This window comes from Gossypium raimondii, chromosome 5 (assembly GCF_025698545.1).
Source record: "Gossypium raimondii isolate GPD5lz chromosome 5, ASM2569854v1, whole genome shotgun sequence".
Classification (NCBI taxonomy): Eukaryota; Viridiplantae; Streptophyta; class Magnoliopsida; order Malvales; family Malvaceae; genus Gossypium; species Gossypium raimondii.
The window spans coordinates 55,496,762-55,554,017 of NC_068569.1; the positions used below are offsets into that span (position 1 = coordinate 55,496,762).

General features: G+C 31.9%; 4 protein-coding genes, 1 non-coding gene and 1 pseudogene across 7 annotated transcripts; 3 read left to right on the forward strand and 3 right to left on the reverse strand.

Annotated features, from left to right (window-relative positions):
- Positions 1–214: 214 nt before the first annotated feature.
- LOC105768457 (heterodimeric geranylgeranyl pyrophosphate synthase large subunit 1, chloroplastic) lies at positions 215–1,440 on the reverse strand. Its single transcript, XM_012588374.2, has one exon. It carries the CDS (start codon positions 1,368–1,370, stop codon positions 444–446), a length of 927 nt encoding a protein of 308 aa, XP_012443828.1. The 5' UTR covers positions 1,371–1,440; the 3' UTR covers positions 215–443.
- Positions 1,441–14,950: 13,510 nt separating this feature from the next.
- Positions 14,951–19,444, reverse strand: LOC128041162 (uncharacterized; annotated as a pseudogene).
- A 46-nt stretch (positions 19,445–19,490) lies between these two features.
- On the forward strand, positions 19,491–19,596 carry LOC128041461 (small nucleolar RNA R71). The gene has a single exon (XR_008196483.1). It is a non-coding gene; the product is annotated as a small nucleolar RNA R71 (small nucleolar RNA).
- Positions 19,597–30,322: 10,726 nt separating this feature from the next.
- Positions 30,323–35,157, forward strand: LOC105768459 (probable beta-1,3-galactosyltransferase 4). Of its 3 annotated transcripts, XM_052630576.1 has the most exons (11): positions 30,323–30,481; positions 30,601–30,747; positions 31,480–31,582; positions 31,664–31,731; positions 31,821–32,096; positions 32,224–32,296; positions 32,397–32,517; positions 33,437–33,524; positions 33,613–33,738; positions 33,833–33,939; positions 34,764–35,157. In XM_052630576.1, the coding sequence occupies exons 2-11, from the start codon at positions 30,635–30,637 to the stop codon at positions 34,907–34,909; spliced, it is 1,221 nt and encodes a 406-aa protein (XP_052486536.1). In that variant the 5' UTR covers positions 30,323–30,481; positions 30,601–30,634; the 3' UTR covers positions 34,910–35,157. The 3 variants fall into 3 exon arrangements, with proteins under 3 accessions (XP_052486536.1, XP_052486535.1, XP_012443830.1); XM_052630575.1 differs by having other exon boundaries at positions 30,323–30,747; XM_012588376.2 differs by having other exon boundaries at positions 30,324–30,747; positions 31,667–31,731.
- A 2,563-nt stretch (positions 35,158–37,720) lies between these two features.
- Positions 37,721–39,398, forward strand: LOC105768460 (CASP-like protein 2D1). Its single transcript, XM_012588380.2, has 3 exons — positions 37,721–37,992; positions 38,399–38,510; positions 38,933–39,398. The coding sequence occupies exons 1-3, from the start codon at positions 37,811–37,813 to the stop codon at positions 39,191–39,193; spliced, it is 555 nt and encodes a 184-aa protein (XP_012443834.1). The 5' UTR covers positions 37,721–37,810; the 3' UTR covers positions 39,194–39,398.
- A 785-nt stretch (positions 39,399–40,183) lies between these two features.
- Positions 40,184–44,946, reverse strand: LOC105768458 (uncharacterized). Its single transcript, XM_012588375.2, has 9 exons — positions 44,224–44,946; positions 43,667–43,712; positions 43,444–43,522; positions 43,306–43,351; positions 43,099–43,197; positions 42,055–42,123; positions 41,623–41,956; positions 41,356–41,501; positions 40,184–41,279 (listed from the first exon to the last, which is right to left on the reverse strand). Exons 1-9 carry the CDS (start codon positions 44,758–44,760, stop codon positions 40,302–40,304), a joined length of 2,334 nt encoding a protein of 777 aa, XP_012443829.1. The 5' UTR covers positions 44,761–44,946; the 3' UTR covers positions 40,184–40,301.
- Between the last annotated feature and the right edge of the window lie 12,310 nt (positions 44,947–57,256).

Sequence of the window (57,256 nt, forward strand, 5' to 3'; positions counted from 1 at the left end):
TTGGGGCCCTAGACAAAACAATAAAATGAGTTTTTAGGTTTTTTAAAAGTTGGCCTTTAAAAGCTAAAAAAAAATTTTAGACCCCTTTCAGTCTTGGGCCTTAGGCAACCGCACCTCCAGCAACCTTCAAAGTTGGGCCTGTTCTCGGTGGATGTAAGGGGACAAAGTTGATACTTGGGTTCAATATCGAACCGGTAAAAGAAATTCGACGATATTCGACAAATGACACTTCAAAATTTCTTTCCATTAAACTAATAATACATGTCAACCAAACGAGTCATTGAAATAATTTTTTTTGAAAACTTGAATATTATTTTTCTTATTCTAAATTAGGACATCATTTGTGAAAAAGGGACATGTTTTAGAACTTATTTTTAGTACAACGAAAGCACTAGATTTGGGATATTACTTAGATTTGGACCCATTTAGATATCACGTTTTAATCATTGCTTACAAAGATCAAATGAACTAGATTGTGTGTTGAAAATTGCTTTCACCTTTGCTTCATTGAACCCTCTCAATTCATTGTTAGCCAAATTTCTCAGCTCCTCCACCAATTTTTCCATCAAATCCTTGTCACTGTTGCTTCCAATTCTATTCATAATCCCCTCTATTTTCCCTATATGTAAACCATACTTTCTCAGTTTCTCTATTTCATCTTCACTTCCCCCTCCTATTATTGCCCCACAAGCACCCGCACAAGCATACAATGTTCCTTCATATTTTTCGGAGACACGCTCGATTTCTTCGATGTGGCTCGACTTGTTATTGTCGGATTGATAAGATTCCACTTCATCATACTGCCCGTAAATCATTCCTTCCGAACCAATCGCACGCGTGATCTCAACCATCACACGTAGAATTCGATCTGAATCATTTCGGGCTGGATTATCGGATTTAGCCAAAAGCTCCATCCCAAATGGTATCATCGCATCACCAATTTGCAACTCAATGCCTGGACCATACACATGTTGAATTTTGGACGTAGGCCTAGAGGTTTCACTCCGTGGAGCACACTCATGGGTGAACGAAGCCGCATACACGAGATGAATCGCGGACGCTACCGGCAAAGCTCGATCCCGGTGACCGTTGACCAACTCACAAGCTGCCACGCATAAAGCCGAAGCGGTGGTCCGTGGGGCGGCGAACGTCAAATGGTGCATGGGCTCCAAAACAGAGAGCGGTTCACGAATAGGGATAGCCTGTTTTAGATGCGCTTCGATGTCTTCGTTTATAGAGGCCAAATAAGATTGGTTGCATTTCAAAGGCTTGTTATAAGACAAAAGCAAAGGAAATGGACGGTTGGGATTTAGTCTAGAGGGAAAATAAAACATTGGGTTGCCATTGATGTGGGAGAAAGCTTTCGCCATAGATGAAAAAGCTTGAGGATGTGAAGGACAGTGAAGTTATTGCCTTAAGGTATATAATGGGAGTTGTTGAAGAAGAGGAAAGGTGAGGTCCATTATATAAGGCTCTCACTGTCTTTCAAGAATTAATTTTCTAATCTATATTTTGGAATTATTATTAGACATGTGAGATCCTAAAATATCACGTTTATAAATCACTAATTAAATACAATCACTTTAATTGTCTTTTTGTTGATTTAGTTTTATTTATTTTAGTTAAATTTGATTCTCGATCTTTAAAAGAGTCGAATTTTACTATCAACTTTCAAAAAGTTGAATTATTTTCTAATGAAAATAGTAACTAAAAATTTAATTTTTAAACATGAAAGCTCGAATGACAATACATCTGTATTTTGTTTTAATTTTTAAATTTATTTTATAATTTTTAAATTATTTGTTGATATACATATAAGATAAATAGTGTCATGTCAATATAAGTATATTTAGACTACCATGCAGGTTGTCATGCCAACATCGTTAAAAAATTATTATTTCTATTAAAAATGATTTTACTCTTTTAAAAGTTAATAGTCAAATTTAGTTAAAAAGAATAATAACCAAATTAACAAAAGATGTAAAAACATTGACTAAAACAATACTGGAAGGTTCACAGGCGGCTGAATATTTATTCCATAAAAGTTTATTCGATCCAATCATACCACGTGATCCTTTAAAAGGTGTTCTAAATGAGTTAGTTTAACTCCACAGTTTTGTTTTTCCTTTGAATCAAAATTTGTAGTGAAAAGGTAATTAGTTAGTTTATCATAATCAAAGTCAAAGCCCGTGTAATGAGCTTTGACTTTGTGACAAAAAATGGAATTGTCGAAAAACAAATTATGTGGATAATTATTATTATCCAATATTACTAATGAGTAAACCTCTAGCAATGAGATAAAAAGTGAATTTTTCGTTCTATGAAATGAAATTAGAATTTGGAGAGACAAATAAAACAAATTTTATCTTCCTCTATAGCATATGTATATATAAATTAAATAGAGAAAAAATAGAATAGAAATATAGAGTTTTGCATCTTTCTATATCTCTCGAAAATCATATTTTTACTAGTAATCCCTGTTCTTGGATCGGATTCTAACGAATCGAATAGAGAGTTTGGATGGGCTGTGAGTTTTTCAAGTCCTTTTATTTAATTCTACATTCCTTGCACTTATTAGATATCTATTAGATATACTTAGGGTGGGTTTGGATGGGTGGTGAGTTTACATGTGGTTAGTGTAAAAATAGCAGTGGAGGTGAGATTTGATACTGTAGTGATACTGTAGTGTAAGACAAAAAGTAAGTTAAACGGACCGCACTGCACCGCACCCCACGGCATAGAATCGCCCATCCAAACCCACCCTTAGTATTTAGATATAATTAGTATAATAGACAAATTATAACATAATCATTATAAGATATATTTTTGTGACAACCTATGGATGATCCATTAGTGTTAAGTTTGAACTAGTCCACTGGAGGTGGTTTCCAAGACATTGGATTAAAATAGGGTAACTCCTTTCTATTAACTCTATTGAGGAGCTATCCTTTAAGATAATAATCTCTAATGATAGAGCATTGTGAGTAAGCCAAACCTCTCATAGGGTAAAAGCAAATAGGTCATTCCAAGGGATTTTAGGTTTGCTATCCCAAACCTTAGAAAAGAGGTTACCGACAAGCCAGTCATCCCAATTGACACCATGAATGGGGGTCCTGGGTAGAATCAGAAATGGAACACCAAATATTCCAAGTAACCTAGCAATCCCTGAGTAGATGTTGGTTATCTTCTTGTGAATTAGAGCATGGTGGACATAAATCCTCCACCAAGAATTTTCTATGTTGGAGGAAAGATTTAGTGGGAACAACTTTATTTTCAAAGGAATATTTTCAATTTCGGTGGTAACGTAGATCTTCAAATGGATGTCTACAAATGATAGTTTAGGCCCGACCCCAACAAACACTGACAAAGTCAAAAAATACACACTCGTAAGCATGAAACAACCATTTATGGCTAGTTGCAACAAACTTGATTATTATAATGAAATGTTGTTATAGATGATAGTTATTATAGAGATGGCTAATTGTTAAAGACCCATATGTGCGAAACGTGATATTAGAACAATTTAAAACTGCTCTAATTATTAATACAATCCCTTTTTAAAAAAACTTAAAAATTGATCTTTCTATTTTAATTTGTTAGAATTTAATCCTCGTGCTTTACAAAAAGTGAAAGTTAGTCCAACCGTTGGTAAATACTTAAACTTGAATTGTTAAATTTTGCAAATTTGTTGCATATAAATGGTAAGTCTTGATTAGTCCAATTTTCTTTGCTTCTCCTAAAGATTTCCTTTTGCCATCTCGTGCCTTTGTTTTGTCGTGGTTCTATCTTTGGTGTTGGTTGTGCATATTGTAGAGGTTCGGTAAGGGCTCGTATATCTTCTTGTTAGTATTTCATTCTATTGTTACAAGGAAGTAGGTTTATGGACTAATTGATTTGATCATGTTAAGGGAAGATTGTGAGGAGCGTGATTTATCGTCGACGACTTAGGAGATTTGTAGGGTTGCGGTTCTGATTAGGTAAGTGATCAAATGTTTGTGTTAGTGGTTGATTAGTGTTGTTAAGGCCAAACATTAGTGTTTGCAGACGAGTTAGTGATTTGGAATTAACATATCACTGATAATTCTCACTTCTTAATGTCGTTTTAGGTTTTGGAATCCTCGTTGTTATGTTGGCATCAAAAAATGACCAAGTGTGTACCTTCTATCCCAAAAATTAGCAAACGATGTGAAGCCAAAAAAACTCACTATTAACGCCACATGACCATGTGTTAGGCCGTGTGGGCCACACGGGTTGGGTCAAGTGGGTCGTGTGGGCCATACAGACGTGTGGACCCATTTTCAGTAAAAATTAGTTATAGCCGTGTTTGATGTATGCTTTGAGGTTAGCCACTTCGTAAAGTCTGTTATGTGTTATGTATGACCTTTATGTATGAAATTTGAAATTCTGTTTCTGTATGTGCAACTTTTGAAAGTATGTTAGCATGTTTTGATGCGTAAAACATGTATGAAATGTGTGTATCTGGGTATCTAGTTAGTAATTGCATATGCATTGGGGTGAGATAATTATGTGACGAAGGAAGTGTTGGCAGTTTAATGATCAATCTTATCTAGTTGTTTAAACCACATATCTGTTCTGGTGACTTGACCACACTTATCTGCTTTTGGTAGATTACCACATGATTTTTGGCAGCTTGACTGCACTATTTTGAAAAGTGACATATACTCACTATTATGGTGTATGGGGTTGGATGGATATTTATTACCCTAATTGGCGTGTAGAGATGGACGAAGCTAGTGTGTAGCGGATGGGAGTAGGATCTGTATATGTATTTGTATCTGTATCTATATCTGCATATGTATATGTATATGTATATGTAATTGCACCTATATTTGTAATCGATCTATCTGTCATATTGCATCGCGAGATATGTCATGCATTTGTAACTGTTCGCACTATGATTTTTCCATGATTTTGCTATATGTTCTATTTGTATGGGCTGAGTTACACACTAAGCTTGTAAGCTCACCCAATTATGTTCATCTTCTTAGGTGATCAACAAACCTAGGACCGAGCAGCGTGCGAGAGCTCGGATTGATATTTTGATTAATAAATAAGACAATTTACGTTTTTTTCTAATTATTCTGGACTTTTCAGACTTTTTGGACTATAAACTATTTTAGACTTAATTTCTCATTTGGTTGTTTTATATTTTTATCGTAACTGCAAAGTTATATGTTTTCACAAATTAAAGTCATGGTTTTCAAAATTTAGTACTCTAAAATTTCCACTGCAAAACAAATTAACCAATTAAACAATCTTCCATAAAATGAATAACTTAAAACTCAAATTTTCTAAAAACTAGAAAGAGGTTTGCGAAAACTAACTTTTTAAGATCACCTAATTTTCAAGAGTTATATTTGAGTTTCTAAACAAGTTTATGTAATTCCTCAAGATTCGGCCACAACATCCGGGCCAGGTGTGGGGTGTTACAAACTATAAAACTATAAGGATTAAATTAGTAAATGAAAAAGATGGAAGCCCTTATAATAAACAATAAAATAGTAAAAGGGTTTATGTTGCAAATAAATCTTCCACTTATCTTCTAGATGTAAAATTACATCAATTGTGAGTATTTTAACTATACTAAAAGAATTTTATTTTTTAAAATATTATTTTAGTATGTATGATATGTTTTAAGGAATGACTAAAATTTAACTGTTGAAAAAAAAGCATAATGCCTTTTTTGTCCTCCAACTTTACGAAAAAAAGGTCATTTTAGCCTTCCTATTATTTTTCACCTCTTTTAACCCTTAAACTTGTATTTTTCGTCAAATCACCCCAAAATGAATAAAAAAGTTAACGTTTGCTAATTTGCACGTGGGATACACATGGATAATATGTTAGCATTAATTAATATTTAAAATTTTAAAAATATATAAAATTAAATGTTGACATGTCATCCACGTGACAATTTACGTGTATGTAGTATCAACTTTTCTATTTATTTTATGGTGATTTGACAAAAAACGCAAGTTTAAGGGCTAAAAAGGATGACAAATTAAATGAATGACTAAAATGACTTTTTCGTAAAGTTAAAGGATCAAAAGAGTCATTATGCCAAAAAAAGTAAAATTTCATTTTATAAAGCCGGTGCCAAGTGCCACATGTAAGACATTGTTAGGTGGCAGCACGTGCATCACGTGAATCAAATGGGCCATCACCCCTTCACCCTTAATAATGTATTTCAATATAAAATGTGGGTATCAACATCAACAAAAAGGAAAATTGATCATAAGATATACTTAAATACTATTACTTAATTATTTTTTATAAAGTAGAATTCACATTTTAGATTTTAAAAGTGATTAAATGTTAGCTTTTAAAAGTAATTATATGAATATTAATTTTTTTTGAATAATTTTATTATACGTTCTGATTATATCTGCTCTTTTTTAGCGTACTACCTAAAACTACTTATAAATAAGAGGATAATATGTTTCAGCGCACTCGAACTCACGTCCTCCTGCATTGACAATAATGACTAAGCCAATCGAGCTAAGACTCAATCGGCTTATAAGAATATTAATTAAAGTGTTGGTATAATGGTAAAAGTAAGGTAATTTTGGTTCAGTTTAATCGGATTTCTTTGAAATATTTTGAATGTTTTATGATAATTCGATTTATTCTTTGTTTTTAAACTAATTTATAATTTTTTTCAAATAAATAAAAATAATCAATAACTTCTTTAAGACATTTAAAATAAATAAATTTTACATAGAATTTTAAATTTGTTTCACTATTTTAAAAATAATATATGTATTTTACATTATCAAAAATTATAATTATTTATAAATTAAATAAAACAAACTCTTCCCTATCTCTGATTAAAATGAAGTGATTATACGAATCAATTCAATTAAACCCAAATTCAATGGAATTTTTTTAGTTTTAAAGTAAAATAGATTAGATTTGAGTCCTCTCAATACCTGTTTTTTCAATTAAATCTTAGTTTAATTGACATAGTTATTATTGCAACATCTTGAATGATAGGAACCCGGAACCCAACCCAATAGGCTTGACTTGTCTTGGGTTGGGCTTGGAAAATGATTTTTGTACTTTAAACTGGATCGGATTGGCTTGAATTCAATTTAAATAATAATAAAAATATTTTTAGGTGAAAATTTAATTATAAAAATATATAAAATAGTAAATAAAAAATATTTTTTAATATTTTTAATTTTAAAACGGGTTTTTTGGGCGGGTTAGGCTGGCCCGTTTGGGCTTGAAAAATATTTTGAAACCGAGTCATGGCCCAACCCGTGGACACCGCGACCGGTTGGCTAATGGCAAAATGGAAACACTAAAAAATCTAAGATAGTTGGATGATCAAAAATTAAAAAAATGAATAGTTGGGTGACCATTTTTCAACTTTTCATAGTTGGGTGACCAATTTTCAACTTTTCATAGTTGGATGACCATTTTGTAGTTTTTTGTAGTTGAGTGACAAAAAAAACCATAGTTGGGTGACTATTAATGTAGTTTACCCAAAAAAAAAACCCTCTTTTTTAATACAATATTAGGGGAAGGAGATGGGGGTAACACGATTCGAACATGTGCCAAACGAATGCCTGACAAGAACCCTCATCTTAGAAATTGAGTATTGATTCAAATAATAGCCCAAAGAAAGTATTGATTCAAATAATATGCATGATCAACATCTATACTATTAATTAAGCCAGTGACTAAGCTAGTATCATCCTTAACCGGGCCACCAACTCGGTCAAAAAATTACGAAAATGTCCTTTTGTAATTAAAAAAGTTATATTATTCAAGGTTATTTGAGTCTTTTCATTTTAACAAAAACCAATTAAAAAATATACATATGGTGAGATTTGAACCCATGTCAATTACATTACTAAAATTTTAAATTCACCACTAAACCAAAACTTTATTTTAATATATTTTATACATTTTGGTTTTAATATTCACAATTCGTTATATTCATCAGTTGTATATCTATACTTACTATTTATTAAGCCCTTGACTGAGTTGGTGTCACCCTCAACCGGGTCACCAACTTGATCAAGAAATTATAAAAATGTTCTTTCATAATTAAAAAAAGGTTATATTATTCAAGGGTATTTTAGTCTTTTCATTTTAACAAAAACCAATTAAAAAATATACATACGGTGAGATTTGAACCTATGCCAATTCTAAACCTTTATTTTAATGTATTTTTATACATTTTGGTTTTAATATGCACAATATATTATCTTCATCAATTGTATATATATACTTAATATTTATTAAGCCCCTGACTGAGTCAGTTTCACTCTCAATCGAGTCACCAACTTAGTCAAAAAATTACGAAAATGTCCTTTCGTAATTAGAAAAGTTATATAATTCAAGGGTATTTTAGGTTTTTCATTTTAGGAAAACCAATTAAAAAATATACATAAGATGGGACTTGAACCCGTGCCAATTAAATTATTAAAACTTTATCTTAATATATTTTATACATTTTGATTTTAATATGTATAATTTATTATCTCCATCACTTATATATATTAATAATATTGTTCATTGAGTTGATGCCACAAATCAACTCGATAGTAACTCATAGTTGATGACAAAATCATGATAAATAACTATCGTGCATTTAGTATTGTTTTATCTAATGAATTTATGTGTTTAATTTTTTTACTCATAATTTACATCTTTTTTTAACATTAATCTCATTATAGGTTCTTATTATATTTGCTCTTTTTGATACAATGCCTAGAACTACTCATAGCCCCTCTCCCTAACCCTTAAATAGAAGGATAATGCGCTTCAATGCACTCGAACCCATGTCCTCCCGCGTTGACAATAATACTGATATTAATAGAATTAAGACTCAATCGGTGAAAAAAAAAACATCTAATAACTTATTCCATGAGTTAAATAAAAAGTAATATAGATTAAAATTTTAAAAGAAAGAATTGGTAGGTCATGACAGCATCTTATTTGCTATATTATTTTGGATTAATTGCACTCTGGGTTAGTGCTTGCTTTCAAGTAGAATTTCTATGTTTATGTTGTTTTTTATGTTTTAGAATTTAATTTTTTTTCCATTTTTAGTTAATTTTAGTGTTTAGGATGTTTTAATCTCATTTGAGCTTGATGTATAGGTTGAAAAGAGTTAGTAGCAAGTAGAACATTGCGAATTTGCTTATCGAGTTTGAAGAAATCAACAAATTGTAGGAAATTACGACAACGTCGCGACGAATAAGGATTTGCGTCGCGACGATTTTATGAAATTTCTCGATTAATGAAAGAGAATTTGGTCGTTTTCTAAATTCAGAAGAGGACTTATAAATACTTCTTGTCAATTGCAAATCAAAGAGGGAAGAAAATTTTCACTTCATTCTTAGCTTTTATAAATTTGTAGAGAACTTTTGTAGTTTGAAGTAGCTATGCTTAGCGATTAGTGGTGTAAATTGATGATGATGTGAGTAGATATTTGTTGTGTTAAACCCGAAGTAAGCAACGAACACGAATGAAAAACGAGAAAAATTGGATATAAATATTTACACAAAAAAATTTTTCCGAAGTGGGCAAAAAAAAAGTGGGTACAAGATGGAGAAACAAACAAATTCGAAACCCGAAATAATACAAAGTTCTTCCAAAATTTTCACAAACTCAATTAATTTTATCATTGAATCAAAATCTCTAGGATTGCTAAAAGCCCTATTTATAGGCTAAAATTCGCAACTTAATTTCATTAGAATATCTTAAAGTTATTAGAGTTTGACTAGGAAAAGATAATAGAGTTAAATTAGAAGAAGAAACCCAATTGAGTAGGGAACACGTCGCCATGTTGTGACGTCGCTATCGGCTCGTAGGAACGTCTGTTTGATTTCAGACGAAATGCGACTCACACTCCACAATATTTAATGCGTTGTGAGTGAATGTGTTATTGCTTGCTTGAATTGATGATATAAATGTATGTTAGTGATTGTAACCAATAAACATAATGAAAGGTAGGAAAATTAGAGATCAAAGCCTAGTTGATTGTACCAATTCAGTTCATTGAGTGCGAGGAGTCGAGAGATTGCTTGGTTAGTTTGTTGATTTTCTTAGTCATTAACTTTTATAATCATTTGGTTTGTTGGATAATACTAATATTTATTCGAGCTTTTATACTCATATTGGGTTTTGGATTTTTGAATTTTATTTAACAAAATGATTTTATTTTATAGATTTTATTTAGTAAAATTTCAATTTTTTCATAAATATTTTTAAAAATTAAATTTTCAAAGAAAATAAAAATAATTAGTAACTATTATACAATATTTTTGAAAATTAATTTTATTTAGGTTATTTTTACTATTTTCGGATATTTATAATTATTCCATAAAATAAAGTTTATTCATTTTGATGAGAATAATTATAGTTTTTAACTTATAAACACTACTTATTCATAGGGGTGTTCATAGTTTGGTCAAAACTAAATTGATCAACTGAATCGATCTAATTCGGTTAATCGGCCAATAGCCGAATTTAGTTCGGTCGAAGGTCGGTTAATGATTTTTTAAAATTTTGATTATCGGTTAATTCGATTTGAAATCGGATAATTAACCGAAATAAATATATATAGTATGTATAATATATTTTTTAAACTATTAAAAAATAAACATTAACAATATATATTTTATATGTTTTATACTTATTTTAACCAAAAGACAAAAAAATAAAAATTTTAGTTAATTCAGTTAACCGAAATATTTCGATTCGGTTAATGTATTTGAAAAAAAATTCGGTTCGATTAACGGTTAAAAAATTTTACATTTTTAGTAATTTGATTAATAACTGAACCGACCATTTGAACACCCCTATTTATTCAAATGGATTTTAGATTTCTTGAATTTTTTTCCCAACCCTAATAATACTTGAGACTGACAAGGCAATTATTGTGTACATGTGGAGGTGAAAATCAACCACATTTTTGTGAAGCAAAATTTTGTTGCAAACTTGATGGCCAGCTTGCCTGATAATCCAGGTATAGTCTATTTTAGATCACTTTTTTTTTTTTTTTTGTGAGCTTGAAATAAGTGATGTCTACTGGATCAGTCGATTGGATTAAGAACATGTCAAGTTATTGCTTTGGAGAGTGATAAAAAAATTGTTTGACTTATAAATAGGTACGGATCAATTGAATCGAGTTAAAAAAAATAGTAGAACCAGATTTTATAATTTTTTATAATTTTTTTCATTTAAAAGAATTTATTTACTTTGAACCGAATAGACCAATTAAATTGTTAAAACCGAAAATTAATAAGTTAACCAATTTAACTATCAATCCGATTTTAAAAACATGTTATTCATGTGCATCACGTGAATCAAATGGGCCATCACCCCTTCACCCTTAATAATGGATTTCAATATAAAAGGTGGGTATCAACATCAACAAAAAGAAAAATTGATCATAAGATATACTTAAATACTACTACTTAATTATTTTTTTATAAAGTAGAAATCACATTTTAGATTTTGAAAGTGATTACATGTTAGATTTTTTTTATTTAACGTTCTGATTATATCTGCTCTTTTTGAGCACAATGCTTAAAACTACTCATAAATAAGAGGATAATACGTTTCAGCACACTCGAACTCACGTCTTCCTGTATTGACAATAACGGCTAAGTCAATCGAGCTAAGACTCAATCGGCTTATAAGAATATTAATTAAAGTGTTGGTATAAACGTAAAAGTAAGGTAATTTTAGTTATGTTTAATCGGATTTCTTCGGTTAATGTATTTGAAAAATTTTCAATTCAGTTAACGATGAAAAATTTTACATTTCGAGTACTTCAATTAATAACTGAACCGACTATTTGAACACTTCTATTTATTCAAATGTATTTTAGATTTCTTGATTTTTTTTTCCAACCCTAATAATACTTGAGACTGACAGGGCAATTATTGTGTACATGTGGAGGTGAAAATCAACCACATTTTTGTGAAGCAAAATTCTGTTGCAAACTTGATGGCCAGCTTGTCTGATAATCCAGGTATAGTCTATTTTAGATCTTTTTTTTTTTGTGAGCTTGAAATAAGTGATGTCTGACTAGATCAGTCGGTTGGATCAAAAACATATCGAGGTATTAGTTGGAGAGTATTAAAAAATTGTTTGACTCAGAAATAGATACGGATCAATTGAATCAAGTTAAAAAAATTGGTAGAACCAGATTTTATATTATTTTTAAATTTTTTTATTTTAAAAAATTTATTTACTTTGAACCAAATAGACCAATTGAACTGTTCAAACTGAAAATTACTAAACTGACCAATTTAACTGATGCGGTCGTTGAAAGCACCAAAAATATCCTATCCCTAATAAATAATGAAAAGAATAGTAAAAGGGAAGTAGGGTCAAATCCTCAGGGACTGGACTTGCAAAATATCTTGTTTCGTGATATCCCAGGCAGAGTCTTGCCCAAGACAACCTGCGTTCTTGAAAAAAATAAAAACAATAGAAGAATTAAATTGTTGGATCTAGAAACGAAAAATAAAATAAAAACAGAATTAAGAATATTGAATTGAAAATTAGAAAAAATAAAAATAGAGTTGAGAGAAAGAAAATTCTTATGGGAGATTCCACCTCCAGTTGTCTCGTTCCGTCTTGGGTTAAATCCTCGCTTTTAGATGATCCTTCCCAAACCGAATAAGCCGCTTATAGTGGAAGAGGACGCCTCGACCACCAGCTCAATGATTTAGACTTACAATTTGGTGGAACTGACTCTAGCCAACAATCGCTTCGTGGGATCGTCTTATGCTAGATCAACGCTTCTCAATGGGAAATCCGCCATTTTGTCTCTTGGGCTCGCCAACCTCTGACGCAGTAAGCTAACGAACCGACTGTGCAACCTTCCCAAAACATACAAAGCGGTCGCCTTTGCATACGTTGAAAAGCTTACTTCTTAAGGGACATGGACGGAAGCGTCACCCGTAGTGCTGAGAAACGATGAATACTCGTTGAGAAGGCTAAGTACGGATTCTAAGCCTCAATAACCCTTTTGGGGATTTTGACAACCTTCGCTAGATGGGTTTAGTGGCTCATGGTTGTGGTAGAAAAGAAAATAAATAAAATAAAAATAAAGATTTTATTGAAAAGAAATATGAAAAAATAAAATCCTAGACTTTTGGGGAGAGAGTGTTTACAGAAAAAGAAAAGATGGGCTCCTTTTGAGTCACTTCACCCCCTATTTATAGTGCTAGGGGAGATATTCTAATTCTACTTAAATTCCTAAAAGATAAATACATTTAATTGAAGATAAATAAAGATAAAATAAAATCCTAAAATAATCCTTAATAATTATCTCAATATTAATTATCCTAATATAATTAAAACAGAGTTTAATAAAATAAAATCTCTTCTTTTTACATTTCAACCCTTGTGTCCTCCATGCTTGCACTTTTGGCACCAACTTTTCCTTGTGTCGCACATTGGCCCATTTATCTCTAAATTCACGCTTTTGGCCCTTAATTTTGCTTTTGCTTCAAATTTAGTCCCTATGAGATAAAAGATCATAAATAGCTCAAATTAGCGAGGATCATACTCGAATAAATACATAATTAATATATAAAAATACGTTATTCTAGAGTGTTATCAAATCCCCCCTACTTAGCCCATGCTTGCCCTCAAGTATGGTTCCTATCTACTGTGAAAGTTAGATTCTGCCATAAAAGAAATACAACTCCAAAGTTTTATAAAAATCAGTCAAAAATGCATATGAAAATAAAGAGAACCCTAGGCTTGCTTTAAGTAAAATAGAAAAAGTTTTCTAATTAATACACACAAAAATTAGAATCAACTTGAATTATTTAATGAAAATTAGATAAATTACCAAACCTACCAAGACACTCTATTTGTTTCCTCCTTTAGTCCCAAAATTTTTCTTTTCTTTTTCTTTTGTTTTTTCTCTCTTTTTTTATGCTTTAGGAATATCTTGAACCTTTTGACGCTGAAGAGATGATAAGCACCCCACCCGGTTACTCATTGACAAACTCCTAATTTATTATAATTTTCTTAAGAACACATGAAACCTTTTGACGCTGAAGAGATGACACCAAGCACCCCACCCCGGTTACTCAGCCCAACATGTTCTTAAAAATTAATTCCGGTTAGCGGAGTTTTATCTAACACGTCACACAACCTTTTGACGCGAAATAGGATGACAACCCAAGCACCCTACCCCGGTTACTCAGTCAGTCACGTTTTTAAGCTGCACTCATAACCACGGAACATTAAATGATATTAATAATAACTTTTTTTATGAGGACTTTAGAGAAATAATAATAATAATCAAGTGTCAAAAATAAGTTTCAGTAATTACCTTAATAGTCATCAACATATTTTAGCATGCAATCATATTAAGTGTCCACTTTGTATTTAAACTTGATCAATTTTACGAAAAGCAAGATAGAGTTAACTTTATGAGTCACAATTATTTTTACTCTAATAAAAATAAAACAGTGGAGATGGCATCAATTATGAAAAATTCGTAATTTTCTCAGAAAACAAGAATCATGCTTGTAGGACAAACAGTAGGCAATTCTTGGTAAAAATCTTGGGCATGAAAATAATAACGAAGAGTACCTCCCCCCTACTGAAAGCACATTGTCCTCAATGTGGACGAAAAGAAATAAATAGGTAGAAAAAGTTTAGAAAAACTCCCCGTGTGATCACAAATGATGGCAATGAGCTTGGTGGAGTTCTTGGCCAAAGGTTTCAAGTCATGCCTCAATGCGCTTTAAGTGTTGCTTAACGGTTTGCTTCATTTTTTTTTCTAAGCAAAAGAAGAAAAATTGATTAATATCCAAATAAGTAATAAATAATAAAATAAAGTAATAAATAAAGTAAAGAAAAATAATAAATAAAAATAAAATTTGGGTTGCCTCCCAACAAGCGCTTGTTTAACGTCGTTAGCTCGACGCCGTTATTGGTTCTATGGTGGTTCCAAATGGATTTCCTCAACCGTGTGGGCTTGAAAATTCTCATAAAATGGCTTCAACCGCTGGCCATTGACTACGAACTGCTTTCCAGATTCTTCACTCTCTATTTCAACCGCTCCATGTGTGAACACTTTAGTAACAACGAAAGCTCCTTGCCATCGTGATCGAAGCTTACCTGGGAATAACTTTAACACAGAGTTATAAAGTAAAACTTTTTGTCCTACTGAAAAATGCTTCTGAGCTATTCTCTTATCGTGAAACAACTTTGTCTTGTCTTTATAAATGTGAGCATTTTCGTAGGCATCATTACGAATTTCTTCTAACTCTTGGATGTCTAATTTCCTTGCCTTTCCTGCAGGTTCTAACTCCAAGTTACACTGTCGAATGGCCCAATAGGCTTTATGTTCCAATTCAACTGGAAGGTGGCAGGCTTTACCAAAAACAAGTCGATACGGGGTCATACCAATCGGTCCCTTATACGCAGTCCTATAGGCCCAAAGTGCATCATTTAGCCGAAGGCTCCAATCCTTTCGGTTAGGACGAACTGTTTTCTCCAAAATAGTCTTGATTTCCCTGTTTGAGACCTCGACTTGACCGTTCGTTTGGGGATGGTAAGCCGTAGCTATACGGTGGTGGACTCCATATTTTGCCAACAGTGCCTCCATGACCTTATTACAAAAGTGGGTGCCACGATCACTGATTAGGGCTCGAGGTGTGCCAAACCTGGAAAAGATAGTTTGTTTTAAAAACTCCATAGCAGTTTTGGCATTATCATTATGAGTAGGCTTTGCTTCTATCCACTTAGAAACATAGTCTACTGCAAGAATTATGTATACATTGCTAAATGAAGAAATAAATGGGCCCATGAAATCGATACCCCATACATCAAAGATTTCGCATACATGAATCGGGGAAAGGGGCATTTGATTTCGTTTAGTGATGTTACCTGTATGTTGGCACCTATCGCAAGACTTACAGAAGTTATATGCATCTCGAAAAATTGTGGGCCAATATAGCCCACATTCTAACACCTTATGAGCGGTCCGCTTAGGGCCAAAGTGACCTCCACAAGCTTCAGCATGACAAAAATTAAGGATAGAAGTTACCTCAGTTTCTGGAACACATCTTCGTATTATCTGGTCTGAACAGTGTTTCCATAAGTATGGGTCATCCCAAATTTAATATCGAGCGTTGCGTCTAAGCTTGTCCCTCACGGGCGTGCTACCTTAGTGGGTAATAATCCGTGGCTAGAAAGTTTACTAAATCTGCATACCATGGGAGACGTACCTCGGTCGAGAATAGGCTCTCATCAGGGAATTCTTCTTTAATAGGGATGTTGTCAAAAGGTACTTTTATTCTGCTTAAGTGGTCAGCCACTAAATTCTCGCATCCTCTTTTGTCTCGAATCTCAATGTCAAATTCTTGGAGCAAGAAATCCACCTAATGAGCCTCGGTTTTGCTTCTTTCTTCGCGATCAAATACCTGAGAGCTGCATGATCAGAAAAAATAATCACTTTAGTTCCCAATAAATAAGGTCGAAATTTATCTAAAGCAAATACAACGGCTAAGAGTTCTTTTTCCGTAGTGGTGTAGTTGCTCTGCGCAGCATCTAGGGTTTTCGAGGCATAACATATGACATGTGGTTCTTTGTCTATCCTTTGCCCCAACACGGCTCCTACATCAAGCTCGCTAGCGTCGCACATAATTTCAAATGGGTATTTCCAATCTGGTGGTTGTACTATAGGAGCGGAGACTAACTTTTCTTAAGTGTATCAAATGCCTCCTTACATTTTGGGCCAAACTCAAATTTCTTATCCTTCGCAACAACTCACACAAGGGTTCAACTACCTTGAGAAGTTTTTATGAAGCGCCAGAAAACCTGCATGGCCAAGAAAAGAACGAATTTCCCTCACAGTGGAGGGATAAGGCAAAGAATTTATAATATCAATTTTGGCCTTATCGACCTCAATTCCTTTAGATGAAACAACATGACCTAGAATTAAACCCTTGTCTACCATAAAATGACACTTTTCATAATTCAAGACAAGATTAAATTCTATGCGCCTACTTAAAATTATCGTTAGATTTTTAAGGCATTCATCAAAACAATTCCCATATACAGTAAAATCATCCATAAAAACTTCGATAATTTTTTCCACATATTCAGAAAATATACTCATCATACATCTTTGGAAGGTGGCCGGCGCATTGCAAAGACCGAATGGCATCCTTCTATAAGCAAATGTACCGAATGGGCATGTAAAAGTGGTCTTTTCTTGGTCCTCCGGTGCGACTGGAATTTGAAAGAAACCTGAGTATCCATCAAGACAACAAAAATGAGTTTTTCCGGCTAATCTTTCAAGCATTTGATCTATAAAAGGAAGAGGGAAATGATCTTTTCTAGTGTATGAATTCAACTTCCTGTAATCAATGCAGACGCGCCACCCATTTTGTACTCGGGTAGGTACCAAGTCACCTTCAGCATTTTTCTTTACTGTCACACCCGTTTTCTTGGGCACGACCTGAACCGGACTTACCCACCTACTGTCAGAAATAGGGTAAATTACGTCAGCATCTAAAAGCTTGATTATTTCATTTTTTACTACCTCCATCATATTCAGATTTAACCGTCTTTGCGCCTCTCACCTCGGCTTCGTGTCTTCCTCCAAGTAGATCCTGTGTGTGCACGTCAAAGGGCTTATCCCTTTTAAGTCTGCAATGGTCTAGCCAATCGCCTCCTTATGACTTTTTAGTATATGAACCAAACTTTCCTCTTCATGTGTGGAGAGTCTATTGGAGATTATGACTGGTAGGGTATTACCCTTCCCCAAAAATACATATTTCAGATGCTCAGGAAGTGGTTTCAACTCCAACTCTGGCACCTGTATAACAGAAGGTAATAGTTTAGTATTTGGAGATAATAACTCATTAACAAATTCAATTTCATCAAGTTCAGAATTATCTCCATAAATTGACTCGAAATTCTCTTCCACCAAAGAATCAATTATGTCGATACAATTTACGCTCAATATTTCACTTGGATGGCTAATGGCGTCAGAGACATTAAACTTACGATCTCCCCATCAAACTCCATCGTGAGAGTTCCACTTGAACATCAATTTTAGTACTAGTTTGTACTAAGGAACGGTCGAGCTAGCAGGAGATCCAAGATCCGAGTGCTATCCTCCTCCATTTTGATCACATAAAATCTGCAGGAAAATAAGATCGTTAACTTTACCGAACATCCTCGAGTACTCATACGGATGCACAATGACACTGTCCGCCAATTGAATGATAACACTGCTTTTGTCAAAAACCGCGTTAAGTGATTCATAAATAGAATACGGCATTACATTTATAGAAGCCCCTAGATCACACATAGCCTTTTTAATTCCCAAATGGCCTATTTTGCATGGTATTACAAACATGCCCCTATCCTTACATTTTGCCGGCATTTTTCGCTGTAACACTGCGGATACATTCTCACCAACATTCACCCTTTCATTACCTGTTAATTTTCGTTTGTTGGTGCAAAGCTCTTTAAGAAATTTAGCATACCGCGGTATTTGCTTGATGGCATCCAACAGCGGAATATTGATCTCGACATTCCTAAATGTTTCAAGAATTTCTTTATCCTCTTTACCTCTTCGACACTGGTTGAATCGTTCTGGAAATGGAGGTTGAATTTTAGGCAATGGAGGCTTCGATCGGACCTGTTCGTCTTTTTCGGGTTTTTCCTGGGTAATTTCTTGGGCAAGATTCCTGTCAGGAATTGGTTCCAGTACCTTTCCGCTTCGCAACGTCACTGCATTTGCATTTTGTCTAGGGTTTGGTTCTGTTTGTGACGGTAGCTTCCCTTGAGAAGTCAATTTCTCAATCGATGTGGTCAACTCTCTTATGGACGCCTCGGTTTTCTGTTGGAAATCTTTCGTCTCTTTTTGGAAATTAAGAGTTTGCTGTTGGAAATCAAGAACATTAGCTGCTAACTTATTGACCATGGTTTCTAGAAAATTACCTGAACCTTGTGGCTGTTGCGGAAATCGATTTTGGTATGGCTGGTTATTTCGTGGATTGGTCCCATAGCTTAAGTTAGGATGGTCCCTCCACCCTGGGTTGTAGGTATTAGCGTAGGGGTCGTACTGCCTTTGTGGTGGCCCAGGGAAATTTCCCACAGCACCCAGATGGGCCGTGGTATCATCATACAAACTGGGACATGCATCAGTTGCATGATCTGGTGTAGCACATATTCCACATAACCGAGCTGTCTTTGTTTTTTCTGCAATAAGAGAGTTCATCATATTAGTAAGTCTATCAACTTTATCCTCTAAGGTTGAATTACTTAGCTGATGAACCCTTCTAGGGGGTTCAGTATTGGCTCGGAACTGCTGAGAATTTGCAGCCATCGTGGAGATCAAGTCTCTCGCTTGTTGGGGAGTCATGTTGACCAATGCTCCTCCACTAGCAGCGTCTACCATATTCATCTCCATGGGCTTCAAACCTTCGTAAAAGTATTGGAGGAGAGGTTGCTCTGTTATACCATGTTGTGGACAGCTTGCACATAACTTTTAAATCGCTCCCAATAATCGTAAATGGACTCAGCTTCTTTTTGTCTTATTCCAATGATCTCTCTTCTTAGCTCAGCTGCTTGAGATGCTGGAAAAAACCTGTTCAGAAACAAACGAGATAGATCAGCCCAAGTTGTAATAGATCCAGGGGGTAAATAAAATAACCATTCCTTAGCGGAATCTGCTAGGGAGAAAGGGAAAGCACGCAATTTAATCTGATCCTCAGTTACCCCCTGAGGTTTCATGCTAAGATAAACCATATGAAATTCTTTCAGATGCTTGTGGGGATTTTCATTTTGTAACCCACGAAAAGTTGGCAATAACTGGATTAAACCTGACTTCAATTCAAAATCAGTATCTATAGTAGGATATGCGATGCATAATGGCGGTTGTTCTGTTGGAGCTTCGGCCAGTTGCCGAATCGTTTGAGCCATTGGATCGTGTGCTAAATTTGGGTTTTCGTTAACCCTAGCATTAAGCACTTCTTCTGGTGAGTCGACTTCTACTTTTTCACTTTCAATTGTTTGAGTAGGGTTTTCGTTAACCCTAGACTCAGCTTCGTCGTCGACTTCTATTTGTGGCGGTGGGTTACTTTGAGTTCCAACCACCGCTGACTGCTTTTTTCGTAACTTTGTCTCCTTGCGATTGGCTCTAGCAGTCTTCTCAATTTCTGAATCGAACGCAAGAGTACCTGGAGCAGATCTGGTCATAAGAAACAAAGAAACAAGATTAGTACGTTGCCAGTCCCCGGCAACGGCGCCAAAATTTGATGCGGTCGTTGAAAGCACCAAAAATATCCTATCCCTAATAAATAATGAAAAGAATAGTAAAAGGGAAGTAGGGTCAAATCCTCAGGGACTGGACTTGCAAAATATCTTGTTTCGTGATATCCCAAGCAGAGTCTTGCCCAAGACAACCTGCGTTCCTAAAAAAAATAAAAACAATAGAAGAATTAAATTGTTGGATCTAGAAACGAAAAATAAAATAAAAAGCAATTAAGAATATTGAATTGAAAATTAGAAAAATAAATAAATAATAGAGTTGAGAGAAAGAAAATTCTTATGGGAGATTCCACCTCCAGGTTGTCTCGTTCGCCTTGGGTTAAATCCTCACTTTTAGATGATCCTTCCCAAACCGAATAAGCCAGTTATAGTGGAAGAGGACGCCTACGACCACCAGCTCCAATGATTTAGACTTACAATTTGGTGGAACCTGACTCTAGCCAACAATCGCTTCTGTGGGATCGTCTTATGCTAGATCAACGCTTCTCAATGGCGAATCCCACGCCATTTTGTCTCTTGGGCTCGCCAACCTCTGACGCAGTAAGCTAACGAACCGACTGTGCAACCTTCCCAAAACATACAAAGCGGTCGCCTTTGCATACGTTGAAAAGCTTACTTCTTAAGGGACATGGACGGAAGCGTCACCAGAGTGCGGAGAAACGATGAATACTCGTTGAGAAGGCTAAGTACGGATTCTAAGCCTCAATAACCCTTTTGGGGATTTTTGACAACCTTGACTAGATGGGTTTAGTGGCTCATGGTTGTGGTAGAAAAGAAAATAAATAAAATAAAAATAAAGATTTTATTGAAAAGAAATATGAAAAGAACAAAAGCCTAGACTTTTGGGGAGAGAGTGTTCTGAAAAAAGAAAAGATGGGCTCCCTTTGAGTCACTTCACCCCTATTTATAGTGCTAGGGAGATATTCTAATTCTACTTAAATTCCTAAAAGATAAATACATTTAATTGAAGATAAATAAAGATAAAATAAAATCCTAAAATAATCCTTAATAATTATCTCAATATTAATTATCCTAATATAATTAATACAGAGTTTAATAAAATAAAATCTCTTCTTTTTGCATTTCAACCCTTGTGTCCTCCATGCTTGCACTTTTGGCACCAACTTTTCCTTGTGTCGCACATTGGCCCATTTTATCTCTAAATTCACGCTTTTGGCCCTTAATTTTGCTTTTGCTTCAAATTTAGTCCCTATGAGATAAAAGATCATAAATAGCTCAAATTAGCAGGATCATACTCAGAATAAATACATAATTAATATATAAAAATACGTTATTCTAGAGTGTTATCATTAACTATCGATCCGATTTCAAAAACATGTAATACAATTATGCATGAAAGGAATTGTGAGTTGTAATAATTTTATAGTTAATAGGTTTCAATCCTGTTGTTGCACCAAAAAAAAATAAAAGAAGGAATGTTTCCATCAAGAAAAATAAAATAAAAAGGTACCTTTCCTTCTCAATTAATCATGCATATATGTTTCATACTTTTTGCTTACCACCACAAAGAAGGTTCATCATGTCATTCCATAAACTTCATAGTTCAATCATAGCTTTTAGTTGCTAAATCAAACTGGTTTAGGGTCAATTAACTTGCAAAATATATAGTTTGTATTACCTTATAAACAACTCTTAATGAAGAAGAAGTTGTTTGGCTATATTATCAAAGTTTAAAATCATTAATTAGTGAGCGGATTGAGTATTAACTTTGTTGGTATTGGTATTATTTTCAGTACATGAAGATGTAGATTCGAGCGGGCTGAAGCACATTTATCCTCCTATTTAGAAATTGGAATGAATTATAGATAGTATTAAACATTATATCAACTTAAAAATTTTCGAGTATTTTCACAATCGAATTAAATTTTCAAAAAGAAATCATTAATTAGTGAAGAACTTGTGGTTCATTTGATATCACTACCTAATAAAAGAAACACACTCAATGGCAGGTCCTAATTCCCTTTCCAAGCTTTGATGTGATTGACATTTTATCTGCCTTTAAAATATATGTAAGACAATTTAATGAGGCTTCTTGCCAAAGTCAAAATTAGAAATCATGATCTTACAACTCTTCTTATTATTTAATAATTATGATGATGATGACGATGATGATGATGATGATATGATGTTGCATATAATGGGTATTTAAATTGAAATCTCAAAGCTTCTCTTATCCAAACCCTATTATCCTTTACTTTTATAATTTAATAAAGGGTAATTTATGTTTTCATCACAAAACTATAAAAAAGTTATAAAATAATCACTTTATTATTTAATTCTGTCTTTTTTATCTCCTAATTATCTTGGATTTTAAGTGTTTCTATTTTTACGTTAGCTAGATGGTGATAAAAAAATAACAATTAAATAATTATATGTGTGTTTTGTAACTTTTCATAGTTGGGTGCAACGGTGGAGCCAAGTAGAGGCCCAAGGATGCCCCCAAAGTTTAGTTTTTTTTCAATTTAGTCCTTAGTAAATATACTATGCCCCCCAAAATATAAGTAGGGCCCCCAAGGTTTAAGATTTGTGCAATTTCTCCCCTTGTATTTATATATATATATATATTATAGCCCCCTTAAAATGGTAAAATTTTAATTTAGGCCCTTTATAATTTATAAAATTTTAAATTAGTAGTGGTAAAATTACACTTTGGTTCCTTCAAAAATGATAAAAATTTAATTTAACCCTTTAAAAAGTATAAATATATAAGCTATTAAAATGATAAAATTAAAGTATAAATATTTTAATTTTGACTCTCCAAAAAATATTTTCTAGCTCCGCCACAGGTTGGGTGACAAAAAAAAAACCATAACTGGATGACCTCTCCTATAGTTTACCCTTTAATAAATAATAGGTGGTGAAATTTTTTAACTCCACAAGAGAAGTTATAGAGATCCTTACGTATCTTATTTATGTATTTTTACTTTCGTAAATATCAATTAAAAATATTTATAAGTCCTTTAATCTCACCCATAAATTGAAAAAAAACCTTCTATATATCAATTTATAGAAATTAATAATTAGGATAGTTCTTTAATTGATAATTTAGAAAGACGTATTTTTTAATGCAAAAAAATATATATGGTAATTTGAAAATTTAACAAAACATGATATACGAGATTTGGATGTTAGACTTGTTCTTTAAAAGTGATTTCTATGAATTAAAGTAAGTTTTGGGATTAGATCATCATAAAATTTAAGGGATAAAGTAATTTTTACTTTGCATTTGTTTTCTCAAATTTGCAATTAGAAAACAATTTTCACCGAATCGCGTCATATGATTTTAAAATGTCATGTCATTATAATTTAACAGTATTTTAAAAAGTTTGGACAAAAGGTGTAACGAAATCCAAGTATTGGGACTTTGATTGCAACACATTCGAAACAACAGATGGAATGACAGCTTTGGTGTAGTCAAAGTTGTCGGGTTGACATGTTTGACTTTTGATTTAATCTCGTTATTGCAGCAAATGAAAAATATGGGCGTTCAAGATGTGATTAATTAGATTATCTTTCATTTTATTGACATATCATTATAAAAGTAACTAGATCAATGCTCATCCAATGACATTGTCATAAGTGTGTTACCCTCATAGGATATCCTTAATCTCTCTAGGATAATTTCGCTCTCCCAATATGATTCTATTTTATATCATGGTAAATTACATCTTCCTTCATGAAAAGTCAATTACTATCAAATAGTAACGAAGTCATTCATCAAAAATACGAACAACACATTGCTTCATTTACTTTTAATCTATCATGTAATGCCAAAGAGAGGATATCATTTACCCGTGTCTTGGGCTATAAACTTCACTATTATGAATGATGCTACATATTGTAGAAGTCGTATACCCAATTCGCCAACTTTTGATTCATTATATATTTAAACTTAGGCTTTTACTTACATCAAAGTATATGGTCACGCATAAATAGTTTATCATCTACTCAATAATAAGGTATGCCAAACTTTGAACGTCACAAGTGAATAAATTCATAAACGAATTAAAGATTTATTCTTATTGGGTCCAATCCGATGTACTGTCAGTCCAATTAGTCATTTCTATGTCTCTATTTTCTGGGAGTCATCCGGCCCGATGCCCAAGATAAATCATCTCTTCAATTGGATTTGATAGACGACATATTAGTCTTTCAATCGTTTTGGTCATTTCCGATTATTTTCGATTAGACTAAGGGCATGTTTAGGTTCGTCTACTAATACAAGTTGTCTTTTCGTATTACGATCCGACCACGTAATATCGCTTAGTATTAGTTTAAACATTAAACAACCAGTGAGCTAATATTTAATTTTATTTTGCGTTGCATGCAAAAACCATGTCAAGACAATATGCAAATGGCATTAATGTAAATCATGAATAATTTTATTAAACCAATATATTCGAAAAATTGCAAGTGTATATAGACGAAAACACTACACTTATAGCACTAGATATAATAGTTTAACTTTTAATTTGATCTCGTTATTGCAGCAAATGAATAAATATGGGCATTCAAGATGAAATTAATGAGATTATCTTTCATTCTATTTACTTGGAAAAGAAGGGTGAAGTTTAAGGTGTTGAAGATGTTCGTCCTTATCCGTATCATTATCTCTTGATACAATTTTGAAGATGTTGGAAGACTTGTTTATGAAGGCTATTATATGATGAATACTCAGGATAATTAATAGGATAATTTCAACTTTTAAATAGGAGTTTGAAGTGTATCAAAACTCTTTTTGATGAACTCTTGTATCAGCTTATAAATAGGTTGCTAATGGCGTCACTTTATGTGTAGTTTTGAGTATCTTTCACTTTCGTATTTTGCTATTCCATTGGGTAAGTTTGTGACCCTCTTTTAGTTTTTATTGGAGAGTTTTATTGATTGTATTGTGAGGTATTCTGGTGAGCAATTTGTGACAATCGGGATCGCTGTTGAAGCTTAAGTCAATAGGTGATTCGAACCTTTTTTTTCTTTAATAAAATCATTCACTAAGCGAGTCTCGAAAGTAGGATTGGTGAATCCAAACTATGTTAACAAATAGCGTATATTAATTCTCTCCTTACTTTGCTCCTTGCTTTACTTTGCATTTAATCGATTTTGTTCAATTCTGTTGCAACAACAATTAAAACAAAATTACTTTTCAAGTACAAATCAATCGAAGGCTTTTTTACTAAGTTCGAGTACTAACTTAGATAAAAAAAATTCAGAAGTAACTTGGAAAAAGTTACCAATGAGGCAAAAATTACCTAGGCACCTAGATTTCAGGGTTCTAAAGATATATCGGATGATGTTTTGTTTTTGAAGCAGAACTTTAGGGTACTTTGAACAGCCTTGAGGCTACATTAAAATTGGGTTTGCTACATATTGTGCCTGAACCCAATAGTTTAGCTGCAAAGCAACTGATTTAAAACAGGTTGGCAGCACAACATCACTATGTTGTTCTTCGTTCTATCATTGGCCTTCTATTTCTACCTTAGGAAGTTAAAATCAAGCATATATATAAAGAAGGTAACAAAGTTACTGACTGTTTAGCTTCTATGGCATACTCATGCATGCTCACTTGGAGTTCATTACTTCTTGCATGCTTGGGTACGGCTTGGCCATATTGTCGCTTAAACTCAGTGTTTTATCCCTTTGCGTAAAAAAAGAAAAGCATAATGATAAATTTAGCATTTAAGTTTTACTTTATTGGTTACTTCAATCATAAATTCTTTTTATTACCTTAGTCGTTAACCTTCAAATTTTAGTTCAATTACTTTCTCTTATTTTTTTAATGGAAAAACTGATTGAATTATTAAAAATTTAGGGACACTACCGTGGCAATTCACATGGAAGCGCACCCATGCTTTATTGTTGACATGGTTAATTCAAAACATTTATATTTATGAGCTTTTTTTGAAATTTTTAATATTTTTTAAATTTTTATGAAGTATACCTAGATTACCATATAAACTGTCAGATCAATATTATTAAAATAACTTATTGTTAAAAATAATCGTCTAAATTTTAAAATTAAGGGCAAAAGTAATTTAAAAAAGAGAATTAAGAGCAAAATTACACTAAAAATAGACATTAAAAGCAAACTTTATTAATAATTATAATTATTTGTTGCAAAAGTGTTTGCCATGGTGGAGTATATACACATGCATATGCATAAACAACTATGAATAGATCCAAAATATTGTGTGCTGGAATTGGGTCCTAGCATCAATGCTATCCATGTATTTGCCATCATTTACAAGTTTCGATAATCACCCATATTGTTTAAATCGAATCAAATTGATAAATCAGATAATTGAATAAAAAATTAGTCGGGATATTAATTTAACGAAGTTAAAAAATTAATTGATTCGTAAATCAATATAGATCTATTGAATCGAATTAAATAATTTTTTTTAAAATTTTGAATAATTACAAATAAATTAAAAATCAATAATGTGACCAATCACCAAAACTTTAAATTGAATCCTAGCCTAGGCCTAGCTTCTTAACTCTTTGAAGAACCTAAAAGAATCCATTATTGAACTCATGTTCTTGTCACGTGTCCACCCATATCCCTTCATGAATGTTTGGAAAATGTTGTGTTGGAATGGTAATGGTCCAAACCACATATGTTTTGATTTTTCAAGTTGGTTAAATTTTCCTACTAGTTCCTATAATCTGTAAAAGTTCTGGGTTTAGTCTCTGTATTTTAATTCGATCAATTTTAGTCCCTATACTTTTTAATTTGGTCTATTTTAACCCTTGTACTTTTTGAATTTTTGAAATTTTGAAATTTTACTCCTGACTCTAACAGTAGCAGTTAAATTCGTTTGGTTAAAGTCAATTACTAGTCCTATACTGAATGTACATTTGTAGATTTAGTATATATATTCCCTAATTGAATCATTTCAAGTCCCTATTTTTTTCAAATTTTCAATTTTCAATCTTGACGCAAATGACAGTCGTAAATCCATTAATTGGAGTTTTAGTGAGTACTATGTGAAAATAACAAGCTAACATGGTATTAGACATATGATAATATGTTTGTCCTATCAGACTTTCAAAATAACAGAACTTAGTGTGTTGAACAGTTATTATTTGGTGAGGACTGAAATTTTAAATTTTGAAAAGTATAATAACTAAAAATAATCAGATTAAAGTACAAGGACTAAATCCTTAAATTTCATAAAATAGAAAGACTAATAGAAACTATGTCATAGGTTTTATTTTTATTTTTATTTTATTTTGACAGCCTAAAATTCTTCTCTAAGGTACTTTGTTTCTAGAACAGTTTTTGTCTTGTCTGAAGCTTTCCTCATCTCCACCATTATTCACAGCTCCTCTCTTAATTTTTAACTTAATTTGGTATTATATTTAATTTAAAGATTTAATTTATTTATATTTATATTAACTCATCGACGGAGTAGATGTCACGAGTCACAAAAGCATCATCTTAATTGGAAAATTACTAAGATACCCTTATATGTACAAAGTCAATTATATTATTTTAAGGGTGTTTATCTTTTTTATATTTTATAAATAAATAGAAAAACTAAATCACAATAAGATTTGAACTTATGTCGCAATGAATTTTAAACAATTAACTTTACCATTTCAACTGCAATATTATTTAATTTTTCTATGAACTTTTATTAAATATATTGTTACATTTTTTCTCTCACGTCGTGAGTGTATCGTAATTTAATATACATTCATTTTAAATTTTAACTTCTATGGTTAAATTTAGGCATAATGACAGTTTTTCATTTAATTTCCCATATCTTTTAGTCTTTGAACTTGTATTTTTTGTCAAATCACCTCAAAATAGATGGAAAAGTTAACATTTGTTAACTTTGTCGATGTGGCATATATGTGGGAAGTCCCATGGATGACACGTCAACATTTAATTAATTTTTAAAAATTTTAAAAATATTTTTTAATGATTTTATATTTTTAAAAATTGCTTTTATATTTTTTTTTGAATTTTTAAATTTTTTTAAAAATTAATTAGATGCTGACATATCATCCACGTGACAATTCATGTGTATGCAACGTCAAGAAAGTTAAAAACTTTAACTTTTTTATTCATTATGGGTTAATTTGACAAAGAAGCAAGTTTAAGAAGGAAATATGAAAAATTAAATATATGACTAAAATAATTTTTTTAAAGTTGAAGGACTAAATATATCATTATACCTTACATTTATTCCTACATAATTTCAAGTAAAAAAATCCCTACATTATGTGTAAGCTGTTCATATAATCTTAATGTTATATGATAAATATATTATTATATGTGTAATGTTAGGTCGCCTTACTATCTGTCCATATTACTCACAAAAAGTCATATCATTTTAATTAATGAGTTTAACGGTTACTATCCGAGTCAAGACTGAAATTTTAAAATTCAAAAGTATAGAGACTGATAGCAAAATTAAACCTTACTGATTTAATCATTTTTAATTTAAGTGATTAACGTGGAAATATTACTTTATCATAGGTGTCAACTTTCTTTGTTAATAAAGAACTTAAGAAATGGCCGATTGAGTCTTAATTCGATTGGCATTGATAAGTGGGTTTAAATGTACTTGGCATTGAATAAAAAAGAGCAGATATAATAAAAACGATTAATACTGAAATTAAAAAAAAAGTGCCCAAAAAACTTAACAATTTCCTATAATAAGTCATATCAAACATGAAATCAACATTGTTTCTTTGTCCAAAAATGGAAAAAAAATCATTTATATTTTAGAGTGCATTATTGAAGAATCAACTACAACTAGCACTAGCACTAGGGGAATCGTTAAAATGTCAATGAATTTACAACTAGGATTCAAATAATGTACTACCAACCCTTATTTAGCCTGTGGACTGGACCAAATCAAACAAATAAAATACTTTAAAAGTGTTAATGCATTATTTTTTATCCCCAATTAGTCTCTAAACGTGATATTTGAGTATTATTTTTTTCGAGTTAGTCCTTGAATTTGACGACTGTGCCCGCATTAGGATCTGAATTGTTTTTGGTTCAACCTTTTTTCAAGACTGGCTTGGACCAAAAAAAAGTGGCTAAAGTATGTCATAGGTCCTAGTGTTGTTCACAAATTTGGAGTTAGTTCCTGTATTTTCATTTCTAGGAATTTAGTTTCTTTACTTTCAGTTGTTCATACTGTTAAATTATCTTTATTTGATCTGTTGGTGTGACATTTTGAAATAAAAAGACATTCACTTCGTAGTAATCTAACTAAAAATATGACACGCTGTAATGAATTTAAATTTAACAAATTGATTTTAACAGTGTTAATAGTTAGACTTGAATTTTGAAATTTGAAAAGCAGATGGAAAAATTCCTAGAAATAAAAGTGCAATGACTAAATCCAAATTTATGAAGAGTGTAGGGACTTATGCCATTTTTTAACCAAAAAAATCAAACCCCAAATTTAGGGGTAAAATGTGCATTAATCCAATTTAAAATTCAAAACACCTATTTTTCTTGGAATGTCAGCTATATTATTTTAAATTGAAAATTTATATATTTTTCTTGTATATTAATAGTTATATGTAAGAAACTCAGCAGTTGAAGTTTCTGGGCCATCTCCACATGCTTCCCAAAAAGGGTTAATATACTTTTCGAGACTTTAACTTGACAATTATTTCCATATTAGGACCTTAACTTAGTAATTGTTCACATATTGAGGTTTGACTTTTTTGTCTAACTTTTTCAAAGAAATATAAGGGATCGACTTGTATAAAGAAAATGATCAAAACCTAATGCGCGAACAATTACCAAGTTCAAGGATTAATTTGGACTAAAAAAAGTTTAAGTTTTAATGTGGAAAATTTTACTAAATTTAGGGACTAACTTGAAAAAAAAACTCAGACTCTAATGTGAAAGAGTTCAGGCCCCAAAAGCAAATTAACCCACCTTAAAATTCAAAACACTAAATTTCTTGGAATGTCGGCTATACTATATAGATTTCAATGTATATAATATTTATATGTAAGAAACTCAACAGTTGAAGTTGCTGGTTCATCTCCAAAAAAACTTCCCAAAACAGCATCATTTTTTTTCCTCTTCTCTGCAAATTTTCAGCTGAAACAAATCTCGAAAAACCCAATTTGAAAGATTACAAATTCAAAGTATTGAGTCACACTTTCATTGTGTAAAAAGGTTTTTTCCTTTTATTCGTTTCATTTTTCTAGAAAGTTGAAGGTTTTGGATCTGAAATTTTGGGTCATTTTGACTTTGTTTGATTTGAGATAAGAATTGGGTTTTTGCTTTTGATTTAGATTTTTCAGTACTTTCAGAAGAAGAAGAAAAAAAATGAGTTGGAAAAGCAAAGGATTTGATCCAAATCCAAAATCTATGGTAACAAAAAAGTTGACTCTTTTGCTTTGCATTGGCTGTTTTTGTGCTGGAATGCTCTTTTCTGATAGGTAAATTCTTTTAATTTTCATTTCTTGATTTGGTTCTAGCTTGTATTTGCAGTTTGATGTATTAGGTGATTGTAAATATTATATATATATATATATAAAACTTAGTGAAAGCAATAGCTGTTTTCTTTGTTTTAATTAGTACCATGGACCATATTTTAGATCACTTTTTTACTAGGCTTATTGCTATATATTTGTGTATATCATTTTAGTGGCAATGATTATGAAAACTTTTTACAAATAATCATTAATTTTTAGGGGTTTTTTTTGTTTTTACATTTAGATTGATATGTGCTGTGTAATTAATGAACCCACTTTGTTTAATGGTGTGTAATGCTAAGATCTGCACTTCATATAGCATTATGAAGCTTTTCATGTCCTTGTTTTATGCTTCTTTCATGGTGGATTCAAAGTTTTAGCCATCATCAAGATCTTTCTGTATTCGCTTTCACGGCAAGGATTGGTTAATGTCGGGGAGAGATTGTTTCCCGATGTTCCCTCCTCTGAAAATGGTGTTTAGTTAATGATATTCATTTGACATTTCATTTTGTTTACTGTTCTTATATCCAAACTTGTTGTCGGGATCTTCGGTTATTACCGTTATCTCGAATTTCTTCAAGAATCAATGGATGTTCTCTGTCCTGAATCGAGAAGCTACCTTTATATCTTCAGTCCTAGTTTGTTATATTCTTACCAATGTGAATGCCGAACTAATTAGATCTTTGGGGGTATCAGAATGTGGACAGTGCCGGAGGCCGAGGATAAAACCATATCACGAGCAATGGGTGTTAAAGATGAAAGACTAAAGTTAATTTCAGAGGGTTGTGATCCGATACGAGTGAGTTTTTTATTCAACTACTCGATAATTTTGTCGCCTTTTGTTAAGTTCTTGTTAGCTTACACGATGGATTTATATTAGCAGAAGGATGTGAAGCATGAATCAAAGGATATACTCAGTGAAGTTTCGAGGACTCATAATGCTATACAGTAAGTTCATATCCGTGCTTCGCTTTTTTAGATACCCCTTTGATTTCGTTGTGGAAGGTGTATTTTTTTTACGGATTATAAAAATGCAGAACGTTGGACAAAACAATATCGAATTTGGAGATGGAGTTAGCCGCTACAAGGGCAGTGCAAGAATCAATAATTAATGGTTCTCCCATTTCCGACGAACTGAAAATCCCCGAAACAAATGGGAAACGGAAATACTTAATGGTTGTAGGCATCAATACCGCTTTTAGTAGCAGAAAACGAAGAGATTCAGTTCGTGCTACTTGGATGCCTCAAGGAGAAGAAAGAAAGAAGCTCGAAGAGGAGAAGGGAATCATAATGCGATTCGTAATCGGCCATAGGTATGTACTTTATCAAGTTCAAAGCTAAGTTTTCTGGACAGAAGCTTTATGAATCCTTTTGTTGTATAGTCAACTATTTCGATTGAATTGAATTCTCTTTAAACTTTTTTATCTGTCCAAACGATAGTGCTACCTCCGGGGGTATCCTCGATAGAGCTATTGAAGCAGAAGACCGAAAGCATGGGGACTTTCTGCGGCTGGTACTACCCTCAATCTCGCTCGTTTTCAGTTTTATGTATATATCTCTGGAACAGCTATGTAGCCTTATTTTTTATTGTAAACTTTTTTTGTTCTGAGCAGGAGCATGTTGAGGGTTACCTTGAATTATCAGCCAAGACAAAGACATACTTCGCCACTGCTGCTGCTTTGTGGGATGCTGATTTCTATGTCAAAGTCGATGATGATGTGCATGTAAATATAGGTACATATACAACATTTTCTTCCCCATTCTCTTTTTTTTTTCTTTCATGAGAACAGTCTTTTAAACCGGTAAACATTAAACCTAAAATTCTTTAATATATTTTCCGTTTTCGTGTGGCGGCCAAAATGTATGTTGCACTTGAAACTGAGTATTTTGTGATGACAACAATTTGCAGATGTAACTCATTTATCTGGATATGTTTTTGTGTTTCTAGATTTGATATGATAGAAATTGGGTACGGTTAAAAGACCTCTCCAATATTTCTCAATTTCGAAATTGAGAAAATTGGTCTCTCTGAAAAAAATAGGAGCAATTTAATCCCTGTTAATTTCGAAAGTGAGCAACTAAGGACAATTAAGCGCGGCGATAATGTTTTCCGTCAATTATACATAATTTTGATTGTTATAGTAACAAATTTAGCATTTAACGTTTACATATTTTGTCATTTTGACCTTTATTCTAATATTCAACAAATTCAGCCTCAACATTTAAGCATTTACACAAACGTTGCAGGATTAATTAGGACCAAATTGACAGAATGTGTAAACTTTGTAGGCTAAATTTATTATTATACCAATTAAAATCATGTACAATTAATAGAAAACATTATCGTCGTGACTAATTGTCTTTAGTTGCTCACTTTCAAAATTGACAGGATTAAATTGTTTTAATTTTTTTGAGAGGGACTGGAGAGGTCTTTTTACCAATTGGATACTCATTTTTGGTTTTTTTTTTCTTGGATAATGAGAAACATTAAGAAAATGTGTTTGGTTAAAAATTTTTGAAAAATTAAAATAGGTGAAAATTAGAAAACAATAAAAAGTTGTTTTCACTAAAAATGTTTGGTAAAACTAAAAAAATTAACTTAAAATGAATTGACTTTGGTTCAAACATATATAAACAAAATTTGCTTTTGCAGCAACACTTGGAGCAACTTTGGCTCGACATCGAACCAAGCCCCGGGTTTATATCGGTTGTATGAAATCCGGTCCCGTTCTTGCCCAAAAGTAAGTCCAAGGTCATGTTTCTAACAAAGAAGTTCGGAGTTATAACCTAAATTTATGTTTTCTCACTTTTATTCTTGTCCATGGATAGGGGAGTAAGATATCACGAACCCGAACATTGGAAATTCGGTGAGGAAGGAAACAAGTATTTCCGGCACGCAACGGGGCAACTATACGCCATCTCTAGAGATTTAGCTTCCTATATATCAATTAACCAGTAAGCTTTGCATCTTCTAAACAAAATGTTGTATCTTTGTGTTTGAAGTTCATTTGTGCTTATTACTCGTCTTTCTTTAACGATAATTTTCCAGGCATGTGCTGCATAAGTATGCCAATGAAGATGTTTCGTTGGGATCGTGGTTTATAGGGTTGGATGTCGATCATATAGATGATCGAAGCCTATGCTGTGGCACCACAGGTAACATCCTAAACTAAATGCAGTACTTGTTTCCATCTGGTATTTGGAATCATCTTATCAAGGAACTTGTTATCGATAAGTGGTTCTCACTAGTCATATGGAGGCCCTTGTGCTAAGAGTTGAATTACATTTTATCCTCTCTACTCAAAATTTGGGCAAATCGGTCCTTTCACGGTAGATCAAAGAGCAAACAGATTCTTCTGTTAAAAGTTTCATTTATTTCTACTATTAAAAGCTGGTCCTTATGTATCAGCATAAGGTACATGTGGCTAACTGGTTATTTCATAAGCTACGCCATCTTTTAACAGTAGAAAAGAACGAAGTTTTTAACAGATCGACCAGTTTTTGCTTATGTTTTGAGTAAATGGGGCAAAATGCAATCTGACTCCTAATATAGAGGTTTCCATGGTACTTGCCTAATATTTTCCATCACCGACAATATTTTTTAAACCTATGTTGCTCAGACGTTAATTTTTTCCCTTGAAATACTCGTGTTCAACACATGAATATAAGGATATGACCTGAAAGGACCATCCATAAACAAGGAAAAACTTAGAAACATTCAACCATACCTCTGTAAAATCTCTCACTCCCAAATCTGAGCAACATAGCTTTAAAAAGGCACCTAACATTAAAGCAATGCTTGGAGGTTCTATGATCCCAATTGTTCGGTAACATCCCCGGACTTCCTCCGGGGACTGTATTTGTATATGTGTGTATGTGAAAAGACAAGAATAGATAATAAATACCATATGTTCAAGGAGTATGTTACAAAACCAGGATTTGGAAACAAAAAGATTGATGACGAAAAACATTTGCCGCAGATTGCGAGTGGAAGGCTCAAGCGGGCAACGTTTGTGTTGCTTCGTTCGATTGGACCTGCAGTGGGATATGCAAGTCTGTTGAGAGGATGAAAGACGTTCACCGACGGTGTGGAGAAGGCAAGAATGCTTTGTGGACTGAAGCTTAGTCAGTTTTCCTCCGAACTCCGGAGAAAGCAAAGTAAACAGTAGGAGCTTGTTTTTTTGGCCTTCATGAGAATACATTGTAAAAAACAGTGAGGTGTGTAATTAAAAAATTCAATTCTTTAGGTGGGGATGGGGAGTTTTGTAAGTGTGAAAGGCAACTCCACAATAAGTGCCATTAGTTAAGCCATAAAGCTTTTGCTTCTTTTATATATATATATATATACACAAAATTAGTGGCTTTTTTTCATTACACTTTTTGACTGATATTTCTCCCTTTTTCATGATTGTGGGTGAAATTGAAGATGAAATGCTTCCATTTTGATATCTTCATTTCTTCATCTTTAAGCATCACCATCTAAGAATATATATATATATAAAGGGTTAGGTTAAATGATGAAAGTTAAATTCTACTCATAGCGGGATTTATTCTTATACTTTAATTTGATCAATTTTAGTCTCTGTAGTTTCAATTTTAAAATTTTAATAGTTTGTTTGGTTAAATTCAATTACTATTCTTGTGTACTATACATACATTTGTAAATTTAATCCATATTGTTCCATTGGATAATCCTAAGTTTTTATATGTCGTTATACGTATGGTGATATATTTGTCGCATTAAATTTTGAAAATAGCATAACTTAATATATTTAACAACTATTATTTGGTGGAGGTTGGAATTTTAAAATTTGAAAAATCGCATAAACTAAAATTCATCAAATTAAATTACAGAGATTAAATCCATAACTTTTACAATATACGGCTAGGGGCATTCATAGTTCGATTAAAACCGAATTAACCCACCGAATCAATCTAATTCAGTTAATCAGTCAATGGCCGAATTTAGTTCGGTTGGAGGTCGGTTAATGATTTTTTAAATTTGCAGTTATTGATTAATTCGATTTGAAATCGGGTAATTAACCGAAATAAATAATATATAATATATTTTATATTAGCAAGGTATTTTTTGAACTACTATTTTTTATAGTAATCGAAATAAATAATATATTATATATAATATTTTTTAAACTATTAAAAAAGAAATTAACATTAACAATATATTTTTTATATGTTTTATACTCTCTCTTTTTATTTCTTAAGGTATCTCTGGAGCGAGCCTAGTAATTTGTTTTATACTTAATTTAACCAAAAGACAAAAACATATAAATATCGGTTAATTCAGTTAACTAAACGAATTAACCGGAATATTTCATTCGGTTAATGTATTTGAAAAAAAATCAGCTTGGTTAATAGTTAAAATTTTTACATTTCGAGTAATTTAATTAATAGTAATTGATTCGATTATTAATCGAATCAATCATTTGAACACCCATATATATTGTGACTAATAGCAAATTTTAACATTATTTTTAATATAATTTATTTAATGCTTAAATTGTCAACTAAACTAATGAAGAGAGTAATTCCTTTTAAAATGGTCTTTTATAGTCAAATTTGACAATCGACTTTTTTATATAAAAAAAGTTAAAATGGTTTTTCTTTAACGAGATTACTAACTAAAATGTTAAAATTTTAAACATAGCAACCTGCATGACAATTCACTTGTACTTCATGTTAGTTATTTTTGAATTTTATGAACTTTCTATATATTTTTAATTTTGGTTTTGATTTTTATTTTATAAATTTTAAATATTTGTTTACGTAAAATATAAGACAATTGATGTTATATTAGCATAACGTGCACATAAACTATCATGTGAGTTGTCAAGTCAACAACGTTAAAAATTAATGTTTTAGTCATCATTTATGCTAAAAAGAAAAATAAAACTGCTTTTGAAAAATTAAGTTCAAATTTAACTTTTAAAAATAAGGATCAAATTGAAAAATATAAAATTAAAGATTAAAATTGTTATTATACCTATAATATTTTATAAATACACTTGTACAAATCAGAATCAAGTTCACTCAACCTTATCTCATTCAAAGAGTAAAAAAAAACAGTAGTGGAATCAAACAATCAAGGTTATTTTGCATCATCCATTAAAGTGAGAACATACACCTACCAAACAATCATTACTTCCAAAAAGAAAGCACAGCCCCACTTGTTCTCACTCATCCCACTACCATATCAAACCTAACATCATTCATCCCACTATTTCTAACAAGATTAACTGCATATTATCTTTCGATTTATGAACTTCGATATCTATTAGTAATAATAAGAAATGTATAGGTAGGTATGAGTGCATTGAAGCGTATTATCTTCTTATTTATGGGTTGGGGAGGGGTTATGAGTAGTTTTAGATATTATGTCAAAAAAAATACGACCAAAACTTATAATGAGATTGTTCAGAAGAAATATGAGTTCAAATGTCTTTAAGTGCATATTATCCTCCGGTTTATGAATTTCAAGAGTTATAAGTAGTAGTAAGAAATGTATAGGAAAAAGAAAAATGTTTAAAGCCTAATAAAAACCATTTTTACTTTACACTTTAGAGAGAAAGGATTTCATCACCAATACTCGGATCTTAAACTTTTAAGTTACCAACACAAAATTTTAACCACTCCTTTGTCTTAATTATTTTTTCGATAGTATTGAATCATCTCGTTTAATCAATTGAATAAACTGAATAAATTAAACCGAAAATAATAGAAAATTCAATCGATCTGCTTCTGATCCACTCGATTCAACAAACCTTGAAATGTCGACACAAAATTTTAACCATCAAATTTAACTAATGGTATAAACTATCCTAAAAATCAAAATACTCAATCCACCTACTTTTTTTCTACTTGATTCAACAAACAATCCAAAAACTCCCCTTTCATCTATAATACAGTCTACTGACCCTATATCTATCCCCCACCACTAGTACACTTTACCATTCAAAAAACCATTCCATTTTCTTCTCTATCTTAAAAACTTGTTGTTTTGTTGCAGAAGATGAGTACCAACAACATTGCAGAAAGCTCAAACACCCAAAACCCAATCCTCAAATTGCTAGATTGTTCCCTTAGGGTTTCAGTGATTCCACTAAGTGTGGCAACCATTTGGTTAACTGTAACTAATAAGCAAGATAACAGCATCTACGGAGATGTCAAATTCAACAATCTTTTGGGTGTCAAGTAAGTCATCTTACCAACTTCTTTATATTATTAATTGAATCTTGACTCCGTTGGTATTAATTTCTTTACAATATTGATAAAAATCAACTTCTTTACTAAGTTGACACGGTAACGAGGATGACGTGAGTTTAAATACGTTTTTTCCTCTTACTTAAAGATTGGGAAAGAGTTATAAGTCGATAAGTAGACAAAAATCAACTTCTATACAATGTTGATTAAGCCTTAGCTCATTTGACACATTTGTTATTGCAACAACGAGGAAGATATAGATTTGAATGCTCTTAAATGCGTTTTTCCTCTGATTTAAAAATCAGAAAGAGATTATAAATAGTAAAGTGTTAAGATTTTTATATATTTATTTATTTATATTTTAGATAAATAAAAAGTATTGAAATTTGATTCGCAGATACATGGTTTGCACCAGCGCCATATGTGCTGCTTATGCTTTATTTGCTGCTGTTGCCTCTTGGATCAGATATTTTGTCACTAAAGCTTGGCTCTTCTTTGTCTCTGATCAGGTTTTTCAATCCTTAAAAACATCAAACTTTACCTTAATTTTCATGTATGATTCTTTGTTTCTTACTTTCTTTTATTTAAAAATTTCAATCCAATCATTAACTTTGTTAGTATTTTCTGTCAAAATATGTCAATTTGGCATATTTATTGAACTATTCTCTTGTGCCGATGCAAATGATTGACAAAAAATAAATATATTAAGTTTACAAATTCTGACAGAAATTACAAACAACGATAATGATTGGGCTAGAATTTTTAAATCGAAAAAAGTAAGAGAATTGAATTACTAAACTGTTAGTAAGTTTAAGTTTTAGTCACTCGTTTTCAAAAAGTTACAAAATATTCACTGGATTATTCAAAAAATTTCATTTAAGTACCGAGACTGATAACATATTTTAAAATTTTTCTTGTTTTGGTACTACAGATTGTAGCATATTTAATGGTGACATCAGGGGCAGCAGTGATGGAAATATTGTACTTAGCATATAATGGGGACCAAAAAATCACATGGAGTGAAGCCTGCAGTAGTTATGGCAAATTCTGCAATCAAATGAAAGTAGCTTTGATCCTCCATGCCTTGGTTCTTTGCTGCTTCATTGTTTTGGCTCTCATCTCTGCTTATAGGGTTTTTAGCAAATTTGACCCTCCTTTTTTTTCTAAGCAAGATAATGAAGAAAGGACTTAATTGCAAAATGGCACAAACATTTGGCTTTGTTTTGCATTAATATATATACTCTTTATAGATGCTTTGGGGTTTAAACTAGTAAGTGGATTATATTCCATAGAGATATGAACGTATGTACATATAAATATATTATATGGGAGATTACCAGATGTGAGTGTTGAATACGAATGTTTTTACATGAATATTATCAATTATTTTTAGTTTATTTATTTATTTATATGTTTGAAGGATAATATCTCATGTTTATGTTTATATTTGGGTTAAAAGAAGATAGTTCAGCAAAATGAAGAGAAGAAACTAAACTTCGCTAATGAGATTTTGGCTCAATGGGGTAAAAGTATCATGGAGGATCTTGTATTAGGAGTTAGATTACATTTTGTCCTCCTTCGTTCAAAAAATGTACAAATTAATTCTTGTACGTTGGATCAAGGAGTAAACTAATCTTTTCGGTTAAAAATTTCATTCGTTTTTACAATTAAAAAATGGTGTGGTTGGTGAAATAACCAGACAATCACATGTGGCATGCCATGCGTACCTCCTACTGACATAGAGGGGGTAGTTTTTAATTGTAAAAATAGATAGAATTTTTAACAAAAGAACCGAATTGCTCTTTGATTTAACGTACAAGAATTAATTTAGGTGGCAAAATGCAATCTAACTTCTAGCACAAAAATCTCATGGTACTTTTGCTGGCTCAATGGTAAGTTTTTAAAACTGAATCAGTGGTTAAATTAATCAGGTCACCGGTTCAATTGGTCCATACTGATTCTTAAGCCAACCGGTCTAATGTCTTTCTCCGGACTAGTACCTCAATCTATTTCAAGTCCTATTTATGGATTAAAAAGAGACCATTGGTAATTTTAAACACGATCAAAACCTATAAAAAGTAGCTAAACTTTTCTTTTAAAATCAAACAAAGTGGTATTATTCTTGTCTGGAATATGCTAATTGAACTCTAATCTGTAAAAATAAAATGGCAGCAGCTTAAAATTAAAGCAACAGCTAATCAATTTCAAATTTCAATTGAAAACAAAATTAAAACTTTCTTAAACTTGTAATAAATACATAGCTACAAGAAAGAAAAAATAGATAAATCCGTCACAGCAACTCAAAGCTGCAAAGCCAGATCTGGCTGCTGGGAATCAACCAAAACACCTGCCGATTGTTTCACCGGTGACCCTGGAGATTGGAACCCGATATTAAGATCCGGAGGAAGTGAATCCTGCTTCTGTCTCGGCTGTGCTCGAGGGCTAAGACCTTGCCAATGAGGCTGAACTTGGAACCGAGACAAGTCGGTCGCCACGAGTTGAGGGAAAACCATGGGTCGGTTTTGGAACTGAGCTTCATTCATCATGCGAACATGTTGCGGTGGGAAACCATGGAGGGGAAAATTATTCTTCTCTGGCTGAGGTTGAAAATGCATCCCTGCAGAAACAGGGAATTGCCCTCGAACTTGCGGAGCTTGTGGATGAAGTTCCCTAGCCGGGTTGTATAACGAATCTGCGGATATCTTTCCTTTCGAAGTGCCAGAGTTTTCATTTGCTTCCTTAAAGGCTCCAGCTCCTATAGACATCCATGCACGAGCAGCGACAGCGGCAGCATTGCTGGACTCATCTCTTCTAATAGGTGGAACAGATGGCATAGCTGGTGGAGTAAACAAAGATGGCCTCCCTTCTGATGTTGACCCATTTGCGGGACAAAATGAAGAGGATTTCGGTTCAGAAACGGGGACATCGAGAGGATGTGGCTTAGCAGGAACTGGGGTCCTATAAGTTCCAACATCCTTTCGAACATCAGTTGCAGGAACTGGGGTCGTCCTATGAGTAGCATCATCCTTTCGAGGATGAACGTCAGCAGCATGCTGCAACTTTGTGAAAAGGGCTGATTCCTTAGGAGCACGAGTCTCGAACGTTAATACCGGTGTTGGAAGTGGTTCATACTCTCCAACCCACCCACGACCAAACTTACAGCCAACAGGCAGTGCTTGCTCAATCCTGCGGGATGCAACTTTCCATGCAACAGGTCCAAGCGTTGCAGCGAAGCGAGCAAGACTCCTAGCATACGAAAGTTCTGCTTGAAGCCCAACCTGAATCAGAAAAGAAAAATAACTAAAAAGGCTAATAATAATAGAAGATGATAAAATCAGTTTGCTTGTTACATACAGCAACCAGCTGCTTGATTTCAGCCTCAAAGGTCGTAAATATCGAATCCGATCTAACCACCGGTTGATTAGATATGTTATATGTTGCACGACGATTATCATCAAGTGCAGTCGCCCTCCTCCCAAATTTAGAAAGAAGACCCTTCCCTAAGACATGAAAGAATAATTTAAGAGCTAAAACAAAACTGCCACATGCATAAGGCTCTTCTCAACAATTAAAAAGCCACCATCGAAAGTGGAAAAATGGGTTTGATAGGGAACTCAATACCTGATGATAGTTCTTCAGTTTTCTCTCGATTATAATCAGGCACGGATGAATTACCATCTACGAGTACATCAGTATGGCTAGGCCTCCCACAAGCATTAGCTTGGATAGCAATGGAAGTGTTCAGGATATCTCCAGAAGTGGCAAGAATGGCCCCTGAAGAGAAATCAGAACCAACAGGTTCCTGCGTTGTAAGGTATAAAGGTTTTCTGGTTTGCTTCTTTGCTAAGAAGTTTGATTTTGTTTTCTGTTCAATCTTGCTATCTTTCTCGGACCGTTCTACATCAATCCTCAACTTCTCAAACTTTTTCATGGCCAGCTCTTGAATGGACCTTGCCTTCGCAAAATAACTTATAGTCAGAACTCGGAAACCCAAAAGATACTCAAAAGTAAACTATAATTCGGAAGGAATAAAGAGGGAAAAAAACATTATACCTGTTTATGGTATACTGTATCTGGCGCATTGTATTGCATTGCGTTTGAGCATATTAAGAAGACATCACTCTGCATCCAAGAAAAAACAAGCATAAAAATCCAAGAGAAGACATATGCGGAAGCGGGGATCACTGTGGACCAAAATGCTACATTTTAGTTCATTCGGTGATATTGTTCACACTACTCAATGTAAACACAAAGCAGAGGCAACTCCATTTACAGGCACCAAAAACCGAAATCTATTTACGGAACCAAAAAATTCAGCTAATTGCAAAATGCTAAAAAAATAAAAGCCTATGACAACAAGATGATGAAGTAAAAACCAAAACTGAACATATCCCTCAGTTCCACAAAGTTGATAACCAATTAACCAAACAAGATCAAATGAAAGATGAAGCTCTGAATCAGAGGCAACCTATCTCAATTAACGCGGTGGAAGGTACTTTTTGGTTTTTGCAAATCATTTAGAAAGTTTCACCTTCACCAAAGTGTTCTAATCTGAAAATTTGCAACCTCAGCAGCCATCAAAAGGAGTTACTTTTATGCTTTCAAGATACCTTAAACTAATCTGTTATCTTAGTGCAAATGCAATAGGACCACCATAAAAACTCTAACCACCACTATTTGCCAATTGAAAACAATGTTGGTAAATTTATGACAAATATTAGCAACTCTCCAACAGAATACACTAAAATGCCACATTCAACACTTGAGCCATGCCAACCAAACCTTTTATCTTTATCACAACCAAACCATGTTCCAAGGGGTAGAAAATTAGAAGAAAGCAACACCTCCTTTTAAAACACCGACATGAGTCACAAGAAAACTAGTAAAAACTGAAATGAAGTTTCAAATTCTCCCAAACCCCAAGAGAACTTCAACTAAGAAAAGAAATAGCAGAAAGCAACATATCCTCGTAAAGCACCAATACAAGTCACAAGAAAACTGGTAAATCTCAAAAGAACTTCTGAATTATCCCAAACCTCAAGTTCCAAGAGAACTTCAGCTACATAAACCAAGCCTAAGAACACCATGAACACATACCTCAAATTGTTCCAGTGCCGAATAAGATCCATTTGCCAACTTCTTCCTCACCGTGGCAAAGTCCATCGGATGCTCAATCACATCATGGTAATCAGGAAGCTGCAAAATCAATAAAAACTTACTAAGACGAAAGAAATTAAACTCAAAACAAACCAGAATTCCCAATAGGAACGTGCTGCCAACACTTTCGAAGTAAATTCTGCTTACCTCCTCAGGATCAACGGGTTCCGCATATACACCATAAGTGTCTTTCCTGCCATGATTCACACCCAATCCAGCATAAGCAACACCAAGCAGAGAAAAGAAAGAAGAAAAAGAACAGAAAAAAAGGAGTACAAGACTCACTTCTGAAGTTTATCAAGAATCAATTCCAATATCTTCTTATCAGGTAATGGAACCACTGATGGAGGATCGGATGGCGTCCCTAATAAAAACCAACCAAAATCCATATCAAAATTCCACATTCTTAAACCGAAACACTGAATTCTCAAAATGCAGCACTGACATTACAACAAAGCTCCATAAACAGAGCAAAAATCGAAGACCTAACAATAAATCAAAAACAAACCTGGAACCGAGTCCTGCCCTTTGGATTCCCCTTTTCTCCCTCTCATCTGTCAAACCAAAAAAAAAAACTCCTAAACTTCAGAACACCCAAAACCTTAAAATAACACAAATCATCAAAATATAAAAGCTTACACTCAAACCAGAACCCATCTATAAAATCTCCCACAAGCTACATATAATAGATAGATGAAGAGAGAAAAGAGAATGAGACAGAGACAGAGACAGTGACAGTGACAGGAGACAGTGACAGCTAAAGGAGACAATATAGGTACACTCGAACATTACAGACAGAGAGTAGAACACAAAGATTTAGAGAGAGAAACAGATGGTTTAGAGGGAGAGAGAGATAGATAAATAGAGAGAGAAAGGTGGGAGCGTGATCAGATTCCGTTAGAAGATTTTTTGGGGGGTTTTTTTTGACAGTTGACCCTTAAAACCGTTAATTTTCTCCTAAATTCTCTCGTTCCCTCCAAAGTCCCAAACAATAAATAGTTGCTTGCTTTCAGCTTTTACTTCTCCTTTGATAGATCAGTAGAGTACAAATTATTTGATACAAACCTCGGCATCCACATCAACACGGCCATCGTCATCATCATCTTCATCATCATCAACTTGTCGGTCTTCTTCTTCTTCTTCTTCTTCTTCAACTCCATCACTGACGTTGATTCTTCTCTTTTTAATCTTTCTCTTCCTTCTCTCACTTTCCTCTTCTTCCTCTTCCTCATCTTCATCTTCTTCTTCCTCCTCCACTTCCTCCTTCGCCGTTCGCCTCCCACGCGCGGCGGACGACGAAACAACACCTCGGCCACGGCTCGGCGGCAAAGAAACAGGAGGAGAAGGCGGTTCAGCTTCTTGACCTTGATTAAGTTTAAGAATAAGCTTAAGCTTCTTCTCTCTCCTCCTCTCTTCTTCCTCGTCTTCTTCCTCGAAGTCTTCGTCCAGGTAATCGTCGTAATCGATGTTATACCTCACATTTCTCCGCCGGTGACTCCGCCGCAGCTCCGATTCCGTCGCTGCTGCCGGCGAACTTCCCCTTTTAGCCAGATCCGCCTTCGATGGCCTCCCTTTCTTCTTCCTCTTCACGATCTGCCCCATCTCTTTACACCTTTCCTCTCTCAAAAAAAAAAAAAAAACCCTCACACACACTCCCCTCTCTCTCTCTCTCTCTCTCTCTCTTCTGTTGTTTTTATTTTTATTTTTATTTTTATTTCCACTTTCTCTCTCTTAAATTTTTTTTATTCCATTTATTTTTTTCCAGATAGTGTCTTGCCCTTGTTCCCGAGATTTCCGACCCTATATCCGAGGCTGTAGGTTCGTATATAAATAAAAAAATGAGTGTGATGTTTTTATTTTTTCTTCTTTCACTTTCTTGCTGTCTAAACGACATATCGGGAGTGTACAAAACGACACCCAAATACGCCGTTTTGGAAACTGCCTGATTAGGGTTCGGCGTGTCCCGTTATTTGCGGCTCCTTCGCTCACCTCATCTCTATTCCTTTTCTTTGATCTTAAGACTTTATTTTCTTTTTTCTTCAGCGCGTGTGTAACACGTTTATTAAATGTAATGACATTCTAAAATTACCATGAAATTCTATAAAAAAATGTAACATCCGGGTCAGCTCATCGATTCAATCGATTTATCGTCAATTTAATAATAATTAATCAATTTTATTAATTAAATTAAAATTTCAAATGTATAATTGTCATGTCTGAGTTTCTTATTTTCTCGTACATAATTATTATTTACGTGTTTTTGAGTCATATTTCAATTTTTCATCTATTTATATTTTATATTGATTTAATTTTAATTTTTAATTTCTCGAGTTATTATCGATTTTGGTCTAATTATCAACAATGATAAAACCATAATTGTTAATTTAAATATATAATTAACTAATGGTATGGGAAAAGTTAATAACAATTTATTAGAATTTAAAATCAAAGAAAAATAACAATATGCTTATAAAATTAATTAAAATAAATATAATTTAAAATATCATCAAAACATTAATTAAAAATTAAAAAAGGCTTGAAATAATATAAAATAAAAATACATTAACGTGCTTATAATAATAATGGAACCTCATACTCAATGATGTAATTGCAATTATCTAACCATCTAACGAAATGAGCTAATATGTTAAAAATATTAATTAAAAAAAACATGAAGCAACATGAAATAAAAATATATAAACATGAGCAGTGGAGGAATCGAACTTGAGACTCAAGGATGTAATTACAACTATCGAACAATCTATTGAAAAAACTAATATATTAAAAATTTAAAAAGCTTGAAGCAACATGAAATGAAAAATACAAATGTGAGTTGGAGAAGAATTGAACTTAAGACTCAAAGATAAAAGCACTAATGTTTAACCATCTAGCCAAAGCTAAAAGTGCATTTAGTTAAAAGCGTTTTCCTACCATATCCACTAAAAATGCGTCCAACTAGACGCGTTTTCACTTTCTCTCTCCAAAATCGACTTAATTCAATAAAATTCGTAAAAATCAGCCTAATCAGATAATTATATATATTTTTAATTACTGGATTAGTATGTTTTTTTTTTTGAAAAAATGATTTATTTTTTAAGGCTGGTTTTTGGTTTTTTAAAAATAGGGTTAAGGTTTTATAGGATTTTGAGGTTTTTTTTTTATTTTTTAAGTTTATTATATATTTTTTAGTTTTTTTAATAAAATTTTTAGATGTAAAATTAATAATTATTTAATTCGATATTTACAAGCATCGTATTTACACCAATCTTATATTCGAATTGTAAAATTCAATTCGATTCATAATCGAAACTCCAACTGCTCGATTTGATTAAATCTTAATTTGTATTTTTTTCGATTTTTTTGAATGCAACTGAATGTTAATCAATTTTTTTTACGGGAGGTTGAAATCGATCAGATTTTTAAGTGCATTATTTTTAAACTTTCAGTTCATTTTTCTTCAGAAAACATTTCCCGAGAATCCTGGGTTACTTGATGGGTGAGTGGGAGAAAATTGGGGAGTTAAAAGTGCTAGAAGGAAAACGTTCCACGTAGGACGTATTTTCAGTGCATTGTCAGAAAAAGCACGATATAAATTAAATAGAGAAAATAATTTACGAAAATCTTAAGATAATTTTAATAAAATAAAAAAAATAGAGTTGAGAGAGAAATAAAATTTGATTGAGAAATTAAGAGGAAATTGAGAGCGATTTGAAAATGTGAGAAAGACTTGAGATTAAATTTAAAAAAAAAGAAATAGGGAGGGTTATATAGAAATTAAAAAGTGACTGTTGGGAGGAGCAGTTGGTTCCAAAGGTTAGGGGGAGTCGTTGCTCTCCAACGACTATTTAATTAGTCGTTCGAAAAAATAATCGTTAGGAGTGAATGCTTTTGTTATTTCAACTTAATCCTGTCATTTTTTTCAAAAAAAACTAACCTAACCCAATAAATATTTTAAAAAACAACATTTTTATGTAATTTAGGATGAGTTTTGATGGGCGATTGTGTGCGGTACGTTTAGCTTACTTTTTGTCTCACGCTATAGTATCGCTACAATATTTAATCTCACTGTTACCACTATTTTTACACTAACCGCAGATAAACACACTACTCATTTAAACCCACCCTTAATCCCTATTAAATAGCAACCTTACTTATAGTTTCCAAAAGTAGAAGGATTTATTTGACGCGCCACCAAGTACAAGTGATATTCTCAAATCAAATTTGAAAATGTCCGCCTACACTTTGACTATTAGACCCAGTCTCCCACTAAAAAACTGCTCGCTGTAAAAGGACTGAGCTGTCAATTCACCAAAACAGAGTTTTTCTTTTCTTTTTTCGGTGCAGTGTTCACATTGAACCGTGACCGTCCAAATGAGCGTCGACGTCAATAAAACCAACGGTGATGATGAGCAGCATCCGCAAAGGTGGAAAACTCCTGAAATGCAGCTCCTGCGTATGATTCAATTTCTAGGTGGGGGCTTCATTATTTGAGGCATCAATACTACATATAATTATACCACATTCAATGTCTTTAAATAATTTTTTTAAATATTTTATATTTTTAAATTTAATTATTTCTTAAACAAATATTTTTTATTTATAGAGTCGGTATCATAAGTCATACAGTATGCATACTCACGAGCATGGTAGTTGGTATTGGTTAATATCAGTTGATATGTACTGTTCCGATTTTAAATCAGCATAAACTGTTTAAGTTTCATTTCGGTCAAAATATTTTGATTGTTTCAATCAATATATATTTTTCACAAGCAACTTCAAAAAAATTATTATGTATCCCTTTTTTTTAGTAGGAAGTCCATGTACCAAAAGTTATTTTGCTTCTTTTACTCAAAGAAATGGGTAATTTACTCTGCGTATGTTAAATCAAAGAACAAATTGATTATTTTTATTAAAATTTTCATCTATTCGTATTGTTAAAAACTAGTCTGGCTAACGAAAGAATTAGACCTTATCTTGATGTATGAGTAGAATTGGATGAAAATTTTAATAGATAGATCAGTTTGCTCTTTGATCTAAAGTACAATGACTAACTTATTTATTTTTTTAGTAGAAAGAGCAAAATACAATCAAACTCCTAGTATAAAAGCTTCCATAGTACTTTTACTATAAATACATTAAATTGTGGTTTAATCCATAGACATATTAAATTTAAATTTTTTATTTAAAAATTATATGAAATATGGGTCATCAAAATAAAAATAGTAATCATTTAACATAATGGCAGGGCAAAGCCGAACAATTTTTAAGGGTTGAATGAAATTTTAATCTTTTATAGTTTATATTTTTATAATTTTAAAGGATTATTTTATAATTTTAAAGGGCTAAAATGCAATTTTACCTCTAATAATTTAAATTTTTAAAAATTTTAAAGAGTTTAAATTGTAATTTTTTATTTTAAGAGGGTCGAGGTCCTGTCATCCCCTTAAATTCCGTGACATTAATTTAATTAAGAATTTTATTTATAGTATAAATTTAAAATAATATAAAATTTTAAAATTTAGAGTTTAAAGATTTGAGGAAAAATGGGGTAAGTTGGCCTATATAGCTGATGACAGAAAATCATTATCTTCTTTTTCTCCCTTCAGCAGAAAAAAAAGCTTCGTATTACTGTACATATACGGCTTGTACGCTGTCGTTTATCTAACTGACTCTCTGACAAAGACAGCTAATACGACGTCGGATCGCTCTGATTTGATGGTAAGCCTGTGCTGGAATCAATCACGACCGTTCCTTTTCAATTTCTTTTTACGTTTAGTTCAAATGGTGGGCCCAATGCATAACTATTGGTAATCGAATTATTATACCTGGGTCCCACATGCTGACGTGGTTTAGGGTGTAAATGGTCAACATGGTTTTTAAAATTTAAATTAGGTTGAGAATAGTATACACTTATTTTTTTAATATTATTAATAAATAAAATTAAATCATAATGCTTTCACTCAATCAACCAAAATTAAATATTGAATTAAAATAGTCGATTAAATCTTAGCTCGATTGACATAAACATAGTTGTCAATATAGGAGAACGTGAGTTCGAGTGTGCTGAAGCGCATTATCCTCTTATTTATGAGTTGAGAATGTGTTATGGGTAATTTTACGTATTGTGTCAAAAAAGAGTAGATATGAAAGAGAATTCTTACCAATAGGTCCTTTGAATGACGAACAAATAGGGATGCGCTCATTCATAAAAAATAGGATCAACCCCCATTGCGTATTGATACTTATCAGGTATAGAATAGATCTGCTTCTCTTTTTTCTTCTGAGTCGAATTCTTCCCTTAATTACTAATGGAATAGAACAAATATTAATCCTTTCTCCGAAAGAATTCACCGAAAACGAGAGGTATTCTAATGCAATAAAGTTACAGTGTTTATTTTTCGTTGATAAAGGGGTATTTTAACGTTTTAGTTATTATTTCATTCCGTTAAAAACAATTTTAATTTTTTAAATATTAATCAAATTTAACTAAAAAATTATGGTAAAATTGATAAAATGTAAAGGTGAAATTCATTATGCCTAAATAATATGCTACCTAATCTTAAAAAGTTGATGATGGCCAAAAGAAATCTAAAAAGTTATTCTAAGGATATTTGTGAGTAATATTCAATTTGGAAAAGCAAAAGAAAAAAAATAAAAGCTTAATTTATAGAAATATTTTATTTTATTTTATTTTTAATAAAAGTTTTGCTTTTCACATATGTGTAAGTCTCACATATAATATATGAGAATATCTTTTGAAGAAATGATAATGAAATATTTTCAACTATAAAAAATAATATTTACGGAATAATTTATATTAAGATGATCATAAAAATATAGTTTTAGGCACCGATAAAATGGTGACACGTCATAAAATTTTGAAGATAACAAAGTATTATTATACACTCATCTATATCTAATATCTTCTCCAACTTAATTTAACTTTAATTGAATTGCTTAAAATAATTAATTTTTAAATTATAAACAAACATATTTTCTTCTTTTGCAAATTTTAATCATTTTGTTTTTTCCATATGTTAATATTTTTTATTTTTGTGCAACCAATTGTTTTTTTTAAATAGTAATTTTGTGCAAATTTTTTCTTTGTCATTAACACATAATTTTGACAAATATTTTACCCCGAACCCCAAATCACTAATCCAAAATCCTGAACCTTGAACTTGAACTCTGAACCTTAAATCTTGAATCACAAATCCTGAGTTTTAGGGTTTGGCTTTGGGTTTAAGGTTTAAGGTTTAGAGTTTAAGATTCAAGATTATGTTTTATGAGTTCATGGTTTAGGGTTTGAATTTAATGTGTAAATGTCCATGGTTATGGGTTCGAATTTAAGGTTTGAGTATACAATTTAGGGTTCAATGTTTGAGATTCTAAATTTATGTTTAAATGTTTAGAGTTAAGAGTTCAAGGTTATGGGTTTGAGTTTAGGGTTCCAACTTCTAGGTTTTGGATTTAGGGTAAAAATTTTAGCAAAATTATGATAAAAAATTTTGATACATAAACGTATACATTTCAACAATTTTTTTCACGCCATTGATACGTAATTTTGATAATTCTTTACCTTAAACCCTACAAACCCAAACCCTAAACATGAACCCATAACCCTAAACCATAAACTTTAAATCTAAAATCTAGAAGCTCCTAAAACATGCGGGATAGGAGTTCTGGGTGGAATGATGGAATTGATCTAGTTGGCTGGGTTATTAGTCTGGTTGGTTGGGTCAATAAAGGTGCCACTTTGAGATTGTAAAGCCATGACGTCCACGCTTACCGTACCAATTGTTGATACAGTGGTACAACAATGAGAAAATGTGGAGGAGAGATTGGTCGTCACTGCGGAGGTTGGTTCACTTGGACAAAGCGAAGAGTCGGAGGTAGAAAAGACTAGAGAAAATGAGGGTATCAAAGTTAGGACCTGAAGGCATATAGACAAAGTGTTGGCTTGGTATCTTAGAAGAGTCCATCCCTTCTTCATCGTTCATGGAGGTATTTATAGGCGAGGGTCCCGTGCAATATGATGTTAACGTATTGAACTCGCCATCTAGCCATTATTACGGAATGTATGAGGTGAATGTCTTCGATGGAACGAAGATGTCTGTGATGGAACAAATATTGCCATTCACTTTGACTTGATGGTATAAAACAGTTGAGCTCATATAGAGTTTGGTGACGAAAAACTTTATGTTCCCAATGAAAGCTCAAAGACCCAAACGACATATAGCTTACACTTGTTCAGATTTTCATCCCAGAAAGGAGGGCTTGTGGGTGACTTCCCAATTTGTTGGCAGCTGACTTATTGATTGGGTGTCTTTTTGGCTTGCCACATGTCCTCACACGAATGGGGTTATAAGAAGTCCTTAATATTTATAGCCTTTGTCAATTTAGTCCTCACTTTTTAAATAAATTTTATATTTTCAATAAATATCCCGAAATACTCAAATTTTATATATTAAAATTTTCACTTAAAAATAAAAAGTTTCAAAATCTTAAAAATGTTATTCTAGTAATAATGGTTTGATATAATTTTTGAATGGAATTTTAATATAATCTTTTAAATAAATTAAATATATATTCAAATTTAATTTTAATACATATAAAACGAATAGTTCAAAATTTAGAACAACATTATTTCGGGTTTAAGGACTAAATAATAGTTTTTTTTTCAAATTATAATTTTTTTATTAACACCCTTACCTGAACAGTCGGCATAGTGGAATACCATCGTTTATAATATCTTATCGTACTCAGTCTCAGGTTGAAGTGTCAACCTCTTAAGACCTTTGCTACTCTATAGAATATTAATGACTTAGGTATTAGTTAATTATATTGGTGAATATATTTAAGAGGTTCATTTATTATAGAGATTTGTTTAAATTAGGTCCTTTACTATTAAATAGATCGATTTAAACTGATTTACTTTCCGGTGAATTAAACTGATTCAAATATGTCGCAATAACATAATCCAACGATGGAAGTTGCTTAGCATACCTTAAGTCTCTTTGCAAAGCATTACTAATCATTTTTTTGTTGAAATTAGGGTATTCATCGTCGACAGTAGTGATTAATTCTTTTGCCGATGGTGTTCTTTGCTGAGCCACAGAATGTGTTCCATCTCATGAGTGAGGATCAAACTCTCGATCATATGATTAAAGGATGAGGTGAGCAACCACCACGCCATACCTCGTAGGTTATCAAAGCTTTCATACTTAGAATTTAGTATCTCTTTAAGCATTTATGAACACAAATAAGCCTTTCTTTATTAGGCATGCTCCAAGTCCTTAAATTATTCGTATATTTCTAATTTAATCCTTCTATTTTTATTTTAAAAAATAGTCGCTGTACTAAATTCGTAGAAATAAAAATAAAAGGACTAAATTTTAATATAAAAAATACAAAAACTTAAATCATATATTGACCAATACTGTAATTTCAATCCACTGAGGAATGAAATGAGTTTGGAGTTGGGAGCTGGTGTTCATAGAAACGAAACTGAGCCAACAATTTTAGGAAACTAAGATGGGCTTAAACTTAAACCACAAGGCCCATTTTCCCACCAAGTGTTAAAATAACAATGGGCTTGATTTGGATCTGCTAGCCCAGACAATGATGCAACTACATGGTCTAATTGTGGTTTTAGTCCTTATACTAATTTGGTATTTTTTTAATATTAATAATAGGTCCAAATTGATAACACTATTAACTACCATCTTTAAAATATGATGTGTATTTTTTGGTTGATAACTTTCTTATAGTAAGGATAGCCCAAATAACTTTTATACGTAAAAAAATCTTGTCACCATTTTAACAACAGTTAGTAGTGTTATCAATTTACAAATGAACTTCGACCTGATTTGCAATGTGAAATATAAATTTTGATTTGGCTCAATCATGCACATAGAACTTTGATTTTGATCTAGTTGTACACATTTAAAAACAATATAATATGATGCTATATTGATTTTTCTTATATATAATATGATATGATGCTACATTGATAATGATGTCTCATGAGCTTTTAAAAATCGAGTAAAATTAAAATTTCATGTACACAATTGTATATATCAAAATTCATATATCATATTACACATTAGACTAAATCGCATGTGTAATTTTGAGATTTATACTAAAATTAATTAAAATAAGGCATAAATGAGCAAGTACTAATATGTCAAAATTTATACATTTTTACTTGTTATGGAATAAAATTAAATATTATGACACAGAAATTAACACTAGGTAATTAATTAAAAACTTTAAAATATTAACTCTATATCGATTTGATCATGGTTCTTGTTATAAGAATTCTCACTATATATTATTATAAAACTTTTGAACAAATTTATTATCACGAATCAACTCGATCATGGTGCATAAAAAAATTACTTTACAAAATTGAAAAGTTAATCCATTTACTCTAATTCGTTAGATTTTCTTACTTATAATTTATAAAAATTAAGAAGTTAGTTCAATTGTTGGTAAATATCGAACTTAAACTGCTAGTTTTTATTAATTTGTTGCATGTAAATTATTGAATTGTTGATTTTAAGTCAATGATTTATAGATAAAATTTAACCATGTTAAACAATTAGACCATTTTCTCAATTTTCATAAAATATAAAATACAAATTAAAAAAAAAACTATATTTTAGTTATAATTTTGAATACTATACTACAGTGGCGGAGCCAAGGGGGGTTGGCAGGGGCTGGCCCCCTTAAAATGGAAAAAAATTTTATTTAGGCCCTTTATAATTTATCAAAATTTAAATTAGTAATGGTAAAATTGTACTTTGGTCCCCCAAAAATAATAAAATTTTGATTGAATCCTTTAAAATTATAAAGATATAGACTATTAAAATTGTGAAATTGTATTTTTATTATCGTAAAAATATACAATTCAATTCCGCCCCAAAAAATTTCCGGCTCGACAATCGCTATACTAGACGATATATTTAATATGAGTATTATATTTACTTTTATAATCTTAATATATATATATATATATATATATATATATATATATATATATATATATCGTGTTTATCTAAACTGTGTTTAATTCTTTAATTGAGTTTGTATCCCAAATCACTCAAACATCTACTCAATTAGAAAATGACTAAAACTCATTCTTTTACAAAATAATAAATATTATTATTATGACATTTTTATAAAAAACAATTTGAACCCAAAAATTACTTACACGTAATGAGATTTGAACTTAAAACACTATATATAATCTTGATTTTTATTTTTAATTTTACAAAATATAATCTTTAAAACTTAAACTTTATTATTTCAACCAAAATCCCATTTATTTATTTTTATAAATGATGAAATGTGGACAAATCTGGTCCATGTTGGAATCAGTATGGTATATGATTTTCTGAAATCTTTTGAGCCTGAAATTCTTTTCATGGTTGTAAATGTTGAATTTTCTTTTTATGCTTAAAAAATTCCACAAAAACAGGCAATAAGACAATGATGATAGAAAGCATAATTGGAATTTGTGTGATATGTGACCAAATCAGATTTCATACTTTCACACACACACACACTCTCTCTGATTTCTAATAGAGAAAAGAGTTTTATAAAATTGAAAAAAAACTATTTAGTACTTAAATTTAGCTTGAGATTCAATTTAGTATTTAAGTTTTTATTCCAGTTCGATACATGAGTTTTACTTTCAATTTAATACTTGAATCAAACGATATATATTTGGGTAAACAAATTTGGGTACTTAATTGAGACAGAAAAAAATTCAAGTACTAAATTGAACATTAAAACTAAAGTCGTACTCAAATGAGACAAAAGGAAAACTCAAAGTGTTAAATTGAAAAAAAAACTTAGGTACCAAACTGAATATTGGAGCTAAATTTAAATACTAAATTGAGAAAAAAATTAAATATTAAATTGAACATTGAAATCAAACTCAAGCACTAAATAATTTATTAACTCAAAAAAATGTTTTTTTTTTTTATTTCATTGTGCAATAGAGTTCTTGACAGGTGCTCATGGGTCAGGTCGGGTTGGATTTGAGCTCGGCTTAAGCATGATATTAATATACTTTATGTTTGTTCAAGTCTGGCCCGACCTGAAATATGAGCCTAAAATTTTACCCAAACCCGTCCATATTTACATGATATTATTTTATTTTAATATTTTATAATTTTATATATTAATTTTTTTATACAGTCATCTTAATATTATTTTAATGTTTATATTAGAACAATTTTATATATTTAGTATAAGTTTATTTTTTTAATGTGTTATAAATTACATAATATAAAGTATTAAAAAAATTAAAAACGATCCATGCCAGGCCGGGGTCAGGTTTTGAATGTTGAAGCCCGAGTTCGATCCATATTTTAAATGGGTCTAATTTATTTTTCTAAACCCATTTTTCGGGCCAAATATTTTTATCCAAACCCTTTTAAATTTCAAGCGGATATAACCCGACCTATGAACAGATCTAATTATTTAACAAACTAATAATAATAAATAATTGATGATTAATCAATCAATGCCTCTACCAAGTTCTGGTATGAAAACATAATGGATAACGCGTTAATAATTCTGCACTTGTTTGAACATATATAAATATATGTACAATCATAATCATTCAACATTTGAATTTATATCTCTTATTTTGTTGGCATTCCCCAATTTTGTTGAAGTTTTCATGCTAGACACAATCTGATCCCTTCTTCACATTTAGGGTTGCTAATATTTTGATGATTCGATCAATATCGAATCGATCTGTCTCGAATGAAGAGAAAGTGGATGTGAGGTAAAATGACGTCAACTATTTTTGAACAATGGGTATAGAGTGATTATAGCAATCGATGAATAATTACTTGTTTTTAAAAGGTTTGAAATATTGGAAACGACTTACAAAATTAAATTGAAGCGGAGTAGTGAAGAATGGGGATGAATGCATTAACATCCATGAAGATGGTAACAGTTTTTAAGACCACACATTTACAGTGGAACAGGGCAGGTGATAGAGTAGAGCATGCCAATTGTGGAGTGATAATGATTTTGGCAATATTCACACTCGTCCCGTTCCATTATCATCTCTATTCACATTATAAATAGAACGAGCAGTCTGTGTAGTTATATCATGCTTATGATTTTTTGTACTATATATTTACAAATATTTTGGCATGTTAGTAGTTAATTTTATAAATTAAAAAATGATTAGGATTCAAATCTTCTTGTTCGAAGCAAATTTGATATAAATTAAAAGTTTCTAACTATTTGTTTGATGTACAAAATTTTCTTTCGTTCAATAAATATTAGTGTATATATATATATATATATATATATATAAAATATTTTAGATCGATATGACAAAGATATTGAATAGATTCAATAACTTACATGCATAATAAGTACAATTATTTTGATAAATTTTATGATTAAATCATTAAAATATTAATCATACCAGAGCAAAGTCGAACAATTTTTAAGGAGGACCGAATGAAATTTTAAATTTTTATAGTCTATATCTTTATAAATTTTAAATAATTAAATTGAAATTTATAATTTTAGAGGGGTTAAAATACAATTTTATCTTTACTAATTTAAATTTTAAAAATTTTAAAGGACATAAATATCAATTTTCTATTTCAGGAGGACCCCTACCAACTCCCTAAATTTTACACCAATATAGAAAATAAAAATATATAAAATAACTTTAATTTTAGATGGATATAAAAAGGAAATTCCTCTTATATCATTACATGAATGTGAAAACGACTTCAATCATTAATTAATTAAATATTTTGTGCGCGGTCCAATGCATTGTGGGATAGATAAGGTGATGGTCCCACCAATTGTGGACATGGCTGCACCATGATGTCTCCACCGGCTTAGCCATCTTTTTTGGGTCAATGGGTATGGAATTAGTGTCGTGGGTCGTGGCAGCCTTGCAAAATCACTTTACCTTCAACACTCCCAACAATGGCTCCACATTTTTGGTCAACTTGTTGCTTCGACAAAAATGTTTTAGTTAAGGTCCCTCCAAATTTTAACCTATTATATTATTATATTCGTTTTACGATTTATGATCAATGTTCTATGT

Coding starts and splice junctions, on each gene's coding strand:
- LOC105768460 (XM_012588380.2), top strand. CDS start 37,811: ATGAGTACCAACAACATTGCAGAAAGCTCAAACACCCAAAACCCAATC. Junction 37,993..38,398: donor AACAATCTTTTGGGTGTCAA/GTAAGTCATCTT, acceptor TTTGATTCGCAG/ATACATGGTTTGCACCAGCG. Junction 38,511..38,932: donor TCTTCTTTGTCTCTGATCAG/GTTTTTCAATCC, acceptor TTGGTACTACAG/ATTGTAGCATATTTAATGGT.
- LOC105768459 (XM_052630575.1), top strand. CDS start 30,635: ATGAGTTGGAAAAGCAAAGGATTTGATCCAAATCCAAAATCTATGGTA. Junction 30,748..31,479: donor GGAATGCTCTTTTCTGATAG/GTAAATTCTTTT, acceptor TGGGGGTATCAG/AATGTGGACAGTGCCGGAGG. Junction 32,097..32,223: donor CGATTCGTAATCGGCCATAG/GTATGTACTTTA, acceptor TCCAAACGATAG/TGCTACCTCCGGGGGTATCC.
- LOC105768457 (XM_012588374.2), bottom strand. CDS start 1,370: ATGGCGAAAGCTTTCTCCCACATCAATGGCAACCCAATGTTTTATTTT.
- LOC105768458 (XM_012588375.2), bottom strand. CDS start 44,760: ATGGGGCAGATCGTGAAGAGGAAGAAGAAAGGGAGGCCATCGAAGGCG. Junction 43,523..43,666: donor AGGGCAGGACTCGGTTCCAG/GTTTGTTTTTGA, acceptor GGTTTTTATTAG/GGACGCCATCCGATCCTCCA. Junction 41,957..42,054: donor ATACAGTATACCATAAACAG/GTATAATGTTTT, acceptor TATTTTGCGAAG/GCAAGGTCCATTCAAGAGCT.